Source organism: Schistocerca gregaria, chromosome 4 (assembly GCF_023897955.1).
Source record: "Schistocerca gregaria isolate iqSchGreg1 chromosome 4, iqSchGreg1.2, whole genome shotgun sequence".
NCBI lineage: Eukaryota > Metazoa > Arthropoda > Insecta > Orthoptera > Acrididae > Schistocerca > Schistocerca gregaria.
In genome coordinates this window covers 759533327-759605415 of record NC_064923.1, presented here as the reverse complement: position 1 = coordinate 759605415, position 72089 = coordinate 759533327, and the positions used below count along the sequence as shown (strand labels likewise).

At 42.7% G+C, this 72089-nt stretch overlaps 1 protein-coding gene across 1 annotated transcript; it reads left to right on the top strand.

Annotated features, from left to right (window-relative positions):
* The first annotated feature begins 42274 nt into the window (after positions 1–42274).
* Positions 42275–71639, top strand: LOC126267907 (collagen alpha-1(II) chain-like). The gene is made up of 3 exons (XM_049973217.1): positions 42275–42432; positions 45149–45395; positions 71451–71639. The coding sequence occupies exons 1-3, from the start codon at positions 42275–42277 to the stop codon at positions 71637–71639; spliced, it is 594 nt and encodes a 197-aa protein (XP_049829174.1).
* The last annotated feature ends 450 nt before the right edge of the window (positions 71640–72089 follow it).

Here is a 72089-nt window from a genome sequence, read left to right as displayed (position 1 = left end):
AAATTCATGGAGACGAAGTAAAAACTTTGAGGTTCGCCGATGACATTGTAATTCTGTCAGAGACGGCAAAGGACTTGGAAGAGCAGTTGAACGGAATGGACAGTGTCTTGAAAGGAGGATATAAGATGAACATCAACAAAAGCAAAACGAGGATAATGGAATGTAGTCAAATTAAATCGGGTGATGCTGAGGGAATTAGATTAGGAAATGAGACACTTCAAGTAGTAAAGGAGTTTTGCTATTTAGGAAGTAAAATAACTGATGATGGTCGAAGTAGAGAGGATATAAAATGTAGACTGGCAATGGCAAGGAAAGCGTTTCTGAAGAAGAGAAATTTGTTAACATCGAATATAGATTTATGTATCAGGAAGTCGTTTCTGAAAGTATTTGTTTGGAGTGTAGCCATGTATGGAAGTGAAACATGGACAATAACTAGTTTAGACAAGAAGAGAATAGAAGCTTTCGAAATGTGGTGCTACAGAAGAATACTGAAGATAAGGTGGATAGATCACGTAACTAATGAGGAGGTATTGAATAGGATTGGGGAGAAGAGAAGTTTGTGGCACAACTTGACTAGAAGAAGGGATCGGTTGGTAGGACATGTTTTGAGGCATCAAGGGATCACAAATTTAGCGTTGGAGGGCAGCGTGGAGGGTAAAAATCGTAGAGGGAGACCGAGAGATAAGTACACTAAGCAGATTCAGAAGGATGTAGGTTGCACTAGGTACTGGGAGATGAAGCAGCTTGCACAGGATAGAGTAGCATGGAGAGCTGCATCAAACCAGTCTCAGGACTGAAGACAACAACAACAAACAAACCAAGTGTTGGCTATGATTAAGTTATGCTCTGTGTAAAATTCTACCACGCGGCTTCCTCTTTCATTTCTTACCCCCAATCCATATTCACCTACTATGTTTCCTTCTCTCCCTTTTCCTACACTCGAATTCCAGTCACCCATGACTATTAAATTTTCGTCTCCCTTAACTACCTGAATAATTTCTTTTATCTCATCAAACATTTCTTCAATTTCTTCCTCATCTGCAGAGCTAGTTGGCATATAAACTTGTAATACTGTAGTAGTCGTGGGCTTCATGTCTATCTTGGCCACTATAATACGTTCACTATGCTGTATGTAGTAGCTTACCCGCACACCTATTTTTTATTCATTATTAAACCTTCTCCTGCATTACCCCTATTTGATTTTGTAATTATAACCCTGTATTCACTTGACCTGAAGTCTTGCTCCTCCTGCCACCGAACTTCACTAATTCCCACTATATCTAACTTTATCCTTTCCATTTCCCTTTTTAAATTTTCTAACCTAGCTGCCCGATTAAGGGATCTGACATTCCACGCTCCGATCCGTAGAACGCCAGTTTTCTTTCTCCTGATAACGACATCCTCTTGAGTAGTCCCCGCCCGGAGATCCGAGTGGGGGACTATTTTACCTCCGGAATATTTTACCCAAGAGGACGTCATCATCATTTAACCATACAGTAAAGTTGCATGCCCTCGGGAAAAATTACAGCTGTAGTTTCCCCTTGCTTTTAGCCGTTCGCAGTACCAGCACAGCAAGGCCGTTTTGGTTATTGTTACAAGGCCAGATCAGTCAATCATCCAGACTGTTGCCCCTGCAACTGCTGAATAGGCTGCTGCCCCTCTTCAAGAACCATACGTTTGTATGGCCTCTCAACAGATACCCCTCCGTTGTGGTTGCACCTACGGTACGGTTATCTGTATCGCTGAGGCACGTAAGCCTCCCCACCAACGGCAAGGTCCATGGTTCATCGTGGGAGGCGCCTAGTATATCCACAGATATGACTTGTTTCTATATCAAAATCACAAGTGTCACTAATATATCCAATGTATGAAACTTACGGTTAGATACTCGAAAATGGCCTAAGGCCGAAATTGCACAATCGTACAGGAAATAAGGAAAATGGCAGCTGAGGGCTTCAAGAAATCATTCAAAAAAACTACATGGTTCAGATTGGTCCCCCAAGCGCAAATCTGAAATAATGCACACATGTTGCCAGTCAAAGAATGCACAAGATAATGCGATTAAGTCATTCAGTAGTATTATCAACGTCCTTTCTAAAACCAAAGCTGAGTAAGTTACACAACAGCAGTTTCAGTTATCAAAGCAAGGAGCGATAATCAATGTCCTAATATGTACCTGTATTTCGGTCCTGCTTCTAGGGTTTGCACCTGGTGATGGCATTGAATGTGCAACAATATTGCTGATGCCAGTTGACAGTTATAATCTGAAGTGGTGAGAAAACGGTCAGACGGGAGATGTGCTTTCTGCCTGCTATTAACAGCACTCATCTTCCACAGGCCATGAGTCATCCTGGCGGCTTCACGGGGGTCAAACGTAAGTCAACTAACGATATCTTCTGGTAGACCTCCCGCTCTGCTGTCAGGTTCGTCCACAGGTAAATGCTACAATGACCTAATTGCAGATACCATACATGAAAGAGGCGCTTTGTGTGATGAGTAATATCGATACGCGGTGTAATAAAAGGCCAATACCGTAGTGATAATTTATGTGACCATACGGCAATACATTTACGACAAAAGTGCTAGACAAATTCGCTAGTGTAGGAATCAACTGAAAGCCATTTGAGCCCTTTTCATTAGCAGATGAGATTGTCATAAGGTAGTTTGTGTCATTACCTTCAAAACATTTTGCTTACTTTAGTCACTATATCAGCTGTAGTATTCCAACGGAAAATTAGTGTATACAATTGATAATTTCCTGAAAAGAAAACGAAGTTTAAACATGCGCCCCGAGAAGGATGCATCAGTAAGAAATTCGTCCGGAAAAATATTTCATTGAGGTGAAAATCGCTAATTTCCTGCAAGTCTTCTTCTTCTTTTTCTTAGCGTTTATCCCGTCCAGGACGGGTCCCACTGTTTAATTCTGACTTTTTTTTTTACGTTATGGCCGGATATGCCCTTCGCCACGCTCTATGGAAGTCATGTTCGCCATCTGTTTGTGAAACGTGTAAACTTTGTTCTGCGCGTCATCGTATTTTAACTGTTCGTGTGTGGGTAGTTGGGACCATCGCAACATTTGCCTTAATGAGGGGACGAATCCGCATAGGAACCACAGTCACGTGTCCCGTGCACCGCACAGGATCTGTTTAGAAACCGCTGTTCTGGTGGTACAGTAGTATACTCGCCATAAAAATTCCCAGTTTTATTTCGTCTACTCAGTGAAGCTTCAATAAATCGGCAATATTTTATTCCTCGTATGCTGTACATGAAGCAGGACGCAGGAATTTTACTGCAGGTCGCTGTAACAGCTGTGATTTCCGACGTACTCGTGCCCCGCCACTAACGTATACCGACGTTTACCTCCACCCAGCTTTTCAGGTGATGTTTTTCTTCGTTTTGGCGCCAATTTTAACCTCTGGGCCCTGTGATGTGCAGTGGGCAGACTTATGTGTGTGGAGCAGTGGCTTCTGGAGAACATGGCGAGTCTGCGTTCGATGCGTGGTTTGGCTGCTCAGCAAAGGTTGTGCGGTACAGAACTGGCGAGTGATTTGGTGCAATGTGGCTGGCATACTCGATGTTATAAACTTTTTCCAATGCGTTTTAAACATATTTTAATAAGCTGTAATACGTTGCCTAATATTTTTTCTAACTTTTGACGATTTCCTTTAATAATGACTTAATATGTTTTTATGATTCATGCCCACGTAGTAACAATACTTCGCCTCATACGTTTGGCTTAACCGAGTATTAATTAAGTACTCTTGCTAGAATCTCAAATTCAATTTGTTTCGCTTTCGCTATTGGGAACTTGTTTCGTAATGAAAATTTACGATCCACTGTAATATTCTCGCCTGAAAAAATAATATTCTCTTCCAAACGTATGGTATTCGGTGTACCTTCGTTTGTTCTTCCTGTGGTATAAAACACTTGAAAGCTTTCAGTCTATGTAAGTAAATGTATCCTTATTTGAAACAAGGTGAAACGTGTAACAGATGTGCTCTGCGTGTGGTTCAAATGGACGGCAGTTTTGTTTGCTACGAATGACGTTAATTCCGATGAACAAGCTTATCAAACGCAGAACATATAACAGATCAGTAGCTATAAAAGCTACATAATTTATAAAAATGTGAAACATTCTGAGATCGACAGATGGTACCTGTAGTCTGCTGGCATAACGTATGGAAACGTTTTATTCCTTCAGCTTAACTTCGGAGAGGTTTCCTAGCTTCAATCAACAGCCAACAACGGAAAATAAGAAAAAAACCGATTGCCTATTGTTATCTGGGGAAATGATTTTTTTTAATTATCTGAGCTATTCTACATACCAAATTACGGGTAGAGGGTATTCGAAAATTTGTGACAGAAGTCATGCGCCTCATTAAAATACGGAAGTTGCTTAAAGCTACGAAAACATTTTATTGTTAAGTTCAGTGGAATAACTTGTTGTTTTCATACATTATGCCAGCAAACAACAGGTGCCACGTACACCGATGAACTGCAGTCAGTGCTGATTTGTACGGGTGCTGGTTGTGTTAAAACTAAATAAAACTCCACCCGAACAGGCCTTGGAGGGCCCGTTGGTACCGACCGACCGTCGTGTCATCCACAGATGAAGGTCCCACTGGACGCAGATACGAAGGGACATGAGGTCACCACACAGCTCTCCAAGCCGTATGTCAGTTTCCGAGACCGGAGCCGCTACTTCTCAATCAAGTGGCTCCTGAGTTTGCCTCACAAGGGTTGAGCGCACCCCGCTTGCCAACGGCGCTCGGCAGACCGGACGGTCACCCATCCGAGTGATTGCCAAGCCCGACAGCGCTTAATTTTGGTGATCTGACGGGAACCGGTGTTATCACAGCAACAAGACCGTTGCCCCACTGGTTGTATTAGACTAATAATAAAACAAAATAAGTAGTGGAATAACGAAAATATTACAACATATACCTTTCCTTTAGCTTGTTCGACGTGATCAATCTGTACCACAAATTTGTAGTTCTTAGCGTCAATAAATATGAGATTTACATCTTATAATTGTTTTGTGCATTCCAAGGTGTGGAGAAACGGTATCTAAAGCGTCTTTCATTAACATTATCAAGTAAAAAAAAAAAAAAAAAACCTTCAAAACTCTCGCATACTCTTACGGATTAGGCGGCTGAGCCTTCCCGTCTGCGTCTCCCGTCCAACTCCGGCCGTAGACACTTTCTCTGTGCACAGTAAGTGGAGCTGACAGGCAGACAGAACACTGACGAAACCGTACCACGGCCTTGCATATATTGCAGCTACTAAAGCAAGTGCTTTACAAACTCTTCACTTGCAAACACGAGTATTCATTAGTAAAACGTATAATGTAACCCACAAAAGTTCAAGCTTTAACACCCGTGCTGTCTTCGTCGCAGCATTTACAACGTAAGCTCAGTGGCAGTGTCTTGCCTTTGATATTATAGCGATGAAACGACTAATCAGAAAATAACAAAGACGCGCCTGCGAATAGAGCAATGTTGAATCTTTATTTAAACTGTGCACAAGAAATTTTTCTCGTAATATTACGGTCTGACCTCTATGACTCCTCAACGTAGACACTCATGAAAAAATGTTCGTAAATGCACACTTTCTATTAAATATTACCTAAATGTTGCCAGCGCATCGTCGTCAAATGTAATGTTAATCCACTAAATAGAAGTAGGTATTTCCACGATTCCGGCAAGGTACAACACATCGATGTTCGTCGTGCGATGTAACGAGAATATGAGTTCAAAATGAGGGGGGCAGTCGTTAGAAATGGACAGCAGGAGTGCGGAATCGGGACAGGTCAAGACGTGGGCTAGCGTGCGGCTGGCGGGCGGCGGTGGTGAGGAATGTGGTGAGGTCCCGGCCCCCTCGCCAGGTCCGCTATCGTCGAGCGTGTTCCGAACAAAAGACGTCTCGTGGGCCGTCCACCGGCCATTAGCGGAGCTGCTATCGCAGAACGCCTCACTTCACCGCCTGCGGCCGTAAACGGCAGCGCCTGAGGCTCGACCTTGGGAGAACGCTCGTCCCTACACTATTCAAAGCCTGCACATCCGAGGCCCTAAACTCCACAACATATTACAGTTAACTAAACTTCTCACAGTAGAGGGAGATATTTTTCTAAACAGTTTACTGCGGAGTACACTACAATATACATGCAAAAGCTTGTTACGGGCACCTAATGTTACTTTCTTTCTAAAAAAATGTATAGCGTTATTTATTTTAGTTTTAGGAACGACTGAACAAATATGTGCAAACACCAGCTTTCAAGGGCGTGATTTAAAATAAGAAGATAACATTATGCTACAAGGCATCAGACAATATGTGACGTAATCCCTAAGGAGAGATGGCCGTCAATTTTGGAATCCTCATCAAACACTTCTACTGGAAAATATAAAGACTGTACAGGCTTATAAATTGGCACTGATCGTTTTAGCCGACACAAGAGAGAAGGTGAGATATGCAAAATAAGGTTTTTAAGGAAGACGTTGCGAGAAATCGTCATATGGTTGTAAAATTTCGAGCACCTATCTACAAAGACGAATGAAGGAGATGTTACTCCCCGGTTAAAACAAATCATTCAGGATCGTAAAATTAGGGAAACTGGTACCCTTACTCTGTTAACTACTATGTCAATCGAATTGGGAATTTGATTCTGCTAATGATTCGTTAATCATTATTTGTCACGCACCGCCCCAGACCTGGAGAGCATAGAATTCCTGTTTTACTCTAATCATCTTTAGAAGGAAAGTCTTTATTGAAAAACAGTCGTCTACTAAGAGTAACATGTACTGCACGCATAGCGGTTGATGGCCATAAGAACAGCATTAAGTTGTATACATTTTGTTGTGAAACTCATCATTGAAAACCTACAGAACTTACATTCAATATTCCACCGAGAAATCTGTTATCGGCCTCGAATGGAATAAGATAAGTCAATTCGGACTGTCAAAATTATTTTTTTAAAGGCAAGTTAACAACACTGACGTATAACTTACAATATAACGTACATTAATTTCTCAGTAGTGTTAACAAGTGTGTGTAGTGTACTGGCAAATTTAATTTCCACCCAACAGTAACTGAATGTTGAATGATCCTAAATGTTAAGGGTAAGCCAGCACTCAGACACATACTTCAGTTCTAAAAGTAAACTCGTGTCAAACAGGCCATGAAGGCCCAACGGTACCGACCGGCCGCCGTGTCATCCTAGGCCCATAGGCGTCACTGGATGCGGATATGGAGGGGCATGTGCTCGGCACACCGCTCTCCAGGCAGCATGTCAGTTTTCGAGACCGGAGCCGCCACTTCTCAATCAAGTAGCTCCTCAGTTTGCCTCACAAAGGTTGAGCGCACCCCGATTGCCAACAGCGCTCGACAGACCTGATGGTCACCCATCCAACTGCTAGCCCAGCGCGACAGCGCTTAATTTCGGTGAACTGACGGGAACTGGTGTTACCACTGCGGCAAGGCCATTGGTATATTTCAGTTCTACATAACTGAAATATGATATGATCTGTAAATAATGATACACACCCTTTAGGTCTCCGGCGCACTGGTGTTGGAGTCCTGGTCAAAATGCTCTGGATTTATTTGAATTACCCCCAGAAGACACTGTGTAACAATGATAAAATCTTAGCTACCTACTTCGTTTTAAATTTAATTTCTACAGGTCCATACACACGTGTTACAACAATGTAAATTTCATAGGACCTACAGCCCGCCGCTGTGGCCGAGCGGTTCTAGGCGCTTCAGTCCGGAACCACGCTGCTGCTACGGTCGCAGGTTCGAATCCAGCCTCGGGCATGGATGTGTGTGATGTCCTTAGGTTAGTTAGGTTTAAATAGTTGTAAGTCTAGGGAACTGATGACCTCAGATGTTAAGTCGCATGGTGCTCAGAGGCATTTGAACCGTCATAAGACCTACAACTTGTGAGGATGGCTGTCGCAGAAATGTTTGATGTTAAGAAACTTTCTGGAAGAGCGGGTTTCAAAACCACGTTTAGCCAGGCATATTCAGATATCGAGATATTTCCTGTGAAAAGGCACGGCTTGTTTCCTTCTCCACCCCTATCCAACCGAAGCTTTTGTTCGGTCTCTAAGGATTCATCATCGGTGGCACGTTAAGACATATTAATCTTCTTTTCTCCCCTTTTCTCTGATATTGTAAATTGTACAAAACTATTTACCTAAAATATCAGTATCACAGAATGAAAAATTACACCCAATAAATAAATTTCATTATACTTTACAGAGTAAAACTGACAGATTGTATCCAATTTTTACTGAAGAAGATTAATTTAGACAACAGTGCTCTTCAGCCATTATAGACGTAGTGGAATCGTTGCTCTCTATACAATTATTAGACCAAGATGAAACTGATTTACTGCGAACATAATAATAATCCGCACAATAATAACTGCTGTCAGACAAATTTCTCTTCTAATACGGTCAGTCAAATTTCTCTTCTCGTTGATAGGCACGCCTCTATTTCCGGACAAAGTAAAAATTCTTAATCAGTTTTAGCAAGAATCATAGACGCAACTCTATTTAAAATTATTTACAAAAATGATCTAAAGCAGACGTCAACCCCCATCCATGGAAGCTGTTCAGACATTTCGCCTTGAATGCCAACGTGCAGCACTTAACATGAGTATCACTCACTACTGATGACAGAATAAGTAGTCTAAAGAAACGTCTTGGTTAATAAAAAGCAGCATTCCTGTATAAATGTCTAGTAATTCTCTAGGCTCGAAGTGATGTACCGTCAAGACATAAAATCTAATTTTCTTCGAAAAACTTGAAAACAGTAGGCGTAAAACTTTACTGCTTTCATTTTTTTTATGGAGCATAGTAATGCTGTGCAAGCAGATTAAATTCCATGATATACGTGTCTGAGACCAAACGCAACGAACGAGGTGCTACGCTTTCGTCTGTTGGAAAGCAACAGAAGTATCAGATCCACCTATTTCGAAGTGTTGTTATCACGCATGATGTTACTAAACGGCTACTTTAGTTCACAGTTCAGTTCACTGTCCCTCCTGCAGGATACCTCTCTAACTATTTACAGGAGTAACAAAAATTTTATTTTCACTGTTTCCCGTAATTATTGAACGAATTAAAAATATCAAATATTGTGTCATAATCTACTCATTAGGAGCTACAATTTTATGTTGGTGTATTACTCAAAAAGACAATTATTACAGTTAGAAACTGTGTGTAGGCCTTGAGGTAGCGTAACTTATCGCGCGGAAATACCCATGTTATATTCTTCCAGTATCTGACAATGAGAGCCCCTAGCGACTTCCAGTATAAGCTAACTTAGTTAATGTCGTGCACCTAATATCGCATGGGGCCTCCTCAGGCCCTGTGGACTGCAGTGACACGGCATGGAAGTGAGTCTACAAGTCACTGGTACTCCTCTGGAAGCAGTTGACACCAAATCGTTTGCAAGGCGGCAGCCAATTCTCGTCTGGGTGTGGGATCCACGGCACAGAACCCGCGTTCCATGACAACTCTGGTAAGCTCGATGGTGCTAAAATTTGGGCTCTGGGATGGCCATCTCAGTCTTTGGACCCGAACTATTCCCAGACGACGTGGGAACGATGTGGCGGTCTTGAAACGCTGCAGAATCGTCAGGGCGTTGGAAAGCTAAAAATGGGTGTATATGGTCCACGAGGAGCTCATCATACCGTGTCCCTTCCAGAACAACTAGGGGGCCCATTTCATCCCAGGAAAAAGCACATCAGACCAGAACAGAGACACCATAGCCATGGACCACATCTTATTGGCAGGCGTGATCCATCGAATCTTATGGTACATGTCACACACAGTGTCTCTCATCGGCATCGTGCAGCTGAAATCGTGATTCATCCGACCATCTCACTTTACGCCATTGTTCCAGTATTCATTCCTGGTGATTGTCGAGAAATCCAAGCCGTTGTATCCGATGACGTTGGGTTAACAGCGGCACCCGCGTGCGGCGCCAGCTCGCATACCCCGTGGAACGGATGTTCCTAAGGACTGACTGCTGGAAGACGTGTCTAGCACGTCCTGTGTTGAACTGAGCTGTGATCTGTTGCACTGTTGGCATTCTGTTGCCACTGACGATCCGTCCCAGATGCCGCCGGTCATGGTCATCGAGGGTGGCTGGACGGTCGGTAGTTCGTCTTTTGTGGACTGTGACACTTCATTAAACCATTCTCCTGTTATTAAGAATTGTCAGAACTTCAAGAAAACCCTATTCCCGATAAAGGAAAATTGTGAATCAGGTAAAGACACAACCACGGACTCTAAAAACATTTAGAAAAGATCACAGACATCATTCGTAGGACAAGAATTTTTTTTCTGTGGCCACATTGCTCATATGAGCCTTACAAGCTTGAGCAATCGGATCTACCGTTACTTTCTCAACAAGAAAACCAAATAGGTGCGATTTACCGAGATAGAAAAAGATCTGTAAGAAGCCGCAATAACACTAAGAGATATCCAGAATAAACGAGTGATTCTTGGTTTCCAAAAAAACGTAAAACTAAAAACTGCCAAAAGATGGGCTGCAGTGAGGAAGAAACAGCCCAGAAATCGAATGCAGTAATACTGGGCTAAGTTTAAAGTCAAGACGCGAGGAAAAGGAAAAGTGCAATTGAAAAAGCGAGGTCTGCAGATGGCCAATACGAAAAGAAGAAGAAAAAGAAGAAGTTGGCACAGAACTAAGAAAGATAATTTCACAATGCTTAGATGTTGGAAAGTGAGGAGTGAACCGTGATTCGTTTAGAGAAGGTGCAACAGGAACATCGGAAATGTCCAACAGCCGGCAGTACACCCGTTCGTTATTTAGGCACATAATATACTAGGATAAACTGAAGAATCACATGTGAAACGCAGTGTGTTAAAAATAAGTAGGCCGATAAACTACGAAATGAAAGTACACTAGTACGAATAGGTGAAGGAAGAAGGTGCATAGCAAAACTTTCATCACCAGAAGCATAGGTTCACTAGAAATTCTGTTACGGCAACCAGCAGCAGTTAACAGCGCGCAGAAACGAAAAGAGGCAGCCAAAGATTAGAAAATGGGGGGGATTCACTATCACATGGTTAGAGCAGTCCGAACAGCGAATGAACGAGTGAAACAAGGTAGGAAGTGAAAGCAGACAAAAATTAGAATATATGGGACACATTATGAGTTTGTCTGAGGTAGAAAGAATTGTGAATGAACAGTTGAAACAATATGAGAAGCGAAGGCAGATGTTGCTCTGGTAATCAGTCTGAAGACGAGTTTGATGCACTACACACTTTTCTATCCCACGCAAGTCTCTTCATCTCTGCATAACTACTGCAACCTACATCCATTTGAATCTGCTTACTGTAGTGAAGACTTGATTTTTTTTTAATTTTTAAATCTTTTCATACAATGTAAATCCATTTTCTGTTTTTAATACTTAGAGTGTACTTCAGGTTTTGATATGGTTGTTATTCTCCCATGTTAATTAATTTTTTTATAGTTAACTATAACTTACACTAACGAAGATACCCTTAATTGGTATCGAAATCTGTTCAATGCAATAAAATTTGTGCATCAGGTCGGCTGTTTTTATCCCCCATTAAAACTTAAACTGACTTTAGATATTTATGCATTCATTTAATTCAGAAACATACTAGCGGGTAGAGCAACAGACTCCAGCCCTGGAGGTCCCTGGTTCAATACTGGGTAGGGGATGTGGCTTTTTCCTATTTCCTGAGCCTCCGGAAGGGTCCCAGGTTTACTCAGCATGCTGGCGAAATGAGTACCGGTAATCTACTCTAAGGATAAAAGGCGACAGCGGCGAGGGGCCCGCCTCCCTTCTCCCTCGTGCAATGCCGTGGCAGATAGGCTCACTGTTCGGTCACAAGCTTCCGCCACAAACTTTACATACATTTTCTTGATGTTGCCAGTACGAATTTACTTCGGTCATCATTATTTATTTTGATGCCACAAGAACAAAACTCGTCTACTACCTTTAGTGTAGCGTAACATAATCTAATTCTCTTACCGTTGCTTTACTTTTGTTTATGTTCATCTTATGTTTTCTTCAACGCACCATCCTTTCCGTTAAATCGCTACCACGAGAACTTCGCAGTCTCTGACAGAATAGCAACATCAATGGCTAACAGTGAAGTTTTAGTTTCTTCCCCATGGATTTTTATTTCCTTTCCAAATTTTTCTTTGTTTTTTTTTTTCACTACTTGCTCAATGTACATATTGAATAACATCGGGAATAGACTACAATCCTGTCTTATCCCCATCTCAACTACTGCTTCTCTTTCATGCCTCTCGACTCTTATAACTAGACTCCGTTTCTGTGCAAGTTGTAGACAGCCTTTCGTAACCTGCATTTTATCTCGGCGACCTTTTGATTTTCAAGAAATGCACCCCGATCAACACTGTCAAGCGCTTACTCTAAATCTACAAACGCTATAAACGTAGGCTTGCCTTTCTTCAGCTCATCTTCTGTGGTAAGTAGTAGGGTCAGTATCGCCTCGCAGGTCTCCAGAGCCCAACGTGATCTTCCCTGAGGTCTGCTCCAAACCATCTTATCTTCTATCAATTATTCGAGTTATTATTTCCAAAATACAGCTTATTAAACTGAAAGTGCGGTAATATTCGCACCTATCGGTACCTGCTTTCTTTACACTTGGCATTACTGTATGATTCTTGAAATCTGAGAGCATTATGACAATCTCACACATCTTTCACTACAGGTGGAATAACTTTGTCGTGGCTGGCTCTCCCAAGGATCTCGAAATTCTGAGGAAGCATCGCCTACTCGAGGGGCCTTGTCTCGACTTAGGTTTTCAGTGCTCCGTCAATTTTTTTTCATATTATCATATCTCCCATCTCGTGTGCACTGACTTCATCTTATGTTTCTATAATACTGTTCACTAGTTTGTTCCCTTGTACAGACTCTCTATATATTCCATCCTCTTTTCGACTTTCCGTTTTTTGCTTCGTACTGCCTTGCCACTTTGGAATTCATGCAGTTGCAACTCTTTTCTCCAAAGGTCTCTTTAAGCTTCCCATAGGCATTATCCATCTTTCCCCTAGTTGCACATGCTTCTATAGCCTTTCATTTGTCCTGTAGCCATTCCTGTTTAGCCATTTTTAGACGTCTGTATTCCCTTTCGCCTGTTTCATTTGCTACATTTTTATATTTTCTCCTTGCGCCAACTGAATTCAATATCTCCTGAGTTATTGAGGATTCTGCCTTCACAATTCCAACTCTCGAATTCATCCATTTGTTATCTGTTGTATTCCTTTCCCCCGTTTCAGTCCAACGTTACCTAATTCTCCCTTTGCAGCTCTCAATAACCTCTGGTTTCTTCAACGGACTGAGGTCTCATCTCCTTGATCTCACATAATTTTGCTATAACTTCAGTTTTAACCTGCAGTTCATATCCAGCGAATTATGGTCTGAGGTCACATCTGGCCCTGGAAATGTTTTGCAGTTTAAGATCTGGTTTTCAGATCTCTATCTTACCACTGTATAACCACTCTGAAACTTTCTGGTCCATTTTTCATGATCCATAAACCAAGTGTCACCGGTGATTAAATAACACTTTTACAAAATTCTACCAGTCTGCTCCCTCTCCTTTTCATTCCTTTCCACCAATCCATTTTCACCTACAATTTTTCCTTCTCTCGTTTTTCCTACTATCTAATTCCAGTTCCGGATCACAATTAAATGCGCGATTCCCTTAATGAACCGAATAATTTCTTTCATCTCATCTTGTACTGGTATAGCGGGTCTTGGCTTTGTACGTATCTTGGCTATGATATACATCGAAGCACCAAAGAAACTGGTATAGGCATGCGTATTCAAATACACAAAGCCGGCCGCTGTGACGGAGCGGTTCTAGGCGCTTCAATCTGGAACCCCGCTGGTGCTACGGCTGCAGGTTCGAATCCTGCCTCGGGAATGGATGTGTGTGGTGTCCTTAGGTTAGTTAGATTTAAGTAGTTCTAAGTCTAGGGAACTGATGACCTCAGATGTTAAGTCCCATAGTGCTTAGAGCCATTTGAACCATTTGAAATAAAGAAATATGTAAACAGGTAGAATACAGCGCTGTGGTTGGCAGCACCTATATAAGACAACACGAGTCTGGCGCAGTTGTTAGTTCGATTACGACTGCTACAATGGGAGGTTATCAAGATTTAAATGAGTATGAACGTGAGACAGCGTCTCCGAGCTAACGATGAAGTGGGGATTTTCCCGTACGACCATTTCACGAGAGTGCCTCAAATATCAGGATTCCGGTAAAATATCAAATTTCCGACATTACCGCGGCCAGAAAAAGATCCTCTAAGAACGGGACCAACGATGACTGAAGAGAATCGTTCCATGTGACAGAAGTGCAAATTGCAGCATATTTTAATGCTGGGCCATCAACAAGTGTCAGCGTGCGAACCATTCAATGAAACATCATCGATATGGGCTTTTGGAGCAGAAGGCTCACTCGTGTACTCTTGATGACTGCACGATACAAAGCTTTACACCTCCCCTGGGCCCGTCAACTCCGACACTGGACCGTTGATGATTGAAAAACGTACTGCCTGTTCGGATGAGTCTCGTTTCAAATTCTATCGAGCGGATGGGCTTATACGGGTATGGAGACAACCTCATGAATCCGTGGACTCTCCATGTCAACAGGGGATTGTTCAAGCTCGTGGAGGCTCTGTAATATTGTGGGGCGTGTGCAGTTGGAGTGAAATGGGCCCCTCATATTTCTACATACGACTCTGACACGTGACACATACTAAACATCCGATCTGATCACCTGCATCCATTCATGTCCATTGTGCATTCCAGCAGGGCAATGCGACACCCCACACATCCAGAATTGCTACAGAGTGGCTCCAGGAATGCTCTTCTGAGTGTAAACGCATTGGCCACGAAACTCCCGAGACATGAACATCTGAGCATACCTGGGATGCCTTGCAACGCGCTGTTCAGAATAGATTTCCATCCCCTGGAGCTCTTACAGATTTATGGACAGCCCTGCAGGATTCATGGTATCAATTCCCTACAGCACTACTTCACGCATTAGTCGAGTCCATGCCACGTCGTGTTGCCCCGGCACGTGTACCAGTTTCTTTGGCTCTTCACTATGCTGTTCATAGTAGTTAACCGACGTTCATTACTGGACCCACTCCTGCGATATCCCTTTTTGTTTTTGTGTTGATTACTATGTACTCTCCTGACGAGAAATCCTTCCTGCCACTTCTCCTCACCTGAAATCCTGTTCATCCCGTCTCAGCACTACACTAATTCTCCAATTTATACAACTTCAACCTACACATTTGTCTTTGCCATTTATGTAACCTACCTACTCGTTTAAGGGATTTAACATTCCACGGTCCAATGAAAAGAATACAAGATTTGTTTCTTCTGATGACATCCTCCTTTTCTTGGAGATTCGACTGGGGGAACTATTACACCCCTGTAATATTTTAGCAACGCGCATGTCATCCCCATTAAATCATACAGCAGAGATGCATGTCCTTTGGAAATATAATGGCTGTACTTCCACCTTGCTTTCAGCCTATAGTAGTACAAACACAGCAATGCCATGCTGGCTCATATTACAAGGTTAGAAGTACATCTATATTCTGCAAACCATTGTGGAGTGCATGCAGAGGGTGCGTACGACTGCACCAGTTACTGGGCTTTCTCCCGCTCCATTCACATATGGATCGCGGGAAGAATGATTCCTGTAATGTCTTGTGTCCGTGATCCTTATGGGAGCGGTTCGTAGGAGGTTGTAACACTTTTCTAGATTCGTCGCTAAAGTTAGTTCTAGAGATTTTCTAAGTAGGTTTTCATGGGATAGTTTGCGTCTAACTTCAAGCGTCAGCCAATTCAGTTCTTTGATCGTTTTCGTGACAAAGTCCAATTCGAGCTTCCCTTCTTTGTATCCGTTTAATATACTCTTTTAGTGCTATTTGGTACGGGATTCACACACTGGAGCAATCTTCCATGAAGGGCCACACGAGTATTTTGAATACAGCCTGCTTTGTAGATTGACTACATTTCTCTGATGTCACGGTTACTTTCGGTATGTGTACGATCCTGTAGTAGCATGACTGCTGGACCAGGATACTCAACTGTTCAACATACATTGCCTGCGCCACAGCAGCAGCAGCAGCAGCCCACAGGCGGTCTTCCCGATTTACCGGACCTGCCGTTCGTCTCTTCTGTGCCGCCGCCACAACGGCAACAGCACCAGCCATCGCCGGAACATCCTCAGCTCGCCGAGTCTGAGTTAAGTCGCACAAGAGTACTGTTATTAGCCAACACGTACAATCTGACTGCTAGTGGGTCTAAACGCATGAATGTAGGTCTAGCACCTGACAATGACTTTAAGTAGTTATAATGTAGAAAACACACAATGTGCCGATGCTAGAGTGCTGTATTCATGGTGCGACTGGAACTATTCTAGTTGCATGTTGGAGTATATAGATAAGAAGATGACGACCAATTATGACCCATCATACTCTCCTATTGACGTTCAAATGTTGCAATGTACGGTGTACACATATATGATATGTATAGAAAGGCAATGCTTGAATTAACGTCAAGAGATACGAGCACATACAGTACCTAAAACATTCCATTGTTGTAAAACTGAATGATCTGTATTGTTTCTTAATGATCGCAACAGACTACTTACAACTAACGATATAGTATGAGTTTACAGCGGCAATTCGAAATGTTCGAAAAAACACAATATATCACGATACACAAGTATTGACACTATCCATGAAATAGCATGTATAAACGACATGGAGAGTAGACATGCACCAGAAGTATATTACGTCAATGATTTGGTGTAGATTGGGCGAAAATTTCACACAGACATAAACGTAACTACACCGAAAAAACCTTTAAAGGTAAATATTTAATATGAAAATACCGATGAACATGAAATAATACAGCGGTTCCGTCAACATAATACGAAATCTCATACTACTTTACCTTTTAACACGAAACTAAGATCGTTTAAGACGAAAGGATTTCACTTCTCGATGTAAAACTGAACTGTCCTATGTAGTCGCGACGTTGCACAGATTTATCGGTTTCTGTTTTTTCGTTAGGCAAAACAGAGTAAATAATGGCTGCTACTGTTCCTATGCATTTTGCGTTACGCCAGTGTCGGTTTTCAAAACTGGTGAAGGGTGGGTCGAAGTCGTTGAACTACGCATCGATATCAGAGCTGAAATAGGTTCGTGCTCGTTGCTATTAAACAGAGGTACTGAATTCTACTACTTATGTGCAACGGCGAGAAAATGGCCACGTTTCTACTTTGTTAGAATGTCCTACAGTATCACTGAATGAATTTATTGCAGTCGACATTAATGTGTGTATAATGCTGACTATGGCTGTAGCTACATAGGATCCGTACATCTCCCGAGCCGATGCAGAGGGAGCGTTATTACACGTCCGACGTCGTCCGTCGCGAGTGTCACAATGGCCTCAGTTAACGTCCGATCGCGAGGCAGTTGCAGGTGTGTTGCGCCGCTACTATCAGTGGCTCTCAAGATCATATTTTGTGTTGGCTTGTGCTGTAGAAGAACGTTCTCCTTAATAAGATTCTTAGAAAAACGACATGATCGCAACCATTCTAATGAAGATGGATCTGTGGGTGAGTTTTCTGAAAATAGCTAACCTTTACGAAATTACTGTATGACTACCAAAAGATTTGATCAAATTCTTGAAGACATAAGAAGCGACATAACTGGTTAACCTAACCTCAGGGTATGTACGCTCAAGGCAGTAGGAGATGTAGTAGCTTAGAAAAACAGGACGAAGAAGAAATACTTCGCCTACATTTTTCGAAAACTTTCATGTTGCTTTACCACAACCATCACCTTTCGAGCCATTGTTGACGATATGCCAAGTTACTGAATGAAATCTTAACTCTAAACGACAATTTTCACACGAAGAGAAATGTTTGAACTTCAGGCTATTGAGGCCTAGAAATTGCGTAAAATGGGTCTTCGGCATTATGACTGCGAAGAGAAGTTTAATGGAAAAAAAATGTACAGAAATTGAAACAGACAAAGCAGAGAGAATAGTGAAATCTATCTTCTTACTGGATCCCTTCTTCTGGTCAAGTTGTGCCACAAACTTCTCTTCTCCCCAATCTTATTCAATACTTCCTCATTAGTTATGTGATCTACTCATCGAGTGCACGAGTGCAATATATAAGAAAGTATTTTCTCAAAAACCAATATTATACTGTTGGTGAGTAACGCAACCAGCTGGTTGCGGTATTCAGCAAAATCATTAACGGCGGCGGAGTTCACGACATCCACATGGATAAAATAGTACTATATTACATGTAGACTTTCACTGTACAAGACCCTTTATCGCTAGAAGAGTAATATTTACAAGGAAATGGAATTGCTGTATTGCAGCAAAATTGGACGAGATAAAATTCATTGCTTTGCATGAGATTCATCTACGTCGAAAAATATGTCGGTTCCCTCAGTTTCATGTTTAAACATTTAGCCGAATACGAAGACAATACGTTTATCTGTAAGTGTGCGGCTTTTCTTACGCAATCGGACAGCAACACAGTGGCATTATCAGAGCAACACAGTGGCGTTATCAGCGTCACACGCTTAGGAAAAGCAGTCACGCAGGCTTAAAGACACGGACACAACATTTGCCAGAAGCATCTATAAAGGTGCAAGAAAAAAATTCTGCGTTGTCTTGTAAAGGTCGGCGACACACGCAGCAGTAAACGTGCACTGACACGCGGGGTGTGGGGTAGCCGGGACAAGCACTCGGCTGCCAGTCAGCTGGCGACCCCACATGTCCGCCAACACGGCCGCCGTAATCCCTGCCGCGATCCCCTGTGCGCGACGAGTGAGTAGTGACACGCGAATTTATGAATGGCGCTGGCTCGCCATTGTGAGCTGCCAGCGCTCGATTGTTTCATTGATTCAGGATTCAGGCGAGCGAAGCCATTACGGTGCCGGTCACGTTTCGCTATCTGTCTCTCCCTTTCTCTCTCCATCCGCGCCTCCGCCCGTCCCACGCCTCCCTTCTTCCGTATAGTCGTTTTTCCAATGACGTAACGTAACGTAACGTAAAGGCTATAATGTAGTAGTGACCTTGCACAGCCCCGTGCCCCGTGTTTACACTGGCTGTCCCACGCAAAGCCTCACTTGTTCGGGCGGAATAACAACGCGCTACAAGTCGTTTCGTGAGCTAACAGAACTTAGCTGCAACCGGAACGCGATGACACGACCGCACAACTGCTGCTACAGGTGTGAATAATGAACTTGAGGCTAGTATAATGCCTAATTTGTTCGACAGGATGGGCAATAGGGAACTTGATTTGTTGACTTTAACGCTGCTAAACAGTGCTTGCAGATAGTTTGCGTTAAACACTTTTACATACAATGGAAAAATCTCACTTCTTCTGTTCTTTACACGAAAGTGATACAAATGTTTCCTTTTTTCTAACCGTTAAAAGTCGCAAAATAACGAATGCCAACAAAGTTGCATATTTGCCCGTTAAAATATAATTATTGTCTCGTTATGAAAAATCAAGTTGCATTCTTACTTATTAAAGTATGTAGTGGCATTCTATGGTAAACTTAGGTAATTACTCTTTTCACTTTAGATATCTCTTGTCAGATATGCTAAGTGACAGTACAATTTCTAGCAAGCTGTGTCAACAATTGTTTTTCTACCACCACTTTCACTAGTTTTTAGGTATAAACCAGCGGACCCGGCAGTGCTTCGCAGTTGTTAAATACTTACTGGAATTGGATATACGTCCTAACTCCTTTTCAGCCCCCTCCCTCCCTCTTTCCAATTTCTCTTGTCCCTTCTCTTTGTCCATCTTCTTTCCTCCCCCTCTCTCTGCGCATCACCTTCTCCCCCTTCTCTCTGTCCATCACCACCTCCCCCTTATACCTCTTCCGCTCCTCTCTGCCCATCTCCTTCTTTCCCCTCTCTCTGTCCATTTCCTCCCTCCTTTCTGACTATCTCCTCTTCCCCCCTCCCCTCTCTCTCTGATCTTGAGCGTTGTTTCTTGTTATTACCAACGAATCCTCGATTGGGTATTGAAGTCGCTTTCAATGAATGAGTACATTGGTCCGGACCAATGGTATACGGGGTATGAACGACCTCATCTGCTGCCGGATCGTAGCTTCAATGACAGTAGTTCGCGTAGTTTTAACCTGCAAATGGGTAGGATTGCATAGTTTCGGACGACTCACAGTGCGTAGTAGTATTCTAATCATAAGCTGATTAGCCATCAATACAAGTTTCCTGTTTCCTGTTAAAAGGCAAGGGAGAAAATAAAACAGCACGTAGTTGTGTAAACAATTCTTGTTTAAAATTATATATAAGAAGAAAAACATATATGGAAGAAGCAGTAATCTGTCTAATTGCTGACATACCCTATGAACGTGGTTAAAACTGACTGCATGACAGAAAACGAAATCGAATATTTTGAGAGAACAGCATTTTCTTCCTCAAAGTCAGTTCGAATAGAAAACCTGTAGTTACTTGTTTAAAAAATATTCAGCCGATATTCGTCTACATATATGTTAGAGTACCGTGTAAAAATTTTAAGTAAATTGATCAAGGACTTTTCCACACTTTTGCTAACAACGTTTCCTCTTCGTATAGTACACATATATTTGAATATTACATAAATCACATTAAAAATGTGTAGCCTATGTCCGTCCGAACATTTATTAGAGTATACTGTAGGTTCTTCGGACAAGAACTTTCCAGACGTCGGTAACAACGCTAAAAAAGACTTTTTTTATATAGTAATATAGATATATCATTTGTATAAGAAAATGAAGCTACCATAACATTAATTTAGAAAACCAATTTAAAAGCGTTATACGTCCATTTTTATTGCCTCGATCAAAACCAGGTTATAATGTTTTAAAAATGATTGCCAAATAAATTTATAAGTACCGTTATCCACAAGATTCTATTCTTTGCACAAAACTAGATCGTGGCTGTCGTACCAGCACCCTCAGCACAATGTAGACGAGCTGTTCACTCTATCGCTTGTCTACTTCCATGTTTCCTTAATCAAAGTCAGATTGGCAGTTTTCATTCCGATATAACAACATTTTTTGTGAATGTAATCACTGTTCTTTAAAAATTTGTGCTAAAATACATATTTCATCCCACTGTTAAATAACTGAGAGGCACAGTGGGATTTTTGGCTACCTTACGTATTGTTGTGGGCTTGTACAATGCAGCTCTCCTATTCTGTGAAGCCCTACATACCTTAACTAATGCGACCTACATCTATTTCAATCTGCTTACCGTATCCAAGCCATTACTTATTCGATCTACTCATCTAACCTTCTGCATTCATCTATAGCACTAAATCTGAAAGGATTCTATTCTATCCCTGCCTGAACTATTTATTGTACACGTTTACTGTCATAAAAAAGACCTACTAGCACTTCTATTTACAATTAATATTTTGAAAGTTCTCTTCCACAGCAATGCTTTGCTGCTATTGCCTGTCCGCAATTTATATCCTCCCTAATTTGGCCGCCATGAGTTATTTTGCTGCGCAAATAGCAAAACTCATCGATTTCTTTTATAGTGTCTGATTTCCTACTCCTATCAGAAACAACTGACATAATTCTACGACATTCAGTTACCTTTGTTTTATTTTTCTTGATTTTCATCTTATAAGCTCTTTTCAAACGCTATCCATTGCGTTCGACTGGTTTTCCAAGTCCTTTGCTGCCTCTGTCAGAATTATTATACCATATCACAGTTAATAGCTTCTAGTAACACAGTAAAGTGACATTTGCTCATTTCGGTAGATAAAGTTACGGCCGTTAATCATTTACACAAATTTTAGATGCTTTTACACCTGTCTACATAAGTGCTTTGCACGTACGACATATTCCTTCGCGTTCCAGTCGCATATGGAGCGTGAGAAGGATGACTGCTCAAGTGCTCTTTGCGATCATACGGCAGAGACACATCGGGGGCTCAATATCCGCAGATCGTTTGCTTAATAGCGGCTCTAAAATTCTGAAAGGAAATTTTTGTGAGATAATTTGCGTCTGTCTTCAAGATTCGGCCAATTCGAATAGTTAAACAAAACCTGTGTCCGTCCTGTCGCCCTTCTTTGTATGCGTCCAACATCTCCTATTTAGTTCTATAAGGTATTAGGCGCAAGACACGTGACCATTATTCTACGATAAACGGCAAGGTTCCCAACATTCTTACCTGAGGCAATACAGGAGTTACCTTTACATCTATCGATGACTCTCCATCCAAGATAACACGCTGCGACTCTCTACCAAGAACTCCTCAAACCAATCAAAATTACTTCGCTTCACATCACATACGACTGTATATTCGATAATAAACGCGGGTGTGGTACTGAGTCAGATGATCTTTGACATACTGCATCTGTCTGACTACCTTGATCCATGAATTTCAAGATGTCACGTAACAAAACCAAAAGCTGCATTTCGCAAGACTTTTTTGCCGCAGTCCTTGCTGGTTGGCACGAAAGAGATCAGTCTGTACCTCCTTATCGTTGACTTCAGAATACGTCTAGAATTCTACAACAGATGGACATCGTCGAAACTGGGTGGTTGTTTTGTCGATAATATCTATTTTCTTCTTGCAGACACGTATGACCATAGCTTTTTTCCAGTCAGGGGGCACAGTGTTTTGTTCAAGCTACCTATGGTATACTGCTTTTAAGCTAACTCACCTGCAAAATCTGTATGAATCTGACAAGGATTCCATAGGATCCCAGAGCCATGTTTTATTTTATCGATTTTAGTTGTTTCTTAACGGTGCTGACACTAACAGCTATATCACTCATCTTTGTAAATGCTCTAAATAAACTGGGGCAGTATTTCTGTATCTCCCTCAGTACTGAAATATATGAAAACAAACTTCTACCTGAGTCTGGAAACATTTGAAAACGGTGTTCAGTATTTCTAAAACTAGAAATATCTATTATCTAAATTATCTGTGGTGCCACTGACAGGCTTCACATAAGAGTAAAATTTCTTTGGATTTTGTGGGATATTTTGATATAACAGTCATTGACGACTTAACACATTGCCATCTTGACAGCAAAACTTACAGGTTATTTGTGCCATTCGTTAACAAGATAATTAACGATGAAACTATTCCTGCCCCACTGGAGTCAGATTCATTACTACAAATTACACTGAAGCGCCAGACAACCTGGTTTAGGCATGTGTATTCGAATACAGATGTATGTTAACAGGCAGAATACGCCACTGCGGTCGGACACGCCAGTATAAGACAACAAGTGTCTAGCGCAATTGTTAGATGTGTTACTGCTGCTACAATCGCAAGACATCAAGATTTAAGTGAATTTGACCGTGGTGCTATAGTCGGTGCACGACACAGCATCTCCGAGATAGCGATGAAGTGGGCATTTTCCCGTACGACCATTTTACGATTGTATTGTGAAAAACAGGAATCCGGTAAAACATCAAATCTCCGACATCGCTGTGGCCGGAAAAACATCCTCCAAGAGCGGGACCAACGACGACTGAAGAGAATCGTTCCATATGACAGAAGTGCAACCCTTCCTCAAACTGCTGCGGATTTCAATGCTGTGCTATCAACAACTGTCAGCGTGCGAACCATTCAACGAAACATCACCTACACTCCAGGAAATGGAAAAAAGAACACATTGACACCGGTGTGTCAGACCCACCATACTTGCTCCGGACACTGCGAGAGGGCTGTACAAAAAATGATCACACGCACGGCACAGCGGACACACCAGGAACCGCGGTGTTGGCCGTCGAATGGCGCTAGCTGCGCAGCATTTGTGCACCGCCGCCGTCAGTGTCAGCCAGTTTGCCGTGGCATACGGAGCTCCATCGCAGTCTTTAACACTGGTAGCATGCCGCGACAGCGTGGACGTGAACCGTATGTGCAGTTGACGGACTTTGAGCGAGGGCGTATAGTGGGCATGCGGGAGGCCGGGTGGACGTACCGCCGAATTGCTCAACACGTGGGGCGTGAGGTCTCCACAGTACATCGATGTTGTCGCCAGTGGTCGGCGGAAGGTGCACGTGCCCGTCGACCTGGGATCGGACCGCAGCGACGCACGGATGCACGCCAAGACCGTAGGATCCTACGCAGTGCCGTAGGGGACCGCACCGCCACTTCCCAGCAAATTAGGGACACTGTTGCTCCTGGGGTATCGGCGATGACCATTCGCAACCGTCTCCATGAAGCTGGGCTACGGTCCCGCACACCGTTAGACCGTCTTCCGCTCACGCCCCAACATCCTGCAGCCCGCCTCCAGTGGTGTCGCGACAGGCGTGAATGGAGGGACGAATGGAGACGTGTCGTCTTCAGCGATGAGAGTCGCTTCTGCCTTGGTGCCAATGATGGTCGTATGCGTGTTTGGCGCCGTGCAGGTGAGCGCTACAATCAGGACTGCATACGACTGAGGCACACAGGGCCAACACCCGGCGTCATGGTGTGGGGAGCGATCTCCTACACTGGCCGTACACCTCTGGTGATCGTCGAGGGGACACTGAATAGTGCACGATACATCCAAACCGTCATCGAACCCATCGTTCTACCACTCCTAGACCGGCTAAGGGAACTTGTTGTTCCAACAGGACAATGCACGTCCGCATGTATCCCGTGCCACCCAGCGTGCTCTAGAAGGTGTAAGTCAACTACCCTGGCCAGCAAGATCTCCGGATCTGTCCCCCATTGAGCATGTTTGGGACTTGATGAAGCGTCGTCTCACGCGGTCTGCACGTCCAGCACGAACGCTGGTCCAACTGAGGCGCCAGGTGGAAAAGGCATGGCAAGCCGTTCCACAGGACTACATCCAGCATCTCTACGATCGTCTCCATGGGAGAATAGCAGCCTGCATTGCTGCGAAAGGTGGATATACACTGTACTAGTGCCGACATTATGCATGCTCTTTTGCCTGTGTCTACGTGCCTGTGGTTCTGTCAGTGTGATCATGTGATGTATCTGACCCCAGGAATGTGTCAATAAAGTTTCCCCTTCCTGGGACAATGAATTCACGGTGTTCTTATTTTAATTTCCAGGAGTGTATATTGGCTTTCGGACCCGAAGGCTCACTCGTGTACCCTTGATGACTGCACGACACAAAGCTTTACGCCTCGCCTGGGCCCTTCAACACCGACGTTGGACTGTTGATGACTGGAAACACGTTGCCTGGTCGGACGAGTCTCGTTTCAAATTGTATCGAGCGGATGGACGTATACGGGGATGGAGAAAACGTCATGAATCCATGCACCCTGTATGTCAGGAGGGGACTGTTCAAGCTTGTGGAGGCTTTGTAATGGTGTGGAGCATGTGCAGTTGGAGTGTTATGGGACTATTGATACTTCTAGATATGACTCTGACACAAGTACGTAAACATCCTGTCTGATCATCTGCATCCATTAAAGTCCATTGTGCATTCCGACGGACTTGGGTAATTCCAGCAGGACAATGCGACACCCCACACGTCCAGAATTGCTACAGAGTGGCTCCAGGAACACTCTTCTGAGTTTAAAAACTTCCGCTGGGCACCAAACTCACCAGACATGAACATTATTGAGCATATCTGGGATGTCTTGCAACCTGCTGTTCAAAAGAGATCTCCAACTCCTCGTACTCTTGCGGAATGGACAGCCCTGGAGGATTCATGGTGCCAGTTCCCTCCAGAAATACTTCAGACATTAGTCGAGCCTATGCCACGTCGTGTTGCGGCACTTCTGCGTGCCCGTGGGGGGCGCTACGCGAAATTAGGCAGGTGTACCAGTTGCTTTGTCTTTTCAGTGCGGTAACACGTATGAACATGACCGTCGCTACGCTAGCACTGCAGGATGAAGAGAAAAACAGTCCCCCTTTCCACCCTCCCATTACTTGCTGCTCATCCTGTCTCATGTGATATTGCTACATTGACATACTTTAGCATTGTACTAATTCACTTGTTTGGAGAGTGAAATATATACACATTATAAAAATGTATGTATATATGTATATATGTGTGCGTGCGTGCGTGCGTGTGTGTGTGTGTGTGTGTTTCACATCTCTATCTAAACCAAATTTGGTATATATATTCCCTGCTGCCAGGCAACAATCGCTCTTGGGGTAAGAACCAGATATCTTTCAGGAGATATGACGTCATAAACAATGGGATGTTTGAAAACTGCTGCATTATGCGTGACGTTAAATTTATTATTTCTGTGGTGCTAACACTACTCGCAAAATATTTCGCAGACAGTATCCACATACATATGTTTTTGGATAGGGTCCGCCTTTAGCAAAACACAGTTTTGTTTTATAACCCAAACATGTTTCACTGCAGTTGCAGCATCCTCAGTGGGCTTTTATTTTCCATCTGTTAAAGATAAAGAACGTTCTTTGTTGTTTTGTATACATGTAGCTATTAGTTTTTTTTAAAAAAATGTAATTATAGATATTTGAAAAAAACACATAAATTATGAAAATTCATACCTTTTTACCACCACTGAGGATGCTGCAACTGCAGTGAAACATGTATGGGTTATAAAACAAAACTGTGTTTTGCTAAAGGCGGACCCAATCCAAAAACATATGTATTGTTAAAGCACACACTGCTTGCTCAATATACAGATTGAATAACGTCGGTGAGAGGCTACAACCCTGTCTCACTCCCTTCCCAACAACTGCTTCCGCTTCATGCCCCTTGACTCTTATAACTGCCATCTGGTTTCTGTACAAATTGTAAATAACCTTTCGCTCAATGTATTTTACCCCTGCCACCTTCTGAATTTGAAAGAGAGTATTCCAGTCAACATTGTCATAATCTACATCTACATCTACATGACTACTCTGCAATTCACATTTAAGTGCTTGGCAGAGGGTTCATCGAACCACAATCATACTATCTCTCTACTATTCCACTCCCGAACAGCGAGCGGGAAAAACGAACACCTAAACCTTTCTGTTCGAGCTCTGATTTCTCTTATTTTATTTTGATGATCATTCCTACCTATGTAGGTTGGGCTCAACAAAATATTTTCGCATTCGGAAGAGAAAGTTGGTGACTGAAATTTCGTAAAAAGCTCTCGCCGCGACGAAAAACGTCTATGCTGTAATGACTTCCATCCCAACTCGTGTATCATATCTGCCACACTCTCTCCTCTATAACGCGATAATACAAAACGAGCTGCCCTTCTTTGCACCCTCTCGATGTCCTCCGTCAATCCCACCTGGTAAGGATCCCACACCGCGCAGCAATATTCTAACAGAGGACGAACGAGTGTAGTGTAAGCTGTCTCTTTAGTGGACTTGTTGCATCTTCTAAGTGTCCTGCCAATGAAACGCAACCTTTGGCTCGCCTTCCCGACAATATTATCTATGTGGTCCTTCCAACTGAAGTTGTTCGTAATTTTAACACCCAGGTACTTAGTTGAATTGACAGCCTTGAGAATTGTACTATTTATCGAGTAATCGAATTCCAACGGAGTTCTTTTGGAACTCATGTGGATCATCTCACACTTTTCGTTATTTAGCGTCAACTGCCACCTGACACACCATACAGCAATCTCTTCTAAATTGCTTTGCAGCTGATACTGGTCTTCGGATGACCTTACTAGACGGTTATTTACAGCATCATCTGCGAACAACCTAAGAGAACTGCTCAGATTGTCACCCAGGTCATTTATATAGATCAGGAACAGTAGAGGTCCCAGGACGCTTCCCTGGGGAACACCTGATATCACTTCAGTTTTACTCGATGATTTGCCGTCTATTACTACGAACTGCGACCTTCCTGACAGGAAATCACGAATCCAGTCGCACAACTGAGACGATACCCCATAGCTCCGCAGCTTGATTAGAAGTCGCTTGTGAGGAACGGTGTCAAAAGCTTTCCGGAAATCTAGAAATACGGAATCAACTTGAGATCCCCTGTCGATAGCGGCCATTACTTCGTGCGAATAAAGAGCTAGCTGCGTTGCACAAGAGCGATGTTTTCTGAAGCCATGCTGATTACGTGTCAATAGATCGTTCTCTTCGAGGTGATTCATAATGTTTGAATACAGTATATGCTCCAAAACCCTACTACAAACCGACGTCAATGATATAGGTCTGTAGTTAAATGGATTACTCCTACTACCCTTCTTGAACACTGGTGCGACCTGCGCAATTTTCCAATCTGTAGGTACAGATCTATCTTTCTCTAAGTCTAAAAACGCTAGAAACGTAGGTTTGCCTTTCCTTAATCTTTCTTCTAAGATAAGTCGTAAGGTCAGAATTGCCTCACGTGTTCCAGTATTTCTACGGAACCCAAACTGATCTTCCCTGAGGTCGGCTTCTACTAGTTTTTCATTCGTCTGTAAAGAATTCGTGTTAGTATTTTGCAGCTGTGGCTTATTAAACTGATAGTTCGCTAATTTTCACATGTGTCAACACCTGCTTTCTTTAGGATTGAAATTATTATATTCTTCTTGAAGTCTGAGGGTATTTCGCCTGTTACATACATCTTTCTCACCAGATGGTAGAGTTTTGTGTTGTCTACTCCGGGGGCCTTGTTTCGACTCAGGTCTTTCAGTGCTCTGTCAAACTCTTCACGCAGTATCGTATCTCCCATTTCATCTACATCTACATGCTCTTCCATTTCCACAATATTGTCCTCAACTACATCGCCCTTGTATAGACTCTCTATATACTCCTTCCACCTTTCTGCTTTCCCTTCTTTGCTTAGAACTGGGTTTCCATCTGAGCTCTTGATGTTCATACAAGTGGTTCTCTTATCTCCAAAGGTCTCTTTAATTTTCCTGTAGGCAGTATCTATCTCACGCCTAGTGAGATAAGCCTCTACATCCTTACATTTGTCCTCTAGCCATGCCTGCTTAGCCATTTTGCACTTCCTGTCGATCTCATTTTTGAGACGTTTGTCTTCCTTTTTGCCTGCTTCATTTATTACATTTTTATATTTTCTCCTTTCATCAATTAAATTCAATATTTCTTCTGTTACCCAAGGATTTCTACTGGCCCTCGTCTTTTTACCTACTTGATCCTCTGCTGCCTTCACTACTTCATCCCTCAAAGCTACCCATTCTTCTTCTATTGTATTTCTTTCCCCCATTCCTGTCAATTGTTCCCTTATGCTCTCCCTGAAACTCTGTACAACCTCTGGTTCTTTCAGTTTATCCACGTCCCATCCCCTTAAATTCCCACCTTTTTGTTGCAGTTTCTGCAGTTTTAATATACAGGTCATAACCAATAGATTGTGGTCAGAGTCCACATCTGCCCATGGAAATGTCTTACAATTAAAACCTGGTTCCTAAATCTCTGATACCTTATAGTATCTCCAGGGTTCTTCCATGTATACAACCTTCTTTCATGATTCTTAAACCAAGTGTTAGCTGTGATTAAGTTGTGCTCTGTGCATAATTCTACAAAGCGGCTTCCTCTTTCATTTCTTAGCCTCAATCCATATCCACCTACTACGTTTCCTTCTCTCCCTTTTCCTACACTCGAATTCCAGTCACCCATGACTATTAAATTTTCATCTCCCTTCACTATCTGAATAATTTCTTTTATTTGATCATACATTTCTTCAATTTCTTCGTCATCTGCAGAGCTAGTTGGCATATAAACTTGTACTACTGTAGTAGGCGTGGGCTTTGTGTCCATCTTGGCGACAATAAGCCTGTATTCACTTGACCTGAAGTCTTGCTCGTCCTGCCACCGAACTCCACTAATTCCCACTGTATCTAACTTTATCCTATCCATTTCCCTTTTTAAATTTTCTAACCTAGCTGCCCGATTAAGAGATCTGACATTCCACGCTCCGATCCGTAGAACGCCAGTTTTCTTTCTCCTGATAACGACATCCTCTTGAGTAGTCCCCGCCCGGAGATCCGAATGGGGGACTATTTTACCTCCGAAATATTTTACCCAAGAGGACACCATCATCATTTAATCATACAGTAAAGCTGCATGCCCTCGGGAAAAATTACGGCAATAGTTTCCATTGCTTTCAGCCGTTCGCAGTACCAGCACAGCAAGGCCGTTTTGGTTATTGTTACAAGGCCAGATCAGTCAATCATCCAGACTGTTGCCCTTGCAACTACTGAAAAGGCTGCTGCCCCTCTTCAGGAACCACACGTTTGTCTGGCCTCTCAACAGATACCATTCCGTTGTGGTTGCACTTACGGTACGGCTATCTGTATCACAGCGACACGCAAGCCTTCCCACCAACAGCAAGGTCGATGGTTCATGGTTCCTATGAGGTGAAAAAACTGGAGGGTCGCTGGGCCAAGTGTATACCCCTCAGAGACGACAATGTCGAGAAGAAAGGTGAGTTTTTTTCAAGACTTACCACACCACCGTCGTAGATTTTAAAAATGATTACGAGAACATTTATAATTACCAACACAAATAAAAACAGTGAATAACATTAATACTGACACTATTAATAAGAAACAACAATATTGATTATTGTATCCATATTTGAAGCCTTGTGTAGTATCCTCAAAACAGAAGTGATAATGAAAGAAAATACTGAAATGGCCGTGCCAATAGCTGTTAAGAGAGAATAGCATTTCAGTAGAGGAGTATGTGACTTGGGGGAGAGGGTGTTTACAAGAATGAGCTGCTGATATGTATATGGAAGAAATATCTATTGTGAAGGAAGAGGACCATTAGCTGTCATTTGAAGTTTGAAAGGAATGTAAGTTCTCTGTTGTTTGAGGAAGATCGTTCCTAAGTCGGGTTCCTCATTCAAAAAATAAATTTGAGAAGATAGCTAGCTGTGTGTATATAAAGCATTTTACGTTGCTGAGAACGAGTAATACCGCTGTGCTGTTCAGATAGTAGAGCATAGGGTTGAAGAGAAATAAGAGGGACTGCAGTGATGGAGAAGACAATGGAGCAAACACGGAGTATGACATACACTTATTGGTAGGTAGCCATATGATGTTCGTTCGTAGGCAGAAGTGATGTGGTCAAAATAGCAAACGTTACTAATTTATCCCTAAGAAGCAATCTGTGCCAGTTCTAGCTGTCGCGAGTTTTCGTACGAATGACCTTGAAGAATCGGAGCATTATAATTGAGATGAAGAGTGATAGTCATTTTACGAGTTTGTTTTCAAGCTCGAAAGAAAATACTTTTAATGAAACTGGACACTGATGAGTGATATATATAGCTCGATGCACATGAGGACTCAGAGTCTTTACGATGTAGTATGTGCCTGTAAACTACATCTGGTGGTTCTCTTATTGTTTCGATTGGTTCGTAATCTAGTACGCTGGGATACTACGATTCGGCTACAGCGCAGAAGTAGTTTTCATGAGAGTAGCGTATCGTTGCTCACGCTCGTGGAAATGAACGCGGCTATTAATTAGGCCGACGCCGGCGCCGCGGTGCCCGGGCAGCGACTCGCTCGCTCCTCGCACCTTTGTTCCGCGCCGCGCCGCGCCGCGCCGCGCAGGGGCTTTGCAATTGATTGAGGGAGCCGGGTGGCGCTGGGGCGCAGGCGCCGGCCGGCCGCTGCGACGCCCAACTTGTAAACTCGCCCGCGCTCGCCGTTTTATTACCATAATGGGAGTTGCCAACTTATCTCACAAGTACATCTGGCTTTTCAAGTTCAAGGCAACACGCGCAACACAAACATTTGCTCCCTGTCTTTCTCTCTCGCGCTAGTCTGTGTGTGTGTGTGTGTGTGTGTGTGTGTGTGTGTGTGCGCCCCTGTTGTGTTGTATCACAGCAGATAAGAACAGATGCAGACGCTCGAATAAATGGCCCACCGTGGCTACTGCCAACTTTCATCAAAGTGAGTAGTTTGAATTCAAATTTAGATCGATTTAAATATCAGCTGTACGTGATGAAGAAGAGAATACAAGGACATTCATGCTGTACTAATTAAGATAACTGATGGCCTGAAATATGTTGAACGCATCCGCGAGGTCATAATAGTCACACCACCAGCTTTAGCAAATCATTTGATGGCGTTAACATTGGCATGCTCCACAAAAAAATGCGACACCTAAAATTGTCTGTGGGAATCAAAAGCCGTTCTGGAAGCATGTTCTCTCAGAACTACCATAGGGATCAGTTCTAGGCCCACTATTGTTCTCCATATCTCATCGATTCTACCCTCGTGTAACTATGTCTACGCCGACGACCTACAGCCTCATTTATTTATGCATCTTTTTCGACTAACATGATTAAGGTCTTCAAGTCCGTTCTTCCATCTAACTAGACAATCTTATTGAGTCACCATTGCAATCTGTACGGTACATATGTGTGACAGTAATAATAATATGTAGTAACGAATATACGGAATTTAAGAAACGTTAGCCGTATTAACATTAAGTTAAGCAATTTCCCCATTAAGTTTTTGTCAGATGTATGTAATGACATCTAACGGAAACGTCTGGCAGCGGTACAGAAGGAATCAATGTAGAGAAGAAGCTGAAATCTAACAAACGCTAAGAGGAAAGCTACAGTGATGGCAACAGTTAAAAATTTAATCTCCTCTTGAATGCAGAGTGGATTTGGATAAGACACAGGTTACAGGGTAATTTGTCTCAAACTCATATGGCTGAAATAAGGAATGAGATGCCAATATGCTGGACATATCCATCTGGTATTGCAGTTACGGATGATGATATCTTTACTGCCCTCGTCCAGATGAATGACGATCTGCTTTCAAAGATCAGATGGATGCAAAACCTGCAACTTAAACGAAATGCTAAAAAGTCCCAACTAATTTTAGTATCCCATCAGAAATTAATTAGGCCCGAATTCGGTGAACAATTGCATCCTATTCTTCGCGACAATGTCCCAATACCATATCAGAAAACGGTGGAGAAATTGTGTGTAATTCTCGACAAGCAGCCCAACTGGACAGAAAATACCGTCGTTTCTAGCAAGAAAACTTCTCTTTGCCTATACAGGTTGTAAACGATAACTGTTTACGATGTACCATAGTGGTATCAGAGAATTTGAGGCTCAATACACCCTACTGTATGTGCTGTTATCGGGCACGGGATGAGATGGTTGCTGCTCGTAAGCAGCCAGGACCTACCCTGACTACCGTCAAATGAGTGGAAGCTGCTGCAAATGTGTGTGTTTGTGGGGTACTGAGAGCCGTGTACCAGAGATACCAAAGGCACTTCAAGCAATATTCCCTCCTGTGGATCCTGTCTTTTCTGCAGCAAAAGCTGGAGCTGTCGCCAATTGTCCATTTGACTGCGAGTGGTATGTCAGTAGTGTGTATAGGCTTCTTGTACAGAGCAGAGAGGGACCAGGGAGAACTTGTCGCCCCATCCACCTAACGTGCAAGTTCGAGGTGCTGTCTTCCACTGAACCTAAAACTGAGGCATTGAGACTAACTTCACCTGTTTGGAAACCTGTTGTGTCCCGTGTGAAGAAAAGGCGAATGCAAATTGGTAGAGGTCTGTTAACCGCCTGTAGTTTGAACGTACAGCGAATAATGGTACCCTTTAGGGAAGTGGCCCAAGGGAAGGGAAGGAACACCAATAGCGCTTATGGTGTATACTGCGGGGCCTCATTCAACATTCTGAATAGGCTATCCAGGCAACCACTGAGGTAAAAGGCTGTGATTAACGGCAGTTTGTAGTACACGTTGGGACCAACGATGCCAGCAGTTCCCTGTTGCCCAGGCATCACTTCAGCGATTAACACAGAAGACTCACAATATCAGCTCTGCTCACGGAGTTTCGACGCAGCTTACAATCTGCAACATATCGCCAGAACACATCATGGCCTTCTTGGTCTGAGTCGAGTGGGAACCTTGAACCAGAGACTGCAAAGGCTCTGGACAAGCTAGGCAGTGACTTCCTAGACTTGCGCCGCTGGCTTGAGAACTGTAAGGTCACCGAGAATGGGTCAGGTGTGCACTACACATCAGAGGCTGCTACCCACGTAGCTGACTGTGTGTGAGATGCACACGAGGATCTTTTAGATTATCGATTCTCCATATAATCCAAATAATGAGAGCTGCAAGAGACCTAGAAACGTCAGCGTAAGGTCGAAAGAAATGTCACGCACAGGGAGAGTATTAAAATCCTAGTGGTTTACTGCAGTAGCATTAGCAATAAAGTGCCAGAGGTTGAAGTGCTCTTAAAAGCACTAAATATCACAGATACAGAACGCTTGTTATACCCTGAAGTTGACAGCACTGAGATTTTTGGGGGAAATTTAAGTGTATATCGAAAGGATTGACTAATGAGTAATGGGAGTGGTGTATTTGTCGCAGCGGACAGGAAACTTAAGTCCACCGAGATACCAAATGAAGGATTGGTTGGGCAAAGCTCACTATCAAGGGCGGGCTTAAAATTGCAACTAGATCCCTCCAGAGTCTCCTCCAGGTACAACTGAAAACTTTAGAGGAAACGTCAGCTCGCTCGCACGTAGTGCCCCGCTCATACTGCAATCACCGGAGGAGACTTAATATCTAACAATCAATTGGCCCAGTTGCTGTCTTGTTAGTAGTGCGGGTGTAACAAGACATCATGTGAGACGTTAGTATATGTGATTGTTTGCGACTCCATTAAACGGCAGATTTAACATAGGCAAGCCCGTAGGGTAATATAGTTACTTCAACTATCACTATGCATCTTCACTTTTTATGGTTGTCACGCAGTTCAAGAAAAATTATATCAGTTGCTTGATCCAGCGGCGGTCGGCGGTGTTCTGCAGTCAAGGGGGATTTCAACGTTTACAGAACAATGCTGAAATAGAGTCCTCAGCCTTTTGTATGTCGCTTCGTCGCACAACCCTTATGAAGCTGTAGGAAAGGTATTGGTTCAACATCCTGGCGCGCCGCTTCTGATGCCAATTCCAAGGACAATGTCACCTGCATACGTGCACGTAATCCTTTCGCAACTCCCGTACGGCCGGCTCCCTTTGATACACAGCGAAGTCACAACAATAGTTTAGTCTTTGTCTGTGGACAAAGAAGACACGTGGTGGATTGCTGATTCTACATTCAGTTTTACTCGACAGAGCTATTGTAGCAGACTCCGAAGAATGCAGTGATGCTGTAATCTAGGTGCGTACATCTATACTTATGCTATCGTGCCAAATACATCAGTAGAAGAAAAACCAAATACTTTTTTATTCATTAGGAGAAAAAGAAAAAAGTGTGAAATTTCAAGGTCGAAAAGATGTCCGCTCTATGAATTAGGACCTTCTCATATCACATGAGATGCAACACAGCGCCATATGCAGTCACAGAATTATGAACGCTGCAGTTCAGTATGGGTGCGCGACAATGTGACAAACTGGACAGATCAGGACTGGCCAAGTTGAGGGTGGTTTTGGGGGAATCGCCAAATTTCACGTAGACGTATACTGACCCTGAGTTACACTTTTCCCAATCAACTCACGGAAGTAGGTTACAAAACTCACTGTTCAACTTCAGTCATGTCAGTCTATATTAAAATAGAAACCATGAAACTAAGCATTAAAGACATTAACATGATCAGCTGTGAAGTTCTGTAAGCAAATAAAGCGTCATCAGAGTTGAAGCAGCGTTTTTGAAGTGTATTCACTGTGACAAACTGCCTGTTGGTTTCTGTGTCGTCTTTTTCGGCCGACGTTTGATTGATGACTTTTCTGACGTTTCGGCAGCACGAGTGGCCGGCACTGTCGAAGCTTCGCCCTCCATTGGTGGTGGTGGCGATGGCCTGGAATAGAGCTCGCGGTCGCAGATTGTATGTACCTGGACGCCAACGTCCAAGGGCTTTCCCGTAGCCATTTCCGGTGCGGTTCTCCTCTCGCTACCAGCTACGGTCACTCGCTGCAGCTCGAGAATCCAGAACCGCACCGGAAATGACCACGGAAAAGACTTTGGACGTTGGCGTCCAGGTACATACAATCTGCGACCGCGAGCTCGACTCCTGGCCACCACCAGCTATGGGGGGGGGGGGGGGGGGGGGGGGGGGGGGGGGGAGCGAAGCTTCGACAATGCCAGCCACTTGTGCTGGCAAAACGTCAGAAAAATCCTCAGCCAAACGTCGGCCGAAGAACCCGAGACAGAAGCCAATAGGCAGTTTGTCAACAAGTGGCCACGAAAGCCTTAACAATTTTGTAAGTTCTTAATTATTCATGACTCCTCTTTCCTCATATTTTGATTATATGCATATGAGACAAATTTGACAAGCTTATCTTATTGATTTGGGTAAAACAAATTTTGTTGCTGATTGACAATACATGGCAGATAATTAGTACCAATGTTAATAAACTACAATGCATTAAATGCCCAAACATTACAAATGCTGGAAATAACCGGATTTGAAGAAAAATTATGGTTGATTTAGTTGATAGGGAGTGGCTGCAATGTGTCCACTGGTTATGAATGTGGTATGCAGCTTAATTTCATTAATATATGTTTAACAACATAGCATGCTTATTTCTACCTATGACACCTCCCCTTAATGTGTGCATATCATTTAGAGCAATGAATATAGTATCTGATCCCCAATTATCGGGTCTTAGTCCGCTTCCGTAGCGCAGCGGTAGCATTACCCTCTACCACGCAAGGAGGTCCGGGTTCGATTCCCGGTAGGGGACTGGATGTTGTGTGTCCTTCTTCATCATTGACACGCTATTCGCAGAAGTGGCGTCAGCTAAAAAGACTTGCAACACGGCGACCGAACCCCGAAGGGGATATCCCGGCCAATAAATGCCATACGATCATTTCATTTTTTTTCATCGGGTCTTGCGATCGGATTCTTGTATGGAAGAGAGAAATTTTTTTCATTTTGCTAGTGAGTCAACAGAGGGTAGTGAGATCCTTTTGCTTTCGACACCCCAGTCCTGATACATGCACCACATTCTGCAGAAAAAAATCCATGAAGAGAATAAAATTACACTATGATGTATTAAATTTTCACAAGGTTGAGATGTACCTTTTCATTAAAAGGCTAGCTCGAACATAGTACGTACGTTCCTCAACGGGAATGCTACGATACGAGACTGAACACAAAAGGCTAAGCGCTTGCACACGCTCACCTCGTTGGAGAAGTGTTATTAAACGCTTTGGATACAGTCAGAAGAATTTCCATTGATCAGTCGCAACCGTCCATTGACCACCCCTCGAACAGCTTTCATCCAGTCACAAACTACGAGAACTGAGATAATACCTGCGTAGAACGCATTCGCGTTGTTCCAACGGTTGCTACTGTATTTCGAACGAACCTTTGAAAGATAGCACAGTGTCGGCCTAAGTGTTTATTTCTGTGGCGGTGCTCGTAGACTGGTCGGCGGTGGCCAAAAACAGTCGGAAGAGCCGTGGCGATCTCCACAGCGGTCGTCCCTAGAACCGGTCAGCCTGTGGGAAAGGGCACCTTTAGTAACGTCCGTGTGCGAGACGTTTTTCGGCTCTCACTGACACCGGACACTGAACGGACACTTTGGACCGATCCACAGACTGACACTTATCCATGCGGCTTACTGTTAAAATTTCGAGAGTGTACGTACCTAGAAGAGTCAGCCAAAATAATAATTATCTCCTTTAACGTGTATAAGACACGAACACAGGGGAGGGGGAGGCGACACTGGTACACAAAGTACCCTATGTCACACACTACGAGGTGGTTTGAGGAGTATACACATAGCTGTAAGGGTGTAAAGTGGACCAGTACTTTCCATGAGATTCCACTCTTGGCATTTCTGATGAAATGTTGAGAAACGACCTTGTCCCTCATAGAAGAATTACTGTGGTTGTAGGGACAGAGGCAGAATGTTTCGGAATTTTCTTCTCCTCGTGCACACTCCGCGAGCACAGCAGAAAAGAAAATCAATGACTTTAGTACAACATGCCCTTCGCTGTGAAATAATCAGTGCATTTCGGGATTTAGATCAAGAAAAAGTCGTAAAAATCCAACTTGTTTTTATACAGTTGAAGTCAATCAAATTCTTCCGTTTACGCAAATCGGTGGCACTTAATTGGCAGTTTTAACTGTGTAGTCATTATAAGATTTGAAAGATTTGTATCGACATTCACATCGCTAAGACACTTGTACTGCCGATTTCGTCGTTTAGTACGTCTCTACGTTCAAAAGTCCACAGCAGAAGTATTTTATCGTCGTTTAAATATTTACTATAATCTGAGTGACAAAAAAGATAAGGATGTTCTCACCGAAGGTTAGTTTGAACACGTCAGTGCTTTACTAGACATTGTCCTATTAGGGGTGGCTGGTCCTCGCCTTCCTCCGACATTTGAGCCGAACTACCCAACCGGTTATAGCAGGACATATTGTTTAATATGGTATCCGAACAACGCTGAAATGTGGTGCTCTTCGCATTATAAAATCTTTGCGAGAGGTAGAAGACGCGAGAAGTGACAAAATATCCTAGATCCAAATGAAGAGTGAACGTCTTTGGATTCATAGTGTGATACTTGCTCACTAGGCCATTTTCAGTGCTACAGACAGTATTCTACACATGAAAAATTTAGTTGGCGATTGGAACAACTGCACCAGACAGAATGGTAACTGTTTCAAAACTAACACATGTGTTTTTCATTTAAGCCGATGTAGCCAGGTGTTAGCCAGAGTTCTTTTCGGTAATATACACGTGCAATAGGCGTATAACTCTGTCTCTGAAAGAAAACAGTTGTGTCAGCTTGTTGTAATCGAGGTCTTTATTTTCTTTGTATAGTACTACGTCCGCTTGGATAAAGCTGCAGATTTACCAAATAAAAAAATATAATATTTTGTAATACGTTTAAAATAAACGTGTAAATATACATTCAAGTGAATAACTACATTTTAATACTGCATTAAAACAGTACTTAAACGATGTCATAGTTAAGAAACGGCTCAAACCTGCCGCGTTTACGCTTTAATTATCATCTTAAAGTTCCAATTTCAGAAAAGATCAAATATATGAGAGTAATATTAATGCCATATTACACAACATAACCCCAAAATATCAGGCTGGGTTCAGAAGCAAGCGGAGCTACTGTGAGCAGGTCCTATCCTTGACATCCTACACTGAGGCCGGATTCCAAAAGAAACTGTTGATCTGTTAGCAGCATATGACACTGTGTGACTAGTGGACTCCTGTTGAAGTTCGAAAAGCATGTCCCAAGTAAGAAACTGCCGACACGTCAGCAACATCCCACCACCTGAGTTACGACGCCAAGAAGCAATCGATCGAGAATGGAGGAAACTACACCACCCCGACTACCCACAAGACCTCCCAATTCATACAGTCTTAAACAACCCTCCTCCAGACGGTTTAAAATCTCGCAATCCACTGTGGCCTAGTGGAAGGAACGATAAGAAGTTCGACAGTAAAGAAGAGTGGCACAAGAGGTGGAATGCTGCAATAATAGCACATCGAGGTATCCAAGACCCAACTGCCAGCCTACCAGGATGTAGTGGGCAAGACTGAACAGAATAAGAACTGGTCACGCCAGGTGCACATGTGGAGGCTCCAAGATTCTCTAGCCTGTGAATGTGGGGCCCAAGAACAAACTGTTCAACATATTGTTAGAGACTGTCCTCAGAGAAAGTATCCTGGACCATATAGTGACTTTATTAATGCTAGTCCTTCTGCTGTTAGTTGGCCTCAGTCATTAGATAGTGAACTATGATTAAACGTATCTGCCTTTTTTTTAACTTGGAATTATATCAGTCAAAGTAGTCACAATTTAAAAATGTGTATGCAATTTGTGCCAAAAAGTAAAATAAAGTATATGTAAATACTTAACTAGATATACATTAAAATTAAACTTTATGTACTTGTCAATGGTTGCTGTTGTTGCCATACGATAAATAAATAAAATAAAAACTCTCTTTCAGGGAAATATAAATCTTCATTTCCGTCGACTACTAATTTAAACTGACAATCACATTTACATGTCCTCTCAATTCCGGTTTCCCGTAAACCGATTTTCTTATACAACACCTGATTCGTAATGTAAACACTTCAATATCGATACGAAAAGCACAATTTTGGCTGCCAGATCTCAGGTCCCACAATCGGTTTTCTCTCCTTGCAGGCGTTCTGCAGTGTTTAAGCCGTGATTAAAAAAAAAAAAAAAGTTCCTTGTCGTGGACACAATGAAGAAATGAAGATCAGGGTTTAATGTCCAGTCGCCAACAAGGTTATTAGAGACAGACGACAGTTATGGGGAATCACAGAAAACCTAGCATGGCAGGACAGGGATTTGAACCTCCATTGTTTTGAAGGCGAGTTCAATATCTTAACGTTGCGCCCCCTCGTTTGGTGAAGAAAAAAAAACTAGTATTGAACTAAATAGAGAGCTGTTCATTTCGTTTCGTTTTACTGACGGAAAGGCCATTTTTAAAGCTTCAGGGCCGAATGGGGTAGATAAATGCAGTTATATTTGATGAATGGGGACAATTGGCGTGCTTGGCAGTGACTGGTTACCTAGTTAGTTTGTAAACTGCTATGGCCACTCACTCTTTTAGTGGCAAAAGCCAATGATTGGTGGCAGAAAACCCTCCAATTCTGTGCCCTAAACAGACAGTTTCTTACGCATTAATTCATATAAATAAGATTTTTAAACACTTCTCCTTAGAAATATGCTCCTCTTTCTTCTTACGAGCTTACTGACGTTCGTAGTGCAGTCACGCTCTCTTTACCCACAATTACAAAAGGTGGTGTTAACCTGACTTCAGCGAGCTGATAAAATCGATGCAGCTGTTTTACAGACACCACTCACAGAAACGAACTGACTCGTAAAACCGATGTTTTGAGTGAGCTGTCAAATTCTGTTCACGGCTAATACGTAAGCATGGGAGCGAATATCGATTTCCTTAATTCGATTTTCGTGTTCCGCATCTTCCGTCACGTTGAATGGAATCACATAGCTGCGACAAGGCAGTAATCGAGGACTGAATTACACCGGAGGCCTACTGGAGTGTAATTTCAGGTATGCCATTACCGAACACCATTCGCAGAAAACCACAGATGATGGGAAAACGGATTGGTGTAGCAAACTCGATTCATGCCCAAGAAGTAAACGCGATAGCGAATATCGATTTTCCAAATTCAATTTTCGTTTTGTGCACCTCACGTTGCAGTGAATCAAGTCATCTGGCTACGACAAGATTATAATGGAGGAAAAAATGATAGTGGTAGGCTACTGCAGTAATGCCGTAGAAAAATTACGTATGAACAGCTAGATCTAAGAGTGAATTCAGGATTTTACTCTCGTTTTATGCGAGAGTTTTTCCATGTTTGGGTAATATAAGCAGGCTTCAATGTGCTGACGATATGAAGCAGATGATTCACAGACATCTTTCGCAGAAAATTACTGATCCTCTGAAAAGCAGTATTTGGGCTATGTTGTGTACATAGTTCCGCGTAGTCAGCGCGTACACAACTTTCCCACTAGAGCGCGCCCTGCTAAGCACAACAGCGCAGGAGCAGCGCTCGTCCGTCTCCGCACTACGAGATGGCGCTGTCTTAGAGACGGACCAAATTCTGTTTCCGCCAATCCGCGTATTAATATGTAACGCAGCTAATGAGATTGCTGCTAACGTAGAACCTTTTCTCCTCGCGGATCACACTCGCGCAGTGATACCTGAACGCGCGAGGTATTATAACGAGTGTACAGACCTCCGATTAGTCTGCATTAGACTGCAGATGCAGTCAAGTTTCAGTCTGCGCCTAATAAGATTCTCATATTCCTGTACATAGTCATAAAGAGAAATGAATAGACACTTTGTCAAGTATCAGAGATATGTGAGAATAAGATTAACGTACCAAGACCGAATGAATTTCAGATTGTCAATTGTAAATAGCATCTAGAACCACGTTAAGTTATTTCTATGCTTTTTTATTATTTTAATAAATGTGTGTGAAAGTTAATCAAGTTCTGTTTAAAGTTGGTCACCGCCAATCTGCTACTCTTAGCGTGCAAGTGGCATTTCTATCGTCTGACCTAATGGCAGAAGATAAACACGCCACGATAAGACCACGAGACATATTGCTGACACTCGCCTACTTCGTTAGAGCGACAAGTCAAATAATCTGATGGTGTGTGTACCGAAGGTCTTACAGTACGCACATCACAGGCTAGCAAATCCGATTTAGGCCTGACACGTGACGTAGATAGCGAATATCGATTTGCAAAATTCGAATTTGGTCTCCCGCAAGCTGTATCGCATATAAACGCAGTGAATGAAATGACCTACGCAGTAATCGTGGAATGTATCATATTGACAGCTACTGGAGTAGTGTGAGAGATGGCGCGGGAATCGGGAAGCGTGCACAGCGCTGCAAGGCACGGCACGGCACGGCACTCTGCCGGCTATGGGCCGCCGCCGCGCCAAGGCTGCGCCGCTATCTGCGCCTACGTGACAAATGGTGACGCCGCGGCCGCCGGAACAATAGCCGCCGCCGAGTGACCGCTCTGCGTCAGCTGCCTGCCGGCCGTGCAGCGCACCGTCTGCTGCGCACCACGCAGGCCGGCCCGCGCCTTCCGCAGTCTGTCCGCGTCCCACTTACTCACAACATCCCAATGTCACATCTGAGCGAATTTGTTTCAGAAAGGGTTCCTCAGATATGTAACCGTCTTTGCACTTAACTAATGGAAGGAAGAATAAAGCAAGAACACGATACTTTCGTCTCTGTCGACCAGAACAAAGCCTTCGAAGACATAATTCGGAATAATATACTCGCAATCGCGAGGTGACTGACACTGAAATAACAGATGAGTAACCTGCAACATGTAAAAAAACGAGTGGGAGTTGCAAAAAATGAAGCGAGGTTAGATGGTGGTACGCATAAGCCCCGGCTTTTGTTAAGCTTTTCAGCGATGAGGTAGACGACGCACAACTAGGGCCTGTTCTACGCTAACGACGTAATCGCGAGAAATGAATATAAGGAAACTACGAAGATATACCAGCCTATGCCGTTCTCATTTCTATATCGTATGTTATGAGCCCAACAGCCAACGGTAAAACAATGCCACAAGCGGAGCGAATGAGGCAAAGCCGATAACAATCTGCTCACGCGTCCTACTCGTCTTGAGAGGAGCAAGTGCGAACGAACGTTACTCCCTTTAACTAAGAACTTTTATTTCGACATAAGAGTGTCTTAGAAAGAAGACTGAGCGATTAAGAACACTCAGCACTTAGTTGCTATCACAATTGCAAAATAATAAGGCTATTCACTAATTGTTTTGCTGCTTTAAGCAAAGGTTAATCTCGCAAAAAAACTGATTATAAGTGATTATTAAGAAACCAATGAAAATAGTCAAATAAGTCTATTTCTATTTGAGATACGTAGTCCGGCTTTCAGCGCAATGTGTACCGACTAAATATGACGGCGAGTCCGGCTTCTCTAGTTTTGGACCTGGCAGCCCTCGTTACAAAGAGTGTGAGGCGGGTTGTAGTTCATCTTAACTGTTTTTCCACTTCGCGCTGCAGAAGCAAAGACGATAGGGAAAGAAAAAATTACAATAGGACTGACAATGCAAGGAGACCACAGAACAACATTAAGCTTCACGTGTGATGCACCCCTTCCGTCCGAAAGCAACGAAGATTTACAAGAAGTGTTGACACAACTACCACAGAATATAGCTCCAGCACAAAGAAACATGAGACGAAGCTGGCGAAATGAAACAGAGAAGAGAACAACAACATGCTCAATCCATTTTGAACAACACAGCACTACAGATTATGGAAGAAACGTCCTATCCAGGAAACAAGAAAGGCTACACAAGAAAGACATTGGAAGTAGATTGGTGCAGGCGAAGAATGTTTCTTTCGACATAAAATTATTTTCTGGCCGTATAGAATGTTACAGCATCGAGAAAAAATTTACTGAACGTCTGCGTCTGGAGTACAGTATAGTATCAATGTGAAATGTGAACAGTGGCGAGGCCATGTAAAAGTACATGTGGTGGTACGAAAATACAGTATATCAATAATTAAGTTCGTGGGATGTCTGCTAACACATCTAGGGTTAGTTAATCCGGAGCAGGAAGGGATAGTAGAAGGAAATTATTTTTGGAACACCAAAAGTGAGGATATGTGAATATGTAAATAGCTTATCGAGAAGGTCGGATGTTGTAGGTGTCCAAGAGGTGAAAAGATTAGCAGAAGAGGTGTAGGACGGCATTTAACCAGTCATCAGACCAATGATAGTACACAAAAGATAATTCACATAAAGTAAATTCATATCAAAGGGTCTTAAGATTTTCCCTTCAAACGTAGCTCCTTCATCATTAACAGTGAAACTATTTGCGAAGTAATGAAATAATTACACACCAATTCATTCAAACTGGCAAGTAGTTGAGAGAAGATGGATAATGGACTGTAATTCATTGGAATAATTTTAAGGAACTGTACTTTATCGGTGATGGAATTGAGATACAAAACTGTAGCACGACCAATTCTCGAAAATTACTCGCCACCATGGGACCGCTGTGAAAGTGGATTAACGCAGGAGATTCGGTAAAAAAACAGCAGGATTAGTTAACGGTTCGTTTAGAGGGTGCGACAGCATCACATAAATGTTCAACAATCTTCACTGAAGAGAAGCGCATCACATGAAAGCAAACTGCTAGAATCCGAAAGTGTACCTCCAAACACGGTTCAAATAACGTGACTTCCTCCAACATGCATCGTTCTTGATGACCGTGACGCTAAAATTTGAGAAAATAGCCAGGGGCCGATTCGGCAGTTTTATTATTTTTTTTCTATGTTAGAAGCGTGGTCGAGGAGCGGATGAGAAACTGGTATTTTATGTAGCCTCCGCCAAACACCGTCCTGTGGATTACGGATTGCAAATAAAGTTGCAAATCGACGATACATCTGACGAACATCGTTGTAGCACCGTTAAGATACGCAGGGGATTGCTGGGACAATACTGTAGGATGTTCCTCGATATCGAGCAAATCTAAAGCCAAGTAACGTAATGCATCTCAGTACGAGGAGAGGCTAAAAATTATTAGCGAGCCAGCCGCGGGCTTCTTGCGAAATGACAAGAGGTAGCCCACTGTAAATATGCGGCCGACAATTTGGGAAGGTCGGCGAGCGGCCCGAGGGGCCGCCTCGGGCCGAGGGAAGGCCAGGCGAACAAAGGGCGAGCCGGCAGCGCCGCACGTGTGCTAGGCCAGGCGGCCGGCTATCGAGCCGGCGCGGCCCGGTCGGCGGCGCGGCGTCGCGGCTGGCGCCCGCGAGTCGCGGCGTCCGCGCGCGGGGGTTGCGCCAGGCGCCGCGAGGGGGGCGGGGGGGAGGGGGGCTAACCGGGCGGGGGAAGGCGGCGGAGCCCGGCCGCGGCGGGGGCGGGGGCGGGGGGCGGCCAGCTCTCCCGGCCCTGCCTGGCCTGGCCGGGCCGCCGAGCGAGATAATGAAGCCGGTCTGCGTCACGAGCCGCTGCCCAAGCCGCTCGCAGGAAGCTAGGGGTGACACGAATAGCGCCGCCGCCGCCGCCGGCCGCCAGCTACCGCTCGCCGCGCCTCGCCGCGCCCACGCCCGCCGCCGTGGTCGCAGCTGTCGAACGCGAAGGGCTATCCAAAAGCGGGGCCGCTGCGCCACCGGTGCGCGCGTTGATACGCCAGCACCGTCGGCTTTGAAAACTCCGACGCGTTCCTCAGTGGCTCTCCGTGTCACTGTGAAGGTTTCGTACTCCTTTTACCGTCAGTACTTGGCGCCCCAGCTTCACTGTGCTCAACAGTCGATGCTAGTACATCCGAAGTGCTCGCGGTCAAACTTTAGTCACAATTTGATCAATAGCGTGGAGATTAATGGAGAAGATCTACAGAAGAGCGGCTCGTTTCATCGCAGTTTCGTCTACACATTACTACACATTACTATCTGTCACAGAAATCCCGAGAAACGACCGTGGCCACAAAATCAGAGAAATAAGGAATCGTACAAAGGCTTACTGACAACCTTCCTTCCGATGCACCATTCGCTATTGGAGCAAGAAAGGGACAAAACTGATAGTGACAGCAAAGAAGTATCTCTCGCCACACATCGTCCTGCGGAGAAATGATGATCAGGGTGGTTTCCAAACGGAGCGGTATTGCCCTTAGCGCGCCCCTCACCAAAAGGCGACGAGGGAGCGTAAGGAAGTAAAGCCGGTTTATAACTTACGTCGACTTAATGGAGGCCTTTGATTCAAGAGAATGGTGAGCCATGGTAGAACACTTTGAGTGAAACAACAGGACTAGAATCACCTCTCTTTTCCGATTAGTTAATATGTTCCAATGCGTATAATAGTTTATTGTAGGCTACAATCACTAACTTTGTCGTCGTGTTTCTAATGATAATGACGGCGACAGAAAGAAGGAAAACAGTTGAAACCTGTGCCGGCACGCAGCCTACTTTTCTCCAAAACCACCGAAAGCACTATCGTAATTGATGATTTCTTGCGACGGACGGATCTTCAGCAGTGTCTTTCCTCCATTCCGCGGAACACTGCGAAGATGTTTGGCATTAGACAGAAGACGGTGACGCAACGTGCGACGGTTAGGAACTTTACGCCACCACATCCCTTCCTCTTGCCGAACAATAAGAATTCGAGCAGCTACTCCGCTTGTGCCTATTACCGACCTAACCTACGATGTCGGATACAATTTCTCCAAGAAATTTCAAGTAAAAATTGAGGACTAGGCACTGTGGTTATCATTTATGCCTTAGAATACTCCTTTATTACCAGACATGCTGTTGGAAAAGTAAGTCCCGTTTAAGAACACCCGCAGTATCAGATATATGTTGTTAAAATGTGTCACTGAAAGAGTTGAACTTATGAATCCACAGAAGAGTGAAAGGTGGCTGCACACAAAAAAGGTAATAAGACAACATTATCAGTAGGGCATTATTAGACAGATGTCACACTAAAAGAAGTTTGTAATAGGCATAATGAACGAGGAGCTTGAGACATGAGATTTCAATGGCGGTACTTGGATAGATCAATTGAGGAATTCGGAAAAGAACATGTAGCCCGTAAAGGAAAGGAATATGGATGAATTACGTAATGCATTAGTACAATAAGAGGGAAAATAATGTTGTCTGGGTTGAAAACCTTCTCAGGTCATTGTTGGAAATGAGTAATGGCAAGGTGACAAAAACGATCTTAACAAATCTCTAAGTTTAAAGCTATGATATTCATTTCACCAAAAACTACTTGAAGGTTTCATCTTCAGCGGTGTAACAAAATAAGAAAGAATGGCTAGGATACTTTTGAACAGAAAATCAAAGAGTAAATAGTATCTGAAGATGAAACCAAGATATAGCAACGAACGGGAGACGTATGAATCGTTGACATCAAAGAAATGAAGAGATAAGAAAGGTTCACACATATGCAAGGAGACGATGGTGTGATTGGAAACAAGTAAACGACGTCTATTGTAAAGCTTTTGCGTCGCATTAGATTTTGTAGTTTGACATGATATGTCGTACTAAGCAGGCATTTCTCAAAAAATGGCTCTGAGCACTATGGGACTCAACTTCTAAGGTCATTAGTCCCCTAGAACTTAGAACTAGTTAAACCTAACTAACCTAAGGACATCACACACATCCATGCCCGAGGCAGGATTCGAACCTGCGACCGAAGCGGTCTCGCGGTTCCAGACTGCAGCGCCTAGAACCGCACGACCACTTCGGCCGGCGGCATTTCTCGTATTAACTATGTCCACTCCAGATATTTGCGTCGACATCCGTTTTAAAAGTAAGAAATACGGTTAGATAGTTTTAGTACGTACCATATTCTTCAACGAGCAGTCAACCAGTTTACCTCAGATACCTTAATAACATCTCGTAAATGTCAAACTGCCCTTTCTTGCGCAACATACAGTGCGTTAGACTAGTATGCTTCAATTGCTAAATGATTTCAACTTTCTGTTATGGTGCACGTGCTTGATCAAAATCTTTAACGCAACTGCAACACATTCAAACGTGTATCACAGCCGTGGATTTCTAGAAGTCTGTCTCAGAAACGATGCAAAGGTTTAAAAGTCCGCTAACATAACTTCATTCTTCGGCAGTGCTCCACTATTTTGTAGATTATAGAGACCTTATCATCAATTTCTGCGTGTTTGCTCCGTCGAGCCACGAAAGAAGGAAGTGTTTCTGTTGAAACGCTCCCGAAACACAGGAATAAACAAAAACTGTAAACATGCGTCGTGCTGGGAGGATTGTGTGAAAAGTGTGAGGGCTGGAGGGAGGTAAGAGGCGATACTGCCAGAAGTTGCTGCTAATACCTCATGAAATCATCGCCGAGCACGTGTTCTTCAGTTTTAGAGTCTGTAACTGCAGCGACACTCGAACAGCGTTCGTGTCCTGCGGTGTATTTACGAGAAACTGAGCGAACAAACAAGCACGGAGGGAGTTAATACACTCGCTAAATTACGCTGCGCGTTCGTTGAACTCCCTCCCCCTCTCCACCTCACCCCTCCTCTCACTCTAACCCTCATAAACTCATCCGCTCAACACCCTCTCTACTCCACTTATTACTGTCACACCCTAGTTATCGGCAACCTGTACAGCGCTGCACACACACACGTACATTTACGCATACTTCTTTGTCACCCATTCATATTCAGTTTCAAACAAAAAGAATCACCCATGAAAGCTCCTCAGCAATGTTGTAGGGCCTATCGAAAAAACATCTTTATTGCTCCTGTAACGATGTAAAAATGGCTACAAATGTCAGTCACTTTACAGAAGTGCAGTTGTTTGTAATAACGAAGAAACAATGTCGATGATTTGTGGCTATCAAAATTACTCCGTATGTTGTTTCTCTTGTATTGTTTGTCAATCACATTGCGCAAAAGAACGAACAGTGGGTTGTGGAGGGGTAGGTTCAGCCACCTGATCGGAAAGGTTTCTCTCCCTCCGCGCACACTGTCCCCTGTCCTCGCGTCTATCTGTTAAGTGTACCTGACTATAATGGTATAATGGATGTGTGGCTAGTGTGGGGTCATGTTTGCATTGTATTACAATGTGAGAAAGGAGAGGGTGAAATCCGGAGCAGACACATAGCCTGCTCCCCTCATGTAGCACCAACAAGGCCGACGAGCTTGACGTCCCCAACCGACAGACGAATCACCAGCAAATGTGACAGGTCTGGCAAAATATCAGCCTGGAGCATACATTGGCAACAGGTATTGATCTACAGAAATGTAAAGTTATGCACTTTACGGAATGCAGGTAGATTTTGACTACACAATTAATTAATCACGCCTGGAATCTCTCATTTCCTGCAAATATCTTTGAGTGATAATGAGGGGGATGTCACAATGAACTACCACGTGAACTTAGTTTTAGGTAAAGCAAATAACATGTTTACAGACCTAAAAATATGACCTTATTAGGATTCAACTTTGCGTCAAAATTTCAAAGTAATCGGTCAAGAACTTTCGGAAATCGACGGTTTTGATTAAACCAACCTCTATATTTTCATAATGTTTCCACTTTCATTACATATTTATTACATATATACAACATGGCGTTTCAGTAAGTGTATGAAAACATTTGATCATTCGAATATAACGTTGTGTCAAAATTACAAAGCACTCCATGAAGAACTTTCGGAGATTTGAGATCTTGAAAAACGAACATGTATCTCACGGTTGTTCTTATGTAGAAAATGTAGACGTTTCTAATCGCAAATGTCTGAAAGTTTTTGATCGATTACTTTGAAACTGCATTGCTACACGCGCGCGTTTTCATTGACTTAGTTTTTCAATTTATGTAATACATAAATTTATATGAATTTAATAATAGGGAAACGTTGTTACAAAATCTGTCAAAGAGTTACATATATTTTACATCATATATTAAAGAAATATGTTCCCAAAACACACGAATATTCAACATTGTATCGAAATTTCGAAGCAGTCGGTCAAGACCTTTCGGAGATTAACAATTTTGAACAAACCAACATTTACATTTTATAATGTTTCCCCTTTTTTATTACGTATGTATTACATATATACCAGATGGCGTTCCAGTAGGTACACAAAAACACGTGAGTATTCGAATGCAAAGTCGAGTCAAAATTTCAAAGCAACCCGTGAAGCATTTTCGGAGATTTGAGAATATGAAGAAACCAACTTCTACGTTTGCATTTACACAGAAACTGTAAATGTTCCTAATCGCAAATCTCCGCTAGTTTCTGACCGAATGCTTTGAAATGTTGTCGCAACTTTGCACTGGAATAAGCGTTTGTTTTTATATACCTGTTTTAAATATGCACATTATATAATTTGTTATAAATTTAATAGCTGGGAAACGTTGTTACAAAAAACCAAAAAGTTGCATATATAGGCGTGCTGAAGACCGAGACGGTTGGAAATCTGCGGTTGAGGAGATGGTTCAAATGGCTCTGAGCACTATGGGACTCAACTGCTGTGGTCATTAGTCCCCTACAACTTAGAACCACTTAAACCTAACTAACCTAAGAACATCACACACATCCATGCCCGAAGCAGGATTCGAACCTGCGACCGTAGCAGTCGCACGGTTCCGGACTGCGCGCCTAGGGTTGAGGAGACAAAGGTCCTCAGATATATATATATACAAAGGTAACTGTACACATTTCGTGGGTGTAATGTATGCATCAAAATAAGAGAAAAATGTTACATAAAGTTCTGTCTGAAATTGCTTTATTTCCGAGTTATGATGGATAATGTCATTTGGTGGAGCTTACGGGCTCTCAACGCCGAGGATATCAGCGACATTTGTGGTAGGCATTACATCGTACAGGCTTTTGGCCCCTCCTGTTCGTCTGCATATGAAATGATGTTGCTTTGTACTACCCCCAACACTATTCGATTGATTTTGGCGTGAAATGCCTTCGTTTGCTCAACTTGAGCGTGGTCCGTTGTACCCTATGGCACTGTTGAGGTGTAGCGGCACCAGAGGTACTACGTACATTTATTCTGTCGGTAGTTCATAGACTGCAGTCGTTGTGTGCGGTACGGTGACATGCTCAAACGGTGAATACGCTGATATGCATCTCTTTAGCGCATAAGATGGCACTGCACGAGCAGAAGACGACGGTATATGTAAATGTTTCCAAACAGAAGGACACCAAACCATTAGACTTTCACAGCTACGGGAAGGCGTTTAGGAGGATATGTCATTCGCGATGCGCCACAGTTACGTCGGCTTTTACTGCATGGAGTGGGTGTTGAGAACATCCTGGAAATGGTTAGATGAAGATTCGACTATAACAACCCAACATATAAGTGCCACTGTAGGGGTTCCTCAATGAACTGCACGGCGCTTGCTTTGGAGATAGCAATTCCACCCATTTCCCCGCAGAAGCAACAGGAGCTGACACGTATAGTGTACCCTAGACATCAGAATTTCTGCCAATGTTTACTCCAGCGCCACTGTTTGCTTGTCGGGTGCTGTTAAAGGATGAGAGGGTCCTTATCCGTGCGGATATCGTGAACGCTCATAACAAACACGTGTGGATGTATGAGAATCCTCGCTTGATTAAAGTAAGAGGATACCGAGATCGTTTTGCAGTGAACATTTGTTGTGGTATAGTGGACAAGCAGTCATTTGGACCGCATGTTATTCCACAGGATATGATTGGTAGAGTGTATTGGCAGGTTTTAAAACATGAATTGGGTGGTCTGCTTCATGATGTCCCATTCGCTACACGAACCAAGTTAACGTTTACGCACGTTGCTGCGCCTGCACATTGCACTCGGGAGGCGATAGAGTATTTCGATGTTGCTTATCACGGTAAGTGGATAGATCGTGCAGGACCAATTGCTTGGCCTGCCAAATCTACGGATCTTAAGCCCATGGACTTCTACCTTTGGTGCCGTCTCAAGGAGCTCGTGTACGGTGTCCCAACTAATGCAGTAGCGACCTGAAAATGGCTGTGCATCTGTGCAGAATGAGATGAACGGAGCCTGCAACGTTCCGAGAGCGGTAAGACGTCGGGCACGTCACTGTCTTCGTCTACATTGACATCATTTTGATCATGTTCTGAGTTAATGTGCAGTACGTAGCCGTGTTGAATTTCGGCTATATTCGTGTCGTTGCTTTCTGAGAAGAATTAATTTTTTATTGTTTGTGTTGCACTTGTGATCCCCACTCTACTGTATAACTCTGAAATACAGCAATTTCAGACAAAACATTACTTACCATTTTACGTTTATTTTTATGCATACATTACACCCAAGAAGTGCGTACAGTTACTTTTAAATCACGAAGAATTAATTGTGTGTTGTTTGTGGTGCACTTGTGATCTCTGCTCTACTGCATATTTAGGAAATAAAGTAATTTAAGACAAAACTTCGTATAACATTTTACTCTTATTTTGATGTATACAATATACCTACTAAGTGTGTATAGTTACTTTTGCATAATCCTACATATTAAATAAACAGGCGCCTAAAAACACGCCTATATTAGACTGTAACGTTGTGCCAAAATTTCAAAGCAATTGGATAAGGATTTTCAGAGATATGCGATTTTGAACAAACGACCATTTACATTTTTATTTCTATATATTCGAGGTTAACACACTGATTTGCAAGATAATCTAAACGGCTTCTAATTTTCTGAGAAGAAACATACAACAACCAGTTTTTAGACTGGAATGTACTCATATGCTTCAGTTCATGTCTCTTTTACAAGCATAAAATTGGACTAACAACAGGCGCACAGATTCTCTAAGCCAACATATAATCAAGTAACGTCCCTATGCAATACTCTCTCAGTTGTGCGACTGGATTCCTGACTTCCTCTGTAAAAGATTACAGTTCATAGTTATTGGCGGTAAGTCATCTTGTGAAACAGAAATTATATCTGCATTTCCTAAGCTATATGAACGATTTAGGAAATAATTTGTGCCGCTCTCTTATATTGTTTGCAGATAATGCCGTTTTTATACAATTGACTCTAAACAATAAAAAAGGCGAGGTCTCCAAAATTGTTAACAGAAAAAGCCCATAGAACTTCTATTGCACGATAAACCATACAACTTAAAAAGCTGTTGACTGAACTAAATACTTACCGCTTACAATGAGGAACAAACTTAAACAGGAACATTAAGATAGAAAACGTTGTAGGGAAGACGAAGCGAAGACTGTATTTTGCTGTCAGAAAACGTAGAAGATGCAACAAACGTTCTAAAGACTCCCTGCACCACGCTTATCCGGTACTGCTGCACAGTGTGGGATTCTTGCCAGCGGGGCCCATCGAAAAAGTTCAGAGAAGAGAAACTCGTTTTGAACGAGGGGCGTTTGAAAAGTCCGTGCAAAAATAACAACTACTTACGTGTTTGGGGTAAGCCTTTTTTATTTTTAGACATAGTCTCCTTTTAGATTTACACACTTCGTCCAAAGCTGTTCTAATTTGTTGATCCCTCCGAATAATAGGAATTGTCCAAGTCTGCAAAATGCCTATTAGTTGCTGCAATCACCTCCTCGTTTGAATAAAATCTTTGTCCTGCCAGCCATTTCTTCCAATTGGGGAACAAATAGTTGTCCGAGGGAGCCAAGTCTGGAGAACAGGGCGGATGTGAAACGAGTTGGAAACCTACTGCCATTACTTTTGCGACCACAACTGCTGAGGCGTGTGCTGGTCCATTGTCGTGATGGAAAAGGACATTTTTGAGATCCCATCGCCGGCCTTTTTCTTGCAGCTCGGTTTTCAAACGGTTCAATTACGACGAATAATATGCACCTGCAATATTTTTACCCTTTTCCAGATAGTCGATGAGGATTATCCTTTGCAAAGCCATAAAGACAGTCGCCATAAACTTTCCGCCTCTTTTGGTGCAGATCCTCTCTTGATAATCCATTGTTTAGATTGTTGTTAGGTCTCAGGAGTATAGTAATATATCCATGTTTCATCCACAGTGACGAAACGACGCTTAAAGTCCTGCGGATTGTTCCTAAACAGCTGCAACACTTCACACTATTCCGTTTTTGGTCAAGCGTGAGCAATCACGGAACCCATCTTGCGGATAGCTTTCTCATGTCCAAATGTTTATGCAAAATATTATGCACCTGTTCATTCGAGTTGCCCACAGCACTAATCTCACGCACCTTAACTTTTCTGTCATCCATCAACATATCATGGATTTTATCAATGATTTCTGGAGCCGTAACCTCCAAAGAGCGTCCAGAACGTTCAGCATCACTTGTGCTCATACGGCCACTCCGAAAATTTTGAAATCACTGATAAACTGTTCTAATCGAAGGTGCAGAGTCACTGTAATGTTTATCAAGCTTCTGTTTAGTCTCCTGAGGCGTTTTGTCTTTCATAAAGTAATGTTTATTCACCACACGAAATTCTTTTTCGTCCATTTTTTGACAACCACTCGACTTCCTTGAGTCACACGAATGCCAAACACAAAGAAATTGACCAATATAGCTGAAACAATCCCCCCATGAACCATGCACCTTGCCGTTGGTGGGGAGGCTTGCATGTCTCTGTGATACAGATAGCCGTACCGTAGGTGCAACCACAACGGAATGGTATCTGTTGAGAGGCCAGACAAACGTGTGGTTCCTGAAGAGGGGCAACAGCCTTATCAGTAGTTGCAAGGGCAACAGTCTGGATGATTAACTGATCTGGCCTTGTAACAATAACCAAAACGGCCTTGCTGTGCTGGTACTGCGAACGGCTGAAAGCAAGGGAAAACTACGGCCGTAATTTTTCCCGAGGGCATGCAGCTTTTGCTGTATGATTAAATGATGATGGTGTACTCTTGGGTAAAATATTCCGGAGGTAAAATAGTCCCCCATTCGGATCTCCGGGCGGGGACTACTCAAGAGGATGTCGTTATCAGGAGAAAGAAAACTGGTGTTCTTCGGATCGGAGCGTGGAATGTCAGATCCCTTAATAGGTCAGGTAGGTTAGAAAATTTAAAATGGAAATGGATAGGTTAAAGTTAGATATAGTGGGAATTAGTGAAGTTCGGTGGCAGGAGGAACAAGACTTTTTTAACAACATTTATAAACCGATGCCTTAGTTAAAATACATAAACCATTTTGAAAGTTGTAATTTTTCGGCAGTAAACTTATTTGATACCTGTGGGCTGTGGGCCCACCAACCCCCCCCCCCCCCCCCTTAGGCATCCAAGGTAGAAAAAAAGGCGCTCGGCCACATTGTATTGTTCAAGCCAATCTGTAGAGACTACTATGCCCCCCCACAAACGATGTCTTGTGACTATCTGACGTCATGGAACGTCCTGTGAATGGAGCACCTTGATTGGTTCGTACTAAATTTACCCGCCAAAAAGCTACTGCTGGCATGGGAGCACTGTCCGACACTTTCTACAGACGGTCAAATTATGTGAATTTAGGCGGAAAACTGTTTTTGAACATTCAAAAGTGGTCGACGGATCATGAAATACAGAAAATTATACTCCTCTGCTACTGTAGAGCACAGCTTAAATTTCTTGGCGTGAAACCGATCTCCAACGAGGCTCTATCACCACAAACAGTCATACCACCATGACATATAAGAGGTATTAGAGACAAAGTTAGTGAACTGCTTACAGATTTTGACGCTGAAGTTACTGCTATATCAGAGCACCACTTAAATAATTTGACAACTCAGAGGCTTCCTTTACCAGGATACAGATCAGCTTGCTGTTTTCCAAGGAGTTCCTTGCAGAGTGGCGGAATGGCCATGTACGTAAAAAACAGTATTCCATTTGAGTCCATTGACTTACCACGGCACTGCACTGAACTTACATTTGAATGTTGTGCAGGGGCAGTTGAATTTAGTGAAACTAAACTTCTAATTGTTGTTGTTTATAGGTCCCCTAACTCTGGCTTCAGAGCATTTCTGCTCAAACTAGAGGGAGTGCTTGATTCACTTTGTAGGAAGTACTAGAAATTAGTTATATGTTGTGACTTCAAAGTCAATTTTGTATATGATAGTGCAAGAAAAAGGATGTTAGTAGATCTCCTTAATTCATATGATCTGATGCAGACTGTGTTTTTTCCAACTAGGGTGCTGGGGAACAGTAGCACAGCCACATACAATATTTTTATTCGTTCTTCATTACTAGATGGGCATTCTGTTAGTAAAAGGGTGAATGGTCTTTCAGACCATGATGCACAAATCTTAACACTAAAAGGCTTTGGTACTCAAACAAATATAACATATAATTACAAACTATGTAGGGAAGTTAATCCAACGGCAAGAGAGTTGCTTTCCATTAGAACGTTCTAAATGGGGTACTAACAGTAATAGGCAGCCGAGGTGACTGACTAGTGGGATAAGGATATCTTGTAGAACAAAGTGGGAATTATATCAAAATGTTAGAAGCAGTCACAATCAAGCTACAGTAGCCCATTACTAACAGTATTGTAAGGTCCTTAAAATATTATTAGGAAGGCAAGTAGAATAGCTAATTCACAGGATAAAATTAAAACCATATGGTTAGTTGTGAAACAAGTGTCCAGTCAGCAGCACGAGGTCGACGAAATAAAGTCAGTTTGTAGTAAAAATATTTCTGTTACTGATAAACCAGATATACGTACAGTGTTTAACAATCATTTTCTGAGCATTGCTGGTGAATTAAATAAAAATTTAGTTTCTATACGGAATCATATAACTTTCTTGGCAAATGCCTTTCCGAGATTGATGTCTGAAATATTCCTTTGTGATACAGACAACATGGAGGTTGAGTCACTAATTAAATCACTGAAGACTGCAGAATATTAAAGTATTGCGTTCCACATGTTCGCTCTGTATTTATCCATATTTGTAATTTTTCGTTTAGGAATGGTCAGTTTCCTGAACGATTAAAGTACTCAGTAGTATAAAAAGTAGTATAAAAAGGGATAAAGGGATTGTTTAGATAATTTAGACCTATTTCTATGCCATCAGTGTTTGCAAATGTTATTGAAAAGTCTGTGTATGTAAGGATGATTGATCATTTTATATAAAACGATTTGCTATCAAATGTACAATTCGGATTTAGAAGTCGTTTAACAACTGAAAATGCTACATTCTCTTTTCTTTTCTCTGAGGTACTAGATGGGTTAAACAAAAGGTTTCGAACGCTTGGCATATTTTTTAATTTAACTAAGGTATTTGATTGTGTTGATCACAAAATATTGCTCCAGAAGTTGGACCCTTACGGAATACGGGGAGTAACTCACAATTGGTTCACCTCTTACTTTAGCAACAAGCAGCAAAAGGTCATTATTCACTATGTTGAGGATGGCTGTGATGTAGGGTCTGAGTGGGGTACTGTCAATTGGGGGAGGGAGGGGGGGGGGGGGTGCCCCAGGGATCAGTGTTGGAGTCACTCCTGTTCCCTTGCTGATGACACTAGCTTGGTAGTAAAGAATGTTGTGTGCAACATTGGCTCGGTTTCAAATAGTGCAGTTCATGATCTAAATTAATGACTTGTAGAAAATCAATTAAAGCTAAATCACAGTTAGACTCAGTTTTTACAGTTTCTAACACACAATTCAACAATACCTGACGTTTTAATTTCACAGAATGGGCATATGATTAGTGAAACTGAACAGTTCTAGGTGTTCAGACAGATAGTAAGCTGTTGTGGAAAGCCCACGTTCAGGATCTTGTTCAAAGACTTAATGCCATTTTTTACTATCGAACGGTATCCGAAGCGAGTGATCGTTCGACACGAAAATTAGTCTGCTTTGCTTATTTTCATTTGCTTATTTTCATTCTCTTATGTCGTATGGTATTATATTTTGGGGTAACTCTTCCCATTCTAAAAGGATATTTTTGGCTCAGAAACTGGCGGCGTGGTGTAAGTTCACGAACCTCTTGTCGACCTCTGTTCACGAGTCTGGGTATTTTGACATTGGCCTCTCAATATGTATATTCCTTACTGTCATTTCTTGTTAACAATATTAGCTTATTCCCAGGAATAAGCAGCTTTTACTCAGTTAATACTCCGCAGAAATCAAACTTGCACTTGGATCGGACTTCTTAACTCTTGTGCAGAAAGGTGTGCAGTATACTGCTGCCAGATCCATTTTCAATAAGCGACCCCTCGAATTCAAAAACCTTAGCAGTAATCCATGCGCTTTCAAATCGAAACTGAAGAGTTTCCTTCTATTCTGTCGAGGAGTTCCTTGAAAAATTAAGCTGAATCTTGCTGTATTGTTGATTGCCTTTATTTAAATTTATGGACTGCCTTTTTTCGGGTTCATAAACATTTATTTTTATCTGTTATTATTTTTATGTTGTAATTTCGTGTACTAACACGTTCCATGACCTTGGAAATTTGTTCCTCAATTTGGTCCTACGAAGCTTGACGTGTAAATAAATAAATAATTATCACTATCTTGCTGTACTAAACATAATTACTATCCTGCACCATACAAAGTTATCACTTCCGCATCCTACGTATAGCTATCGACCGCCAGGCACTCCTACATATACTAGGAAGACACACAAATCCCAAAAACAGAAGCACAGCACACGAAACAAGCACCATATGTAGTCACAGTGCGAGGTATCCCCTGCGCGGCCAACTGCCACGAGGCATCTGCCCCTGTACGTGCTGGCCTGATGCATGATCAGAGCGCCCTCCGGAGACAGCGGCCACACTGAACTGGTGTACAAAGGTTGGGCAGGTTCCTCCGGCACAAAGGCGTCCGCTGACAGTACTTTTCCGTCCGGGCCTGCTTGCTGTCATGGTATCTGCACGAGTTGCGACTATCCTCAAACTCTGGGATTAAAAGAATATTTACTTTCTGAGCTCTGCAGATGAGAAAAGCGTTGTCAATCGCGAATTAATTTAACGATATCAGCCGCAATATCCGAATTTACACGCAAAAAAGACGATATTTGTTACACTTTTACGCTGAATCCTTCGAGTAGCAAATGAAAATTTCGAGAATTTCAGGTCATTTCACATGATTTGAAAGAATATCATATCACTTATGCGACTGTCACAGTGACAGTGGCAACCCAATGTATTGCGTTTTACAGTGATGAAGATGAGGAAAATGAAAACGTAAGCGAAACATAATGTAAATACACACACACACACATAGAATTAATTAATTTCAGGCATAGAAATAACTATTTTCAATTGTAATTTTGGCTTAAACAACTTATCTACTTTAACATGTAAGTGGTTGCAGATGACAAACTGTGGAACAAAACAGTCACTGTAGAAACACAACACATCAGAAAAACCACACCATGCGGTAAAAAGGTATGAATTCATAATTTTATGTGTTTTTTCAAATATCTGTAATTACGATTTAAAAACTAATAGTACATGTACACAAACAGTAAAGAACATTCTTTATCTTTAACAGCCATAAAATAAAAGCCCACTGAAGATGCTCCAATTGCAATGAAACATGTTTGTGTTAAAAAACAAAAGCGGACCCTTTCCAAAAACATACGTATTGTTAAAGCAAACACGGGAAAAAAGAGCTTCAACCCCAAGAATTGTAATGTTTTGACACATGTACTGGTGGAACACCATATCCCACAGACTATCAGTCACAAGGAGACGGTTCTCGTGTTGTTTTTCACAAGCTGTTTGATACATTGTTTTATGCTGTAACATGTTGAAGCAGTGTATGACTGCAGCTATGAACAGAGCCATACATTTCGTTTTTCTACTGTGACATCTGGGTCAGTGTCAGGTGCTAAACTGACATTAACACATTTCGATCCATTGACTCTCACAGAAAGCTGGACATTGCATGGTGTAAACTATGCTGCTCCCACAACTAGCAGGATGGTTGAAATAGAAGACAGAGGCGGAAGACGTTGCAATTATGGAAACTGAAAGAATTTGCAGCACATTGGAGCGTTTCCAAACAGCTGTCTGTATTTAACCTTCCACAGTGATGGGGTAGCAGATGTCTTGGTGTTTCATTTTCAAAGAGACCCAGAGCATTAATTCCCCATAGTGGTGGTGCATATTGCATCCAGGTGTCTGATTGTTGTTTCGGTGACCTAAGTGGTAGTCATCCTGACCCTCAAATCTTTGGCCACTGCGCCTTTCATTTTTGTGACTTTCAATCCATAAATACATGTGGCACAAAGGGTATTGTGCAGCACATATACCCATATAGCACAGATAATATTTGACAGGTACAAAGAGGGAATGCTCTCTAATCCCAAAACATATCTCATTTTTTCCCATAAACTACGTTTTGTATGGCTTGAACTATTAGTTCTGTTCCTTCCAGCAGTTCTTCTAGACGACAGCATTCGGCGATTATAATCTTGCCTCTTCTTTCTTGCATAATACTACTGTTATAACTAGACCTCGGACTTTTAGGTTCTAAAGATCTTAAATTAGGTACCTAAAATAGGCTCTATCACTTACAAAAATAGGTTATAAAAATCAGGAAATATGTGACCAAAATCTGATATTTTATTATCTAGGAAGATAAATAGATTGACAAAAATCCACATTATAATATTATCCATGTCCATAATTATAATTACAGTCACAGTACATAACTAACACTTTCTCCGTATTTTCCGTTGAGAAACTGCATCTCTTGTCTGTTAAAAGCATCTTATATGCCGAGAATGAGCGTTCCACGTCAACAGATGTCACCGGAGCATATTTAAATGACGGTATTAAGCGCAGTGGGATCGCACGCGTATGTTCTGTTGATTTACCTGATAAGTTGTCAGCGGCTGTGCAGAGGGTGGTGAGTCATGGGCTTTTTTGTAGCATTGTCTTTAGTTACTCACAAACCTTCATACCAATAGAACCTGGGACCGAGTTTATTTTTGCTGTCACCTCTTCTATCAATCGCGCGTAGACTGGTTTCCCTGAACACTCTAGAGCTTTAATAATGTAGCATTGTCTTTAGTTACTCACAAACCTTCATACCAATAGAACCTGGGACCGAGTTGATTTTTGCTGTCACCTCTTCTATCAATCGCGCGTAGACTGGTTTCCCTGAACACTCTAGAGCTTTAATAATAGGGACCAAAAATGCATAATGAGATTTTATGTATGCAATGTCGTTGGATATTTTTGGGTCCTTTAGAAGATCTTTAGCTGAAGTAATGCTCACTGCCTCCCCCCGTAACCTAAGAACAATGTTCGTAATGTTATCCAAATGCTCCCTGTAATATTCCACGGCCTCTATCCACATTCCCCATCGAGTAAGTATTGGTTCTGAAGGAGATAGTACGTTGGGAAGTCCCTCTCAAAAAACTGGATTCTTGTAGGTGCTTTAATAAAAAGCCTTTTTGATCGCTGAAACTAGCTTAATTGTATGTGGAAATTCGAGATGTATCGTCTCAGCTACTCGATTCATAGCAAGGGCTAGATATGTGATGAGGAGCAAGTTTGGGTAAAATACTTTCAACGATTTAACAGCAGCAATCATGTACGCGGCTGCTTCAGTGTAGGTTACAAGTACTTTATTTTATCTAGATTGTTGGGATAAAGTAATTTGAGGGATTTATTAACAAAATGAGCAATTGTTTCGGGGTTAGTCTTTTTTAGCTCCGTGCTGCAGATCAGATGAGGTACAGAGCGAGTGTCAGGATCTAACTTTCCAACAATCAAATTAGCCACATATGGACCTTGTCTGTCAGTCGCCTCATCGACAGAGATCCACATGTATGAATCGCCTGTCTTCCCTTATCCTGCTCAACGAATTTTTATATAAAGTGTCTAAATAGTTCTTTCTCAGTGTGGATTCGGATGGAATGCTGCGGTGGCAGTATTTCTCTAGAAAACTTTTGAACTGGCTATTTACAACTGCACTGAATGGTATGTTTGCTGACTCGACACATGTCAAGATGAAATTCATTTTTGTTTATTGCAGTTGGTTTAGTTACAAACGATTGTTTCAAGTTTGATTTATTTTTTAAATTTGCCTGGTGTTTAATTCCTGCAACATGCTGACTTAAATGCGATCTCTGTTCTTCAGAACATACCTAAAAACAAAAAGAAATGAGAAATACTTTGTGGAACTTTAAATGCGAACATTTTTAGGTTAGGCTTTACCGTGACTGTTATTGACATTAAATGAAACAATAAGTTTACTGTTATTGTTACTTTGTGGAAGATTTTACAAGCGGGATTACTTAGCAGAAATAACCTACATTAAGGGTTTTGAAACAATATTTTTGCATTCGCATGTGTCTGGTCCAAGTTAACTCGGAGAAAACAGTGGCACACTGTTCTCTGAGAAATCAGGAAATTCTTGTGACCACTAAGAATCAGAGATGATTTGGAGCTTTCTACTTTCCGCAAGCTCGACTTTCCATAAATACACTGTCTCTGTGAAATATTTCACCACATCCAATGTGCACGCTGACCGACTGAATGAAGACAGTGCAGTGTTTTAAACAGGCTGTTACGACAGGGCAGGAAGGCGGCGGAGGCAGATCACAAGGCTCCTCCGTGCCTTGCCGGCCCATTTGACAGTTCACAGCGAGCGACAAAGCTCCGCGGAGCAGGGCTGGCTGGAACAGCCTGGCGTACGTTGTAGACGTCTGACGCACGATTAGCGTTCACTCATGCAAACAAACCAGTTATCATTCAATTACTACTTTCTAAGTATCCGGGAAGACCAGAAGAGTATAGTTTTGGTCGTACAAATTTTGTTTGATTGGATTTTTAAAAATCAGGTACAGTCAGGTTCTAAAATGAAATTAGCTATTTTTAGGATTCTTAAACATGAGGTACAATCAGTTCCTAACACGAAATTAAGTATTTTACGTACTATAATATTACAATTTTCGATAAGATATTCGCGTTATTCTTTCCCGAGGGCATGCAGCTTTACTGTATGATTAAATGATGATGTCGTCCTCTTGGTTAAATATTCCGGAGGTAAAATAGTCCTCCATTCGGATCTCCGGGCGGGGACTACCCAAGAGGACGCCGTTATCAGGAGAAAGAAAACTGGCGTTCTACGGATCGGAGTGTGGAATGTCAGATCTCTTAATCGGGCAGGTAGGTTAGAAAATTTAAAAAGGGAAATGGATAGGATAAAGTTAGATACAGTGGGAATTAGTGGAGTTCGGTGGCAGGAGGAGCAAGACTTCAGGTCAAGTGAATACAGGCTTATTGTGGCCAAGATGGACACAAAGCCCACGCCTACTACAGTAGTACAAGTTTATATGCCAACTAGCCCTGCAGATGACGAAGAAATTGAAGAAATGTATGATCAAATAAAAGAAATTATTCAGATAGTGAAGGGAGATGAAAATTTAATAGTCTTGGGTGACTGCAATTCGTCAGTAGGAAAAGGGAGAGAAGGAAACATAGTAGGTGAATATAGATTGGGGGGAAGAAATGAAAGAGGAAGCCGTCTGGTAGAATTTTGCACAGAGCATAATTTAATCATAGCTAATACTTGGTTCAAGAATCATAAAAGAAGGTTGTATACATGGAAGAATCCTGGAGATACTATAAGATATCAGATAGATTATATAATGGTAAGACAGAGATTTAGGAAACAGGTTTTTAAATTGTAAGACATTTCCAGGGGCAGATGTGGACTCTGACCACAATCTATTGGTTAAGAACTGTAGATTAAAACTGAAGAAACTACAAAAAGGTGCTAATTTAAGGAGATGGGACCTGGATAAACTGAAAGAACCAGAGGTTGTAGAGAGTTACAGGGAGAGAATAAGGGAACAATTGACAGGAATGGATGAAAGAAATACAGTAGAAGAAGAATGGGTAGCTCTGAGGGATGAAGTAGTGAAGGCAACAGAAGATAAAGTAGGTAAAAAGACGAGGGCTAATAGAAATCCGTGGGTAACAGAAGAAATATTGAATTTAATTGATGAAAGGAGAAAATATAAAAATGCAGTAAATGAAGCAGGCAAAAAGGAATACAAACGTCTCAAAAATTAGATAGACAGGAAGTGCAAAATGGCTAAACAGGGATGGCTAGAGGACAAATGTAAGGATGTAGAAGCTTATCTCACTAGGGGTAAGATAGATACTGCCTACTGGAAAATTAAAGAGACCTTTGGAGAAAAGAGAGCCACTTGTATGAATATCAAGAGCTCAGATGGAAACCCATTTCTAAGCCAAGAAGGGAAGGCGGAAAGGTGGAAGGAGTATATAGAAGGTTTATACAAGGGCGACATACTGGAAATGGAAGAGGATGCAGATGAAGATGAAATGGGAGGTACAATACTGCGGGAAGAGTTTGACAGAGCACTGAAAGACCTGAATCGAAACAAGGCCCCGAGAGTAGACAACATTCCATTAGAACTACTGACGGCCTTGGGAGAGCCAGTCATGACAAAACTCTACAATCTGGTGAAGAAGATTTATGAGACAGGCGAAATACCCTCAGACTTCAAGAAGAATATAATATTTCCAATCCCAAAGAAAGCAGGTGTTGACAGATGTGAAAATTACCGAACTACCAGTTTAATAAGTCACAGCTGCAAAATGCTAACGCGAATTCTTTACAGACGAATGGAAAAACTGGTAGAAGCGGACCTTGCGGAAGATCAGTTTGGATTCCGCAGAAATGTTGGAACACGTGAGGCAATACTAACCTTACGACTTATCTTAGAAGAAAGATTAAGAAAAGGCAAACATACGTTTCTAGCATTTGTAGACTTAGAGAAAGCTTTTGACAATGTTGACTGGAATACTCTCTTTCAAATTCTAAAGGTGGCAGGGGCAAAATACAGGGAGCGTAAGGCTATTTACAATTTGTACAGAAACCAGATGGCAGTTATAAGAGTCGAGGGACATGAAAGGGAAGCAGTGGTTGGGAAGGGAGTGAGACAGGGTTGTAGTCTCTCCCCGATGTTATTCAATCTGTATATTGAGCAAGCAGTAAAGGAAACAAAAGAAAAATTTGGAATAGGTATTAAAATCCATGGAGAAGAAATAAAAACTTTGAGGTTCGCCGATGACATTGTAATTCTGTCAGAGACAGCAAAGGACCTGGAAGAGCAGTTGAACGGAATGGACAGTGGCTTGAAAGGAGGATATAAGACGAACATCAACAAAAGCAAAACGAGGATAATGGAACGTATTCAAATTAAATCGGGTGATGCTGAGGGAATTAGATTAGGAAATGAGACACTTAAAGTAGTAAAGGAGTTTTGCTATTTAGGGAGTAAAATAACTGATGATGGTCGAAGTAGAGAGGATATAAAATGTAGACTGGCAATGGCAAGGAAAGCGTTTCAGAAGAAGAGAAATTTGTTAACATCGAGTATAGATTTAATGGTCAGGAAATTTTTCTGAAAGTATTTGTATGGAGTGTAGCCATGTATGGGAGTGAAACATGGACAATAACTAGTTTGGACAAGAAGAGAATAGAAGCTTTCGAAATGTGGTGCTACAGAAGAATGCTGAAGATTAGATGGGTAGATCACATAACTAATGAGGAAGTATTGAATAGAATTGGGGAGAAGAGGAGTTTGTGGCACAACTTGACAAAAAGAAGGGAGCGGTTGGTAGGAGGCATCAAGGGATCAGAAATTTAGCATTGGAGGGCAGCGTGGAGGGTAAAAATCGCAGAGGGAGACCAAGAGATGAATACACTAAACAGATTCAGAAGGATGTATGCTGCAGCAGGTACTGGGAGATGAAGAAACTTGCACAGGATAGAGTAGCATGGAGAGCTGCATCAAACCAGTCTCAGGACTGAAGACCACAACAACAACAACAACCTAAAATCCGAGTCCTGCTTATAACACTCCACATGTTACTGGGCGTATGTTACTAGCTCTTCTGTCGCATATTCTTTTGGAATTTCTATATAGAACTTTATGTTTACAACTTTTGCAAATAAGTGGTCATTTATGTCGTTATGCTGTCTATTTAAGCTTGCAAACGGTAGTTGTGTTGCTAAATGCACAATATCAAGTCCAGCACACACAAATACAATGTAACAATCCTGTTTAAGCAGATCCAGGTGGGAATAGAGCTTTATAAACAAGTTTTACGTGTGTTCTTTAAAGTAGTAAACGTGCTCCAAACGATCCTTTTCGGCCAGGACTCCAACATAAGCCCACTTACCATTGCTGTTAACACTAAATGCAGACATTTTATATTTCGCCACACACTACGTTTAAAGCAATATGCAAGCCTACGTTGTACATTTGCAATAGCTTCTTCCTTTTCCAGTTGCTGTAAATATTCTTCCTTATAGTAATTACCTTCACCATATATTCCATTTCACGTTTCTTTGGCATCAATCTCTTCCATTTCAAGTTTTCCTTCTTCATACACACTCCGCATTAACTGCACTTAAAGGCGTAATTTCTTTACTGTGGAATGGCTTAAGTCTCTTCAACGTATTGTTTCGTTTCCTTCAGACTTACGGAATAACATTGTACCAGTCCTAACTCGACAATGTCTAAATCTGACAGTGCTGCTGAAACAATGTCCTGCTTTGAGAGAAATATGTTTCTCCTACTTTAATATAGGACTTCTGTGCAATACTTATACTGTCTTTGTTGCAGTCAGTCTTAAGAATCTCCATGTAGTTTACAGGTACATAATTGCAACTATATGCAGACAGAGCATAACTTATAAGCCTTTCTCGGTCTTCAGGGTCTGGCAGACTTACTTACACACACCAGTCCATTTTCAGATATTCTTATTACCACAGAAGGCAAACTACAGAACGCTGTTAACACCACACAGTAACTGTTCTGTAAGTTATTAGTTAGCTCACACCACATGGATGAGATTGGCGCAGAGTGAGTGGAGCACATAGTAAACACTGTTTGTTACAGTTTAAAACACTTAAATAGTTTTGCACCGGATCAAACGCGGCATCTATTTATTGTAGCCTCTAGTCTGGTAAAACCATGTTCTTTAACTAAGGAGTGGGTAAAAGTTTCTCTTAGTCGCATGGCTGGCACTTTATAAAATCTATAAGGTGTTTACCGATATCTTTGTTCACACCTGAGTTTGTGATCTGACACATAAATTTGTTATTATCTTTACTCTACAGCTGGAGATCATCTACGTCTATAGACATTGTCGAGTTAGGACTGGTACAATGTTATTCCGTAAGTCTTAAGGAAAGGAAACAATACGTTGAAGAGACTTAAGCCATTCCACAGTAAAGAAATTACGCCTTTTAAGTGCAGTCTATTCCAACGGCCTTAACGTTGTCCACAGTCACATTGATACTTCCCTGGCGGACTCCTTCCAAATAGAAGTCGTGGTTTGATACTAGGTAGTCGCGCATCACGATTTTATTAAAGTCGCGGCGAGATCTTGTGTAATGTCCATATCCAAAAGGCAATAGTCGTCTACACTTAGCTGCTGCAATATTCCAGGCAGCTCTTCCATTAGAACATGCATTTTAACGTCAGCTAATTTCACTTTATATGGTATAGCCACAGGATTTTTATATTTCTTCGAAATGGTTTCCAGTGCTTCCTTGTCGATTTTATTCAGTATTCCTCTTGCTGTCACACTGTCGCCCCCGTGTAGGAGAAATGGTAGCTTCGCCTTGACAGCATATCTTGCAGTGATGAACTTGGAGAATTTATAATAGTTAAATGAGCCACACATCTCCTTTTTTTAACATTACAGATCGTCCCTTCTCTAACTGATCCTGACAGTGCATTTCATCACAGATATTAAGTAACATAATGATATCGCAAACTGGTTCTGTTATAGGAGCAGGCACATTTGCACTTTTCTTGCTAAGGAGCGTACCATTGTCGATGTAATTTATGTTGCCAATGTCAGACACACGATTAACCAAGTTCTGCGGTAGTAACCATTATACGAGCGTTCGTCGGTTGGTCTCGTCCTCCTCACTAACAGCTGAGGCATGTTAAGACCTTTGGAGGAATCCATGTCGACACTTTCAATTACCACAGAAGACTGATCGGTTGGGGCTGTCAAGCCTTCTTTGATAATCTAAAGATCCAAGATGGCGGTACTTCCGGTTACATGATTTTTCGATCATAAATTCTAAATTTGGTATTACTTGCAATCCAATTGTAAACTCCCAGCTAAATTGTGCTATTTTGTGTGCAAGGTGTCCGTAAGGGGAAAGGGGGGAGGGGGGGGGGAGGCCGCCGCTCGTGAGTATGACCCCATCCCGCACCGCACAATCCCGCTATCATGCTCTGATACAATGCTACACTATTCCGTCCAGCTATGGTGCTGTACCATCCCGCCCGAAACCGTGTCCGGGTACAACGCTATACTCTACTGTGCGAATACTGCTCTGTACCACCACGTCCGAAAGCGCGTTCAGGTACATCCCCATACTCTACTCTGTGAATACTGCGCTGACCAAAAACAGCGCCCAAGTACAGCGCTGCACTACATGTCCGACTAATGCGTTGGTTCTATCCCATACATAAGAGTGGCAGACTTGTAAACGAAAGCGATCACTCGTAACAGGCGTTTCTCAGTACAGGAATAAAACACCAGGGGCGCTGCAGCAGACTCACTTGTCTCAAGTAGCCAATTAAGACAAGAAAATCGATCGCGTAAAAGCGGATTATGGGAAAAGACGGCTCCGTTCTCGAGGCTATGAAGTTCTTGTGTCGAGCAACAATAAGACCAGCGGAAAAATGCTCCTATCAGAGCACAAAAAATTCGAATATGTTCCTTTTTATTTAAAAGACAGTGACTGAAAGGTGGAATACCGATGCCCCATTGTACCTTCCTCAGCATCTTCAAAAATTTTGGCATGCATACTTAATTTCGCTTTTCTTAATATGCAACTGATCTCAAAATCCCAAAAGTTTTCCAAACTGTAACTCACTCACGTCCACTAGCCCATCGCTTAAGTCGCTCATACCCATCGCCTGCCAGCTACCCTTTCTCACTCACTCATTCTAACTACGTCATTGTCATGGTCTCTTTGTGCCTTTCTGTCATTGTCTGCTGCGTCACAGCCACAGTCCCCTTCGTTCTGTCGTATTACTACTGTCTTCTCTTGCTGTTTCTTACTGGTAATATCTCGTTATTTCTTTCTTTCTACTGCTGTCTCTTCTCTCTGTCACTATCTCTTTCTTCCTCGTTGTGATTGTCGAATACTCTGTCTCTCATTATCACTGGCTCTTTCTCTTTATTCCCTCCCCCTCACCCACCTCAGCACTGTCTCCTTCACTCTTTTCCTAGTACTGTTCTGTCACTGTCAACTACGTTCAACTGCTACCGTGTCCCTGTCTTTCTCTCGCTCTCGCTCTTTCTATACGACAAGAACTGCCCACCACTTTCCAGTATTTATTACTTTTGCGTCTCTTTGCCACTGCCAATGTCTTCTTCTCTCTCAGTATACAAAAGAACAAATATGTTCACATGCCAAAATTTTCGGGAAATTTTTAATGGTCCTGAGAAAAGCAGAATGGGGCATATGATACTCCACTTTTCAGTCAGAGTATTTTAAAATAAACGTGAACATATTAGAATTTTTTGCTCCGATAGGAGCATTTTTCTGCTGGTGCCCTTATTTCCCTGCTGCTACAGTGCATGTAACCCATATGGAAAAAAACTGTGTTGGTCAGTAAAATTTAGATGGTGTACTTATGTGAAAATGAAAAAAAGCAAAACTACTTTTATAACTCAGAACAGATTTTACACACAAAAACACTTTTCACGTGCTTCAGTACCGCAGCAAGGGGTTCCGAGATGATAACAGAGGCTCTTTAAAGCATTTTTCGCCGAGCTTCGCCACTTTATAAACTACGTTTTCGCCTAACATCGGATTTTACGTGCGTATTTCACGTGTACAAGTAGGGTAACTTTGCATCTCTGTATCTCGTAAATGGATAAATATATGAAGAAAACTTTCTCGCTTATTCCAGATCGGTATCTTAGGAATATATCGTAAAAATTACAGCTATCTTCCAATCCTCGGCTGGGTTTGGGCTGCTGGTTCGGGCGAAAATGTTGTAAAAAAACATTTTTGTGGGATTTTTTCCAAGGAACCGCCCGTGACGTAATGGTGCCTCACTAAGTCCCATCGAGGCCATCGCAGATCACATCCAATGCGAAAGGAAGCAACCGGATTGGTCCATTTGCTTAAGCGCGAGGAAGAGAGTAGTACTCATTCTTTGACCCGACACTGTAGAGTAGTTACAGTAAGATGATGCTTCTTTGGGCATAAAAATGGTCTCTAGCCCAAGGGCTGTCCACACACTTGACGCTGTAGCACCAATAGAACCAGCGGTATGAGCCCCGGAAAATCCCGTTTTTATGGGGGGGGGGGGGGGGGGGGGGGGGAAGGGGGCGTTTTGGAACATATTAGGTACGCATGCTGTCGCTTGCATACCGATTACATTCGTAAGATTGGCAGCAGATGGAACATTTGGTTGGAGACAATAACCTGTGACGGAGACATCAGTGGTAGTGATATTGTTGTTGCGACCTTCAGTCCGCAGACTGGTTTGATGATAGTGTCCGCGCTAGTCTGGCCTGTTCTAGTTTACTGCATATTACGAGGGAGTAATACGTAGTGTAAGGGAGATTCGAGTAACGACGCTATGTCACCAGTGTAGTACTTCTGGATGTGAGTGTGAGTTATTCCTGTGATATGTTGGTCAAAGGATTCATAACATCTGAAAGCGGCATTGCTATACCGACATCTAGATCTATGTACGCACTTCTCAAGCGACCGTATGGTGCATTGCAGAGGGTGCCTTGTATCACTGCTAGTGATTTCTTTTCCTGTTCCATTCAGAAATGAAGTGAGGGAAAAATGAGTATCTTTATGTCTCCGTACGAGACCTAGTATCTGTAATTTTATCTTCGTGGTCCTTGTGCGAAATGTACGTTGGTATAATCATCTGCAGCCAGCTGCAAATGCGTATGGTCTAAATTTTGTCAATAGTATTTCGCGAAAGAAACGTCGTCTTCCCTCGGGGGATTCCCATTTGAGTTCCCAAAGCATCTTCGTAATACCTGCGTGTTGGTCGAATCTACAGTTAACATATCTAGCAGCCCGACTCTGAATTGCTTCGATGTATTCCTTCCATCCGACCAGATGGGAACCGCAAACACTCGAGCAGTATTCAAGAATGGGTCGCACTAGTGTTCTGTACTCGACATGCTTTATAGCTGCTATCACTTTCCCAACATTCTTCCAATAAACCACCGTCGAGCACTCGCCTTCTCGACTGCAGTCATCGCGTGCTCGTCTAGTTTCTTATCGCGCTCCAAACGTTACACGTACATATTTAACGGTCGTGACTGTGTCAAGCAGTATACTAGTAATGCTGCATTCTATAACAAGGAACTTCAAACAGCGCTGAATTCTTTTTTTTTTTCTACGTCGCATCGGCAATATGAAAAGACTTAGTGTACGGATCGAATCAGAGTGTTTACGTGGTGAGAGTGACGGGAGCAGAGTCAGTGGCGATACCGCGGGCGCCGCGCGGCCGCGGCGTGGCGGAGGTCAGTTGTGGGTTGGGAGTGAGCTTACCGGCGGGCTGGGGACGCGACTGCCCGACGCCTGCCTGCCTCGCGCGCGGCTGGCGGCCGCCGCCGCTCCGCGCCCAGCCGCGCCGCGCCGCGAGCTGATAGCGGCGCGCGGCCGAGGGACACGCGGGAGGAGGGGCGGGCGAGCGGGCGCCGCGCCGAGCCGGGCGCCGCTGCGAACGGCCGGAGGCAGAGGACGGCGATGAGGAGGAGGAGGAGGAGGAGGAGGAGGAGGCGAGAGGAATGCGAGAGCGCCGGCCGCCGCCGCCGCCGCCGCCGCCGGGTAACGGGTAACGACGGCGAGCGCCGGCGGAGGCGGCGGCGGCGCCGGGGCCGGGGCGAGGCCGCCCCGCGTAAAGAACGCCGCCCGGCGGACAGCCGCCCACCAGCTGCCGGAAAACCCCGCAGCCGGCCAGGGATTATTCGCCCAAAAAATCGAACGCGCCGTCCGGGCACCGCAGTCGCAACTGCGACGAGAATAATTCCGGCCGGCTGCTTTCCGCGAATACGGCGTCAAAAAATTAATTAACTTATCTCCTACATGATACCACGGTTTGTGCGGCAAACTATAATACCGAGGAGGAGTTGTGCGAACGATACCGCCGGAGCAACGTGACAAATAACTGAAATCAGCGTTTCATTATCGCCATTTCCGTATCTTGTTTCAGATGGATCTACGTAGGCAATAAATTCATTGGGAATTGCTGTAAATACCCTGAAACTGATTGCTGCCTCTTTTTGACC

Coding starts and splice junctions, on each gene's coding strand:
- LOC126267907 (XM_049973217.1), top strand. CDS start 42,275: ATGGCGCGGGAATCGGGAAGCGTGCACAGCGCTGCAAGGCACGGCACG. Junction 42,433..45,148: donor GGAACAATAGCCGCCGCCGA/GTGACCGCTCTG, acceptor CACGTGTGCTAG/GCCAGGCGGCCGGCTATCGA. Junction 45,396..71,450: donor CGAGCGAGATAATGAAGCCG/GTCTGCGTCACG, acceptor GCGAGCTGATAG/CGGCGCGCGGCCGAGGGACA.